At 35.6% G+C, this 65,701-nt stretch overlaps 3 protein-coding genes across 3 annotated transcripts; 1 reads left to right on the top strand and 2 right to left on the bottom strand.

Annotated features, from left to right (window-relative positions):
* Nucleotides 1–5,020: 5,020 nt before the first annotated feature.
* LOC134750627 (uncharacterized) lies at nt 5,021–24,340 on the bottom strand. Its single transcript, XM_063685846.1, has 3 exons — nt 23,620–24,340; nt 19,039–19,166; nt 5,021–5,238 (listed from the first exon to the last, which is right to left on the bottom strand). The coding sequence occupies exons 1-3, from the start codon at nt 24,077–24,079 to the stop codon at nt 5,065–5,067; spliced, it is 762 nt and encodes a 253-aa protein (XP_063541916.1). The 5' UTR covers nt 24,080–24,340; the 3' UTR covers nt 5,021–5,064.
* A 16,808-nt stretch (nt 24,341–41,148) lies between these two features.
* On the top strand, nt 41,149–42,999 carry LOC134750729 (uncharacterized). The gene has a single exon (XM_063685968.1). It carries the CDS (start codon nt 41,420–41,422, stop codon nt 42,179–42,181), a length of 762 nt encoding a protein of 253 aa, XP_063542038.1. The 5' UTR covers nt 41,149–41,419; the 3' UTR covers nt 42,182–42,999.
* Nucleotides 43,000–50,906: 7,907 nt separating this feature from the next.
* Nucleotides 50,907–56,499, bottom strand: LOC134750655 (uncharacterized). The gene is made up of 4 exons (XM_063685879.1): nt 55,899–56,499; nt 55,214–55,401; nt 51,947–52,237; nt 50,907–51,112 (listed from the first exon to the last, which is right to left on the bottom strand). Exons 1-4 carry the CDS (start codon nt 56,204–56,206, stop codon nt 50,910–50,912), a joined length of 990 nt encoding a protein of 329 aa, XP_063541949.1. The 5' UTR covers nt 56,207–56,499; the 3' UTR covers nt 50,907–50,909.
* Between the last annotated feature and the right edge of the window lie 9,202 nt (nt 56,500–65,701).

Below are 65,701 nucleotides of genomic sequence, written 5' to 3'. Positions count from 1 at the left end.
GATAGGGAAGGACAAATGATACTTTATATATATCTGAAAATATGTCTATTGATTTGTCTAGTACCTCTTCACGCTGAAACCGCAGGACCGTAAGGCAACTTTACTATGTCCACCGTCAAACTACCAATTTTCTTGTTTTTAGGTACATACTTCAAGATGGCTCCTACTCACACATGATGTCAAGTTCAAATATCGTTTTCACATCACCTATTCGAAAAAAGACTTATTCTTCCCCGCTAGGAGGGATCAAAGTGGCACTTTTCTTCCCTGCTAGGAGGGAACAAAGTGGCACTTTTCTGTTCTAGGACACGATTTTTTTTCTTTTTCGCATACTATTTTTTTTAGGTAAATCATATTTTGGAATATAATAATTTCCTCATAAGTGATGTGAAAAACAGTATGTGTCACATGGTAGCAAAATTATTTCCACCTTGGGCGATATCGCTTGAATCCCTCACTACGCTCAAGATTCTATTTTAGAATTTCTCGCTACGCTCAGGATTCAATTATAGAATCTTTTGCTTCGTTCAGGATTCAATGTACGCCCTCGCCGTAAATATGTCATTTTGCTCCCTTGTGACACAATATACTATTAGTACCTACGGGGTGTTTTATACGTTGAGTAGGAATGTGACTTTGACTGTTTTACTGACTTCTGTATCGTTTTAATGCAGTGGGTCAAGACAAGACATTTGATCCTGAACACCTGTTGTTTACCTCTACTTCTGTTGCTGTTTTCTTTCTATATTGTTTTTTGTTGAGGTGTGCAATAATAGTAGATTGTGTTACAAGGGAGCAAAATGACATATTTACGGCGAGGGAGTACATTGAATCCTAAACGAAGCGAAGGATTCTATAATAGAATCCCGAGAGTAACGAGGGATTCACAAGTAGAATCCTGAGCGTAGTGAGGGATTCAAGTGTGTTACGCCCAAGGTGGGAATAATTTTGCTACCATGTGGCACATACTGCTTTTCACATCACCTATGAGGTAATTATGATGTTACAAATATTATTTAAGCTAAAAAAAGAATGTGCAAGAAAATGTGAAAATATCCTAGAACAGAAAAGTGTTACTTTGATCCCTCCTAGCAGGGAAGAAAAGTGCCACTTTGATCCCTCCTAGCAGGGAAAAAAAACCCCTTTTTCGAATTGGTGATGTGAAAAGAGTATTTGTATTGTATTGTATCCTCAAAACAAATCGGATCGACTGATATCATAAATAAAAACTTGTCAGCTAACCTCTTTCTTAATACGAGGTTATGTAGAATTTTAATAACACATTTTCCGGGAGACAGACAATATAATAAAACATGTCAAGCAATCTTCGACCTTTTAAACGTCATAGTCCTAGAGAGGCCTCTTGTTCATTTTTTTTGCACATAATAAATATTTACTGTCAGTCCTGAACAGACTATTTACAACTTTATGGACTGTCAGAATACTCCGCGCGAGTATTTAAATTTGAAAGCGGGGGGCATCTAAACATTTTGTACCGAAATGTGTACTTACTTACTTACTCCTCTGGCGCAGCGACCCAAAGTGTGTCTTGGCCTCCAACACGACAGTTCGCCACTGATCCCGGTCCTGTGCAGTTTCCCGCCAGTCTTAAATATGTACTACAAGATACAAGACATTTATTGGTAAAAGTTAATGTTTTACAGGTCAGTAAAATAGGTAGGTACATACCCAGGTAGCAAAATGACGTCAGCGACGTCATAATGACGGCATTATTACGTCATTATGACGTCACTGACGTCATTTGACGTCATTTTGCTATCTGGGTAGTAGGTACAACATTTCTAGAGTAAGTATTTATGTCACTTAAACTTAATTATTATTAAATAAAACATATTTTAAGCAAAGCAGGTTCGTAAACAGTAGACAATATGGTCGCATATGGCTTAACAAGTCGTCATTTTAATTTATAAGGTATAAATTTGCTTATACATATTAATTAGGAGATAAATTACTTAGGGTTAGTGCACGTTTCAACAAATTCGTCGACGCTGTAGCATGCTGTCAGTTAACATTGTTTTAAGATTTCGGTCAAACTTTTTATCCGTTTTAGCTAATTTTATTTCCTCAGGTAGCAAGTTACAATTTTAGGCCTAAGATCCCAAGTGACTTTCGGGCCTTTGCAAGCCTGCACCGCGGGACGATTAGCCGGTTACTTCTACGGGCCAGGGAATGGGTAGCGCATTGATCCACGTTTGCCCTAACGTACTTACATGCGGTTAATATGTAAACACTCGGAAGAGTGAGTACTATCGGCATTTATTACTATAGTAATTTACTTAATACTGGGACTGAAGGGTGACTGTTATTATGTACAAAATTTGGTACCGCAGGACTTAGGACTTAATGTTGTATAATTTTTAAATGCACGCTTGCGTTCAGCCGTGCACTTTTCTTTCCATTTTCCGTCGCTAGCGCATCAGTTGCGGACTGCTTTAGTACAATAGACGAGTTGGAAGTTCTCATTGAGACGTGTAGATGGCGTTTAAATCCGTTTTGTGACTTACAACTTCTGAGGTTGGTTGGTAGAGGGCGCACAGGAAAGATATTAATGGTCATACTGAAGCATTTAAAGAATTGTTTATGTTATTAATTTGTTGAATTTGTAATAAATGTAACGAATTAAAATTAATTAAATTATTAAATACAATACTAAAATGCATGAGACTGTTTCGGTCCTATATTTCCTATAGTTACCTGACATATTTGTCTTACTGCTGTTTTATGAGTAGGTTGTGAAATTTTGTAATTCTGACTTTTCTTATTACCATAACAACATAATACCTAATATAGTACCTATAATATGTAATAAAGTATAAAGTATTATTTGTATATTTCCTGGTATTGTTGTGGTGAAAAATGTTGTGTTTCACTCGGTAGCAAAGGTTGTTTAACCGTTCGTGTCTTAAAATCTTCGCAACGATAGAACCTTTCTCTCGCTCGGGTACCAATAGGGTATTTGACTACTAGTCAAATCAGTTTCTTTTTTCCAACTGTCAAAAGGATTTTGCTACTATGAAATTTATATGAAACACTAGCATGTGACGTTACAATCAAATTACGTACTCTTTATAATTTAATGCGGGTTTTAAAATAGAAATTGTGTCTAAAAATAACTGCTGTCTACGTTTTTCTATTAATCTTTTGGTGCTTTGTTTCATGCATGGTGTAAAATAATTTATTTTAAATACAGTCAAATACCCTATAGTATCACGAGGGCTTAAACAATAACTTTGCCTCTTTGTAAGACAAATAACGAATGTTTTATAGATACTTATTAACCTATTTCCTATCTCGCCCAGCTAAACTGTGGAATGAACTGTCGCCTGCGGTAACTCCGGACCAAAAGGATAAAGATAATTTATTGTTCAAGTAGGCATATTATGCTTATGAACGTCAAATAAAGATACGCCGGCTCTAACCCTATACTTCTGCCTCGAGGAGATTTAAATCCCCCCCTTAATTGGAGCAGGGTATCCCAATATGGGACCGGCAACAAACTCGGCCTATGACCTTCAAACCCTCAAGAAAATAGGGTATCTATTTACTTCCATATTAAAGGCCGCCAACGCACTTCCAACGCCTGTGGTGTTGCGAGTGTCTGTGGGCGACGGTAATAGCTTACCATCAGGTGATTCGTCTGCTCGTTTACCTCCTCTATCGTTAAAAATATGACACTTACTGTCAATGTTTACATTGGCAATATCCCTTGCTTCCCATGCCTAGAGCCGGATTACGGTCATTATGGTGCTCTCGTTTAGAAGGGATATGGGTCGTTATTTTCATGGTACCGTGAATTAACCTTTTGGACGCCAATGACGGATATATCGGCACCGCAGGTCCAACGCCAAAGACGGATTAATCGGTCAAAGACCATAGATCCGCATAGATCTACGTGCATGTGCATAAAATTTAATTTCAGTTTTGACACTTCGGTGACGTGGCGTCCGAGTGACAGCTTTTGTGTTTGACACGGCGTCGAAAAGGTTAAAAAAATGCTAATAGATACCTACAGTTGGTATCTATTAGTATTCTAACTAACATAAATGCTCGAATTAAAGATATGTATTATGTTTAACCTTTAGTCTAAAATAAATCCGTATGTATTTTTTTTTGTTTAGTTTTTCCCTGGCTAGATGAATAATAAAAATATTTATTATTATTATTATAAGCCGAAAAGAAAAAAAAAGAAAATTTTCATCATTTTATTAGAAAAATCAAACAATTTTCCACATAACAGACATCAAATAAATAGTTTTAAACACTTAGGCCTAGCAATATTGTAATAAATTAAGTTTCAAATAAATTAATTTTATAGAATATATAAATAATAATGAAAGTTACTCAAAACATAGCATTTCAATATATACAAGTTGGGGATATTAAAATAAATAATAATTTTATATGACACAAATTAAAAATAAATTAAGTATAAAATGAGTATTCCGGCACAGAGCAGTCGAACCTTAAGTCTAAAATAAATAAGTACATTAAAAATACACCTTTAAATATAAAGTACTTCCAAATTGTCCTTTACAAAGGACAATTCTAATTAGTACCTAACTTGTAAAATTAAGAAAATAATACAACAAAACAAGTCACATGTTTCAAAAGGTGGGAATAAAAAATAAAAAAAATATCACGAACTTAAAAAAGATGAACCACGTGACTAGCTAAATAAATAAAAATACTCAGGTTTGCTTACAGATCGTGATCTTACCCACTTGAAATTTAATACTAAACAAACATTGAGGTGGCGTTAGAAATTAGACTTAGATGTGATAGTGATAAGATTTAATCTTTCTTGTACGCCGAATAGCCAAGTTCTGAGACGTACGACGGTTTATCCACTCGAAATTAAAAATTAAAAACTAAACAAACATGAGGTGGCGTTAGAAATTAGACTTAGGTGTAACAGTAATAAGGTTTAGTCTTTCTTGTACGCCGAATAGGCAATTCTGAGGCGTACGGTTTATCCACTCGAAATTAAAAACTAAACAAACATGTGGCATTAGAAATTAGACTTAGGTCTAACAGTAATAAGGTTTAGTCTTTCTTGTAGGCCGAATAGGCGAGTTCTGAGACATCGTTGTACGAACGACGGTCCCAGCCGCCGCTGGTGCCGCCCGAAGACCAGCCGCTGTCGTGGCCACCGCCGCCGCTGTTCTTCTGTGCTATGATCTTCTTGAGAGCTATGATGCCTGAGAGGAGAAGGGCAATCTGGAAAGAAAAATACAGTTACATTTTTTGTAGTTTTATTCAGATATTGGGATGATAAACACGGAGAAAATGAAAAATATAGGTACCTTTCATCGTATGATGGTCCCTACTATTACAGTAAATTTTTACATGGAGTAGCTATCACGTAAAATGTTTGTAGACTTTTTTTGGAAGTAACCATTAATGTATTCATTGCAGTACAGCGAGGAAATGCTGCCAGCATCTACGGCACCATGCCGCGTGCCGCAGGGGATTAGTTTTTAGGTATTTATTTTAAGATTAGTTTTATTTATTTTTAGTTTTAGTTTTTTAAGTTTTATATGTATTTCTAATTGTTATTCAATGTTACATTAAAGTAATAAAAATATGATACGAATATAGTTGTTCAATTATTATTACTATTATATATTAAGCCCAAGTAAATTGTGAGACTTGAAGGAACTGTCGCAGTGTGGCTACCACCAGTTTGACACTGACATTAACGCTATAGAGAACGTAACTTACTTTCTATGCATCTCGCTCTTACTCGCATATAAAGTAAATTACGTAGACGTTAGCGTTTATGTCGGTTTTGACACAGTCAGTAACTCATGGTACAGTCGAGTTCATAAATATGTATACATTTTTTCACCTTATTGCAATGGATTAAGGTGAAGAAATGTACACATATTTATGAACTCGACTGTACGGGTCTGGTCCATTATTCGACGCGAGAAGTATAACAGCAAACGTAATTGGTTACGTATCGTATCATGTCAAATTTCAAAAATAGTTATTTTGTAGAAAAAAATACGTTGAATGTGAGCACTTGGTATTAAGCAAGACTAACCATATCTGCTATACATATATATATTTTTTTTCGATTTATATTATATTATAACATTTTGCTAACGTGTTCGAGTAATATCTGAAATGGGATTTAAATCTCACAGATAAGGTAAAAAAATTAAACAAAATTAATTTCATTGAAAAATATCCAAATATTTACTAACAATATTCCAAAAATTAAAACAATAATAATAGGTACGCTTAAATATATAAGAAAAAAAATGGTTTTAACTGTCATGGAAACAAATTCTGTAGTCTATGGTTTAAGTTTGGATTTGGAATATGTAGACTTGTTTTTTTAAACGATTGCAGTGGCATCTGCGTTAAGGTTTGCGCGTTTATTTTCATTACAAACCTTCATAGGCTACGGTGACCGTTTACGATTATGATTTTATTACCAAATTAAATTTAAATTAAAAAAAAATCAAAAGCAATAAAACGGAATAACCGATTATGAGATTATGATAAAATCGCAACTAGAATACCTGCTTTCAAATATATAAAAAAACCGCATCTAAATCGGCACATCCGTTTATTGAAGAGCTACGGTTCCACAGACACACACACATAGCGGTTAAATTTATAATAATAACCTATTACGTCGGGGTTAAAAAAACAGGTGAACACCGCATACCGCACAGGACTGGAGTGTCAGGTCACTTACCGGAAGAACCTTAATAAAAATAAATCACTTCTCAATTTAGAAAACACCGTATCAAACCAAACAAACCTCATTTACCAAAACTAGGGTGTTATTTTTACAATCTATATAAGTAAATCTCTTAAGGCTTTGATGAAAACAAACGCCGCACGAGATTTACTTGAATAGACAATAAAAAATATTTTATTTCACTACTGCATCTCCTCGTTTATCTATTTAAACTGAACTATAAAATTCTATAAACTCATATTGCAACACTACAGTTTTGCATATAACTATGGCTTAATATTTATTTACTGATAAGTTAAGTGTGCACACTAGATGCTTTTTAAAGAGACTGGGACGTGTTACAACAAACAAAAGACTGTGCCTCTAATTTCAATGCGGTGTTGCCAACGATGTATTTTTTTGCAGCAGTTTTAATGAAATATTCATGGAGACTGCATAAAGGAGCCAAATCTCTATGTATGAAAAGTGTACATCAAAAAACAGTAATTAGGCGGCGCCACCATACACCGAAATACTACCAAAAACAACCTACGTAATTTGGTCGGGTTATTTGTTGCCTTATATGGTTCATGTTATACTCATGTCCCAGAGCCTAACTAGCGCCACCGGAGAGATTAGAAACTATTATTTAAAGCTTAACGCGGTCACTTTTACAACAATTCTGCCATAAGAGATTGCGATCCTTTCTATACCATCCATAGAAATATTAGCTTGGGACTGCCAAAAGGAGTAGGGAGTTCTATGCCTTGAGTAATAAGATTATTTGCTTCTTAATGTTATAGATTCTAGTATAATGTTTATAGGATATATTTACACTTCGTCTAGTGACATGATATAATTACTTTTAAGCCTTAATAGAAATAAAAGGCTCCCAGAGAAGTGGCTCAAGTAAGGCCAAAACTGTGACCCCACATAAATGAATATCTAGCAAAAAGTGGGGTAAAAATAAAAATAAATCAAACGAAGGGGCTATGGTTATTACGGGACTATTATTATGGTTAATATTTATGCATCAAATCGTGTTAAAATATTTTCCATAATTTCAATATTCAAGGAGGAAAATGGGGACGACCTTTTTATGAAAAAGCGATTTCGTGCGATCGTCGACTTTCGTCTTAAAGGGTTATTTTAAAATTACAACGCTAAGGTTAGGTTTGCTCCAAGCTATTTGATATGGGTATTTATTCCAAAAATATCGCAAAATCAGATTTTTTTCTACATCAACACATTTTGTTATTTGCACGTAAGCGAAACCAATTGAGCTAAAATCGACCATCGAAGGTCAAAAGATAAACATTAGAATACCAGCATAATGATCGATTCTAAACCTAAAGGCTTATTAGATATAAGGATTAATGGAACGCATTGTTTGTTTATGCCTTGGATTTCGTAATGTTACCCGTGGGAGCAATGGATTGTTTGCGACACGAATCATAAAGCTTATATTTATATAAAATGACATGCAACGCAATACGTAGGTACCTATCGAATGTGAAACCTTTTCACATTAATTACGTCATTGGGATTACATTGCTTCAAAAAGTAAAATTATTATGACACTTAAGTACTGTGGAAACCAAACGTTCTGGTCACAAATCAGTTTGTTCGATTGTACATAATAACAAAAGAACAGATTAAGTAATATGCGTTATTACCTGATATATTCCTTATAGGGGACGGTAGGGAAAAATGAGCAAGCTTTTAATTCGTCTTGTTTTCTTCTTGAATTAACCTAAAACTACGCTAACTAGGATTTACTTTCTTTCGAAAACTTAACAACTTTTGAGTTATTTAGATTCAGAATCACGAGTACTATTGATTAAAATAATAACAAAAATGTCCATACCGGTCAATTAAAACAACGTGATAATTACTCGATACGATAACAATACGAGATATAATAGAAAGGAAAAAAGTAAGGGTACCATTCGATTCCTTACATTTTGTCCACAAAAATATTGTACAGCAACTATATACATAAACGCAATATTTCACCGACAATAACGCAATTTTCTTATTTTGTCCATACATTCAAAATGGGCTCTCAGTGAACTTGACGTCACGTTCACTTATCGTTTTGTTAGAAGCGTTTCGCGAGTGAAGTACGACTGTCGGGGTTTGACTATTATTTCTGACTTTTGTATTGCTTTAATGCAATGGGTCCCATATAGACATTTGATGCTAAAACAAACCTGATCGATTGATACTAGTAATGAAAATTTGTCATCTAGCCTATTGAGGCTTTCTTATTTACTGGCCAAGGTGTGAAAGCATTAGTACTGTTTTTATGTTCGACAGAGCCGGTAAGCAGCAACTTCGTTTAGCGCAGCGGGCCGAAAGTTTACGCTTTCCGGGTGGAGAACAGAAAAGGTTGTTTTTCCTTATAAATGGTCACATTTAAGTATGATTTAAATGTAGACAATTAATTTTGGTTTCAACTAATAATTTTTCAAATAATAATTATTATTATACCAAATCATTTGTTGTATATAGTAATTTCCCTGCCTCCTTCTTCTCCCTGAAGGAGAGGCCATTTCAAGTTTGAATTATTTCGTTAAATACATAATAACCAATTAATGTAACTACTGAAACAATGTACCTAAGCATGTGTCAATTTTATAAATGGCTATTCTGATTCTGATTCTGATATAGTAATTTAATAGGTAGACATTCAAGGTCACAATAGAAATTCTCCATTAAATCCACACGAAGATCTCGTAGGATATGCGACCTCACGACCCAATACAAGGCTGAGGTCTAGAAAGCGCGCCTGCATCACGAAGCGCAGGTTGGAAGGTCACTGGGAAAGTGATATCGTATGAGAATAATGTTTGTGAATCTTGCAATTCTTAAATCAAACAATATTTTCGAAATTCTTAGCTTGCAAACGTGCAAATATTATATTTCGAATGATAGGGAATTTTAATTGACCGAAAGCGAAGGTCAAAAATGCTTTCGTATGTTCTCCTCTACAGGTTACATTTGCTCAACTGATTCTCATGTTTTTTTTTAGAAGGTTCAATAACTATATATAGACCATTTTTGTCCATTCAGGCTTTGTAAATTCCCCAAAACTGCAAAGCCATGAGGGTTTGCGAGGTGTATAGCTTGCACACTATTTTAGTATGCTTTGAAACTAATTTTGAATTAATTTTTAGATGCGGAAGTTAACACATAACAATATTATGTTGTGTTTATAGTACATATAAAATTATAATTGTAACAAGACAAGCTAAGCAGCATATAAGCAGTTAAGTTAAGTCCGTTTTGAATGTTGAACTTTTCATACAGCACAATCCGCAAAAAAAATTTACGAAAAAATAATAATATAAAAAGTACCAATCCACCGCCGTAACATTTTAAACACCTTAACTTTTTTAAGCCTATCCCCTTAATAATAATAAAGGCAAGCTCTGCACATGTGTGTGTATTACAGCGAATTAGTGTTTTATTCCCTAATATAAGTACTGTGTCACGATTATCGTAGTATATAGATATTAGAGCCATCACGCTTAATATAATTGTGAGAGTAGGTAATGGTTGTTCATGGTAGTTATATTATGATAATAAAAAATCACACGCACCTTTGAATTCCTTCGCAGGTTTTCTCACAATTTTTCCCTTTCACAACATCAACAGGGAGCCTAGCCAAAATAACATTCGTTGATAGAAAACACCAAGCGAAACTTAGAAATAGTCACATGAATTTTAGTAGCATCTATCATTCCGATATATTTTTTCTTTCCGTTGGGCGTTTGTCGATGTACGATTGTCATGTTGGCTAGGCCCCCTAGTAAATATCAAGTCATACGTATTTTGTACATAAGTCCCGAGCAATTGATTACTAGCCAGGGTTTGAACGAACGACCTTCGGGTTTGATTTCGCACGCCTTAACTCTCAGCTACCAGCGCTTCTAATATTATTCATAAGAACTGTTTGAAATCCCTAACCCGTGGGCGAGCTTGGGGGCTACAGCTCAAACTTTGTACAATGAAAGTAGACCAGTGCCCAGCAGTGGGATTGTAGTGATGATAAAATCAATCCAGGTTAATTTTAAGTTCCATCTCCACACGCGTTTGCTCTAATATTTTAGTAGGCGAATGAACAAAACTACTATATCCAGAATTAAGAAGCGTAGAAGAGAACAAGGGTTACTCAGGCATACTTATGATAAAATATAATTCAAAAGGTATGGAGCCACGTAAATGAAAGTAACTGCCATAAAATGTATGATTTTTCGATAACACGTCTCATGAAATATTTACATGCCTGTAACTGAAAATTTACTCTTTTTACGTTGCGACGTCGTTGTTACCGCCGCTCCGTCTGTGAATTTCCTTGATAAAATGAGTGACGGAATGTACGTCATTCATAATCACATTAGTATTTCGGCGACGAACGTCACTCATTTTATCAAGGAAATTGTAAAATATGGCGACAGTTGACATACGAACGCCGCCCTAATTTTGAAAATTGGTATACAGTCTTTACTTTAACTACAACTTAACTATGACAAATGCCAAGTCGTTAAATTCATTTTAGAAACTCATTTAACTAGAAACACTAGTTAGTATAGTGAAAAGTTACATAGTAGGTAGCAAGTACGTAAACACCCCACTGTTATAATTGAAACCATTACCTATATCATAGAGTAACTTATACTAGAGCGGTACTGTCATAGTAAATTTTGTAACCCCAGTAAATTCACTGCCATCTGTCGACACACTTTAAAACTAAAAATGAAGATTTATAAAAATACGATAGAATGTATTTAAATATAGATAAATGTTTTTTTTTTATTTGCATTAATTATTTTTATGATTTTGACCCATGTTCTTTCACTGATATGCGTTAAAATTGTTAAATAACAAACGAAACCGTCAACGCCATCTATTCGACTGTAGGCCAAAACTAGTAGCGCCCTCTCAACGAGAATCAAATTTTCTTGATTTTCGAGGCACGTTTTTTCCTTAGACTGTATCTATCTATTACGGAGTTATATCTATCTTTGCCTATATATCCTAAAACCTTGGTAGAAAGTTAAATAGCGCCATTACTTAGACAACTACAGATAGTTATATATAATGGCGACGACCTACTAAAGGACTGGGTCCACATTTCTGCCTCGGAATGATTGTGCTAGCGACTATGTTGTGATAGTATCTATTTCTATTTCCGAGTTTGTAACTTTGTAGTAAGGAGAAAATGAGGCGTGGTATTTCTCTATTTTCATCTAATTTTTTTTATTATTTTAACCGGGTTATGTTTTAATCCTTTTGTAGATGTAAGAAGGTAATCTAACAAACGAAGATCATCTATCCTATTTTGTAAAATTTCTAGATAATAATGGCACATGTCTTAATTCTGTCCTTCTTGGACATTGAGTAATTTTTGGTTGGCCGGTAGTTAAAGAATATACTTTGATATTCATTCATGTTTCCAATAACAGAAAGTAAAATTCACTCCAAATAATATAATAAAGAAATAGTAAAAAAAAATTACTATCAAAATGGGTATAAGAAAGCAATAAAAGCGTCATGTCAAAACATAGACCAAAACAAGAACCTATACCATAACATTTTCTTAGCTCCAGTATCCGTACCATGAGTCACTGACAGTGTCAAAACACTCAAAACTGACATATACGTTAACGTCTACGTTACTTTCAACACATCTCGCTCGCACTACTATGCGAGTACGAGCGAGATGCATATAAAGTAAGTTACGTTCTCGAAACTGGTGGTAGCCACGCAGGTCAAATATGCTCAATAATCGCATTACGGCGAAAGTAAAGGTCACACGCCGATGACAGCTCGTGACCAGACATTGATATATGGCTAAAATATAAGAATAACTCACGTCAATCATCCATAATTATTTGTATTATGATTATAACTTTCACTCAAAGTTCCATAATTGAATAAAAGTACGTCGTGGGTGTTAAGGGCCAAATAATACACTTATGTGGCCCTTATGTAGACTGTCAATGTGAAAAATATGAATAGGTTGTCAGTTAAGCATGTTTTTTTTAGTAGTACGTTTGCCGAATACATTCTATGTATAGGTATAAGTAAGCGCACTTCACAGAAAACCGTTAAAATTTAGACAAGACTAAAAAATAGAAGAGAGAAAAGATTATAAACTTTCTACTTTGTTTTTTAATTGAACTGTTACATGAGATTACACAGCCATTTTTCGCTTTAATTGACTGCACTTTCAACTTGACCTCCGGCAGGGTCACGATAATTATTATGTCAGTCATCAAGGTATTACCCACAGCCGCTATGATTGCTTTAACATTTGATTTATTCGATGATGCTATAAATCACTGACTTTCGTTCACAATAATTTTCTATTATAAAAATTGCCCTCTGGCCGCGTGGTCCGACAGTCTTTTCCGACATGTCGGACGACAAGGAATTTTATACCTTACTGGCGACCACCTAGGACTGTAAGCAATTTCATATTTCACTTTGTTCGATCATCGAACTACGAGGAACTCTAAAATTCCACCGTCGGAGAAAAAAAAGATACATGAAAAAACAGTTTAGCACAGATATCAATAATCTAAAAATGGAAAAAACTGAATGACTGGATGATTTGTGCTAACCATTAAAGTTTGTAGGTGATGTGGTAGCAATACCTATTTATAATGTTATATAATCTAACCAAAATACGTTCAGTTATATGTTCATATCGCATCGTTATAAATCTCTTCATTATCCATACCTACCAATAATCTATAAACAACTTCTTTCAATTCTTCATTTCCTTGAACATATTCCCACAATCCGGCATAAATCAAAACCAGACTTATGGCACACTGATGGCAATGACCTTGACTCAATGAGTAAAAACTCTTCTCACCGACGATTAAATTCTCATTATTGTTGACAGTTTTTGCATCGTGTAAACTGTTGCGCTGAATCAGTGCCGAGATCATTGAGAACGCGTTTCTTATCTGTGCAGTTAACACATATTGTGTTTGAATACTTTTGCAGGATTGGGCCAAGGAAGTAGCAGAGAGGTTAAAGTAAAAGGTGGAGTACAAACATCGCCCACAAACTAAAACTTGCCAAAACAAATGCAGTTGTGATTTATCAAAATAAAGATTCAAAACAAAATGGAATGTGAGAAATATAATTAGCACTATGGGCGGGAGAGACTATTATTATTAAGTAAATATATTTTTTGGTATGGATAATGAATATGAAGAAGAAAAATTACTTATGAATAAAATGAAAAAATTGCTAGGAATATTAAAAATATAGCTCTCTATGTACCTATTGGTAAAAGTAATGAGTGTGTGTTAAAAGCGCATATTTTAAAAACAAATAAGTATGTAATTTTATAATTGTATAGTCTTTGAAAACTTGAAGTCATTTTCTCATAAACGGTAAAATTATATAGTATAATTGTACGTACAGCCGCGCTCCGTGATTGTTACATTTAGGGTTCTAGCTAAATTGGACATACCATAGCGCAAGTATGGAACAACCAATTTAGCTAGGATCCTAAATGGCGTAACAATCGCAGAGCGTGATAGTACAATCGGTATTATGTAGGAGTAAAGTCTTGCCTCTATCATGAGGGTAGACTATTGTATACACAATTACCCAATATATCGTATGTTGCGTTTAGGTTTAATGTCTAAAATACTATCATATTTAAAAAGTATTTAACCTTAATACCGTTTATCGCCATCTAGATTTTCGCTACCCGCTACGCTCATGCTTGAATGCACCATAATTCAATATTATCAATGCATCAAAATGTACTCCGGAACTAGGTTATCCAGATAAGCTCAAATGAAAATGGTAGCAAAAGCGGTATTTAGTCGGCTTACTTGAAAATGTGTGCCAGAAAACGGTTGAATTTGATACGAAAACTAATTGGTCCGCTTCAGAATAAGTTTGTGATTTCCATACTAATTGGTAAGGTGTTATATATTCTGCTTCGGTGGTTGTAATAACCATTATATTAAATACATATACAGCTAAAATTTAAAGGTATAAGTATTCGATGTAAATTTTTTAGGCTGCAAAAATGATTTTCAAGTAAAAAAAAAAATTTCGTTTATAAGTTTATAACAATTTTATATTTTCAGTCCGTAAAGTATGTATCCATTCTTTAATTTCCTGATAATAAACGATTTTTTTAAATTTTTTAATTTTTTTTATATGCAACATTTCAATAAGATTTTACTTTCCAAGTGGGCTGAGCCGTGTCGTGACTTAAGCGTTCCAGAATTAAACCAGAAAGCCGGCTGTGCCTGTAATGAGACATTTCTAACAAGTAGCGTCAGAATAACAGATATATTGAATCCTTTATAAAGGACAAATATTTATTTTCGACTTTAATGGTTGAATTAAGACTTAGATTATTTGAATTTGAATTTGAAATCATTTATTTCGTGTAACCGTGACACATACATTCTGTTAGTAAAAAACAGTTTCAAGAGGGTTAGTATACCTAAGCCTAATAACAATTATACCTATACCTAAACCTACACACTTAACCTACAAGTTACCACTGTATGGAGCCCATTGGGGAATGTAGCCCCGCACAGTGTAACATTAGCGGACAATCCGGCTTATCCGCTATCATCCTTAAGATGATGTTGGGACTGTCCCGCACCCGGCGCACCAGGGATGCGGCGCGCCTGCGCAAGGTCGTCTGAAAACATGACTTAAAACTTTATGTCAAACAAAGGGATCCCGTCGCCAACGGTATCTTTTTATCTTCTGAGTTATTTACTTAATTTGTTTAATTCTTCTTCTTCCAATGCCATCTCCTAAGGTCAGATATCATGTGAGCTATACGAAATTTAGACTTAGCTGCGCGGAATAATGAACTTGTGCTCTGTTTGAACCATTTTCGGAGATCTTTGAGCCATAAGTTACGTCTTCGTCCGGATGATCTTTTACCTTAGATCTTTCCTTGTATAATGAGTTGAAGTTCATACTTCTTGTTTCGCATGATATGGCCAAAGTACTGTAGCTTACGTTTTTTGAGTATCTTTAAAACCTCGGCCTCTTTATTTCGTTTCTTTTAATTTGATTTGTTGTTAAAAAAAGATGTTTTTGGCTTTTTTTAATGTATTTTTTTCTACTAACTGTACTGATCATTGACTTAAACCACAGTTTATGAGGTATAATATAAAACTCGCTGCAACGGCACTATCATTGTCTTCTGTGTCAAATGCAACTAAACTTGTACTTACCTGGCAAGTACTGGCCACATTATTGAGGAGCGAAGTATGCCGAACAGTTTACTTATAGGAATGATAAAATGTAAACACTCAATAAGGAATGTGAGCATTAAATCTTATTTCATCATTATGTAAGTTCATAACAGTAGGTAACTGACATACTGCAAAAAAGTTTTTTTTGCAATACCTATATTTACCTTCAGTTTGTCCTGTATCTTATCACTATCACTACATAGTATAAAACAAAGTCGCTTCCTGCTGTCTAGATGGATGTCTGTCCCTATGTATGCTTAGATCTTTTAAACTACGTAACGGATTTTGATACGGTTTTTTTAATAGATAGTGATTCAAGAGGATGGTTTATATGTATTACATCAGCATTGCACCCGTACGAAGCCGGGGCGGGTCGCTAGTTAGTTAAATAATTATCATTGATTAGCTTGTTTGAAACAATTTATGCACAAAAATATTTTTATTATAAAAACGTGATTATTTTTTTATCAAACTATTCTCTGGTTTGATACCTTCATCTTTCAATTAAATAGTCTAAAATACTAAAAGATATTAGGAGTAACGTAGAAAATGAAAATGATGTCAAGCGTAATAAAACCAAGAGTAATCATAAAATAATGACGGCTAATTATAAAAATAAAAGGGGAAAGGAAATTTCTATGGTTAAGATGGAAAATGCAACGATAACGTGGAACCCTAATTATCTCACATAACATACATAAATGACAATTAAATATGCTATTATTCGTTTAAATTAGACCTTTCATTAAGATCGTGCCTTACTGTACTTATGTAAGCAGTTATAGAAAGTTATAATAACATAAAAAGTTTATGAAGTTTAAGTCCCGTAGTTTAAAATGATAAGTATATAAAACTCAAAAGCTGTTAAATTTTTTGTATATTTGGCAAGTGTCAGTCATATTTGAATACTTTAACGGTTGCTTTCATGTTTGATAAATACGTGAAAGGTGATTAAAAGTAATTAAACATTTGAACAAGTGTCAGCGAATTATTTAGTCAGTTTTATTCCGTATTGTACGCATTTGTCTGTCGGTCATTCTGAACGTGTAAGAAAACAAATGAAGAACATGTAACAAGTAGGTACATTCAACACTTGAAAGTGAAAACAAAGATCCTTAGTTTGAAAGAATATATGAGTCGGATTAGCTTTTGTTTTTCGTCGGTTAAAAGGGCCAATTTCACACGTTCACAGTTTACTATCGTGACATTGATCAAGAGATCTCATAGCAGACCTAATGATATGATTCCCACGCCAACTTTGTGAACCATACAACACAATAGGTGAAGGCTAGGAAAATGTATTAACAATGAAATTAGAGGCCAATTATGCTTTTTTCTAATGGTCTCGTTTTCTCCGCGATGAATATGTTATTATCAAGATAGTATTGAAATGTTAGTTGAAGGTTAGTGTACTACGTTTTTTGAGAAAAACGAAAGATATGCCTACATATCGACTATTGCTGATAAAAATTAACTGATCTAATGCATTTAATACCACCACTAAACGCAACTCAGGCAGACCACCTACCACCTGGTGGAGGATGGATAAAAAATACCTAAAAGAAGCTTATTTAAATAAAGACGTAGCGTAAGACCGCGCTAGTTGGAAATTCAGGACAAAGAAGGCCGACCCCAAGTAAATGGGAACAGATCTAGCGGGAAGAAGAAGAGATTCTCCTAATTCATTTCATTCATCATTCATCATTCATCATTCATCATTCATCATTCATCATTCATCATTCATCATCCATTATTCATCATTCATTCATATATTTATTTGTATTTGTATTTTGAATTGTAATTCCCTCATCATAATTAGTTTTCTTGATTTATGACTTTTATGACTACTGCTCAGGAATTCCGAAAAAATCATAACAAAAAAAAGTCCTTTATTGAAAACATTGAGCAACGTCGTGAAGTTCTTTAAAAAGACTCTGTCATGACGAGGTATAATAGTCAAATTTCTAAACAGTATATTTAACACAATAAGGTTAAATCTAATAAAAATATTCTTAATAAAAATAACTTTGGCATAAATGTATTATATAGTTACCGAAAGCAATAATTTTATGACTCTGGATATCCTTGTATAAGTGTGAATAAAATACAACGAAATAGGTAAGTAGATAAGTTTAGATTCTGTGAATCTGTGGGATATTATGTTCACTAAACATTACAGGGTTAAATTGCGATGTTCACAAAATAGAAAGTCAAAATTTAGCGCCAGTGTCATCTTTGACCATGAGAACTCTGCCAATTTTGTGAAAGCCGGTAATAGCGGGGTTATGGAAGCATCGCCATTAACAATTGCTTAAATTACTCGAAAACGCTGACTATTGCATCTTAATTGCTATAAACCGGTCAATTTGCAAGTTACTTGCAATCTTTGTGATGTTTTATATATGTTGAGTTGGGGTTTATGCGTTGTTAAGTTTGAATAAACTACAAAGTTAATGGCTTAGGAGTGGTGGTTATTCAAATATGAATACCCTTAATTGCGATATTCGCATGTACAATTCTGGAGATTCAGTCATTACAACTGTATAAAGTTTTTTTAAGAATACTCAGCAAAAATAATAGTATTTTTGTTACTTTTCTTCTTTATTTCTCGAATCTCTTATAACAGAACCATGGCCGTCACAAGATAATTACTGGCCTAGATTTCAACTGAATTTCAAACGATATAAGTTTTTTTTACTTACAAAATTTTAAGAATGTAATAGAATAGAATAGAATTCATTATATTCATAAATTTCCTTAACTTTGATTTAAACTTTCACGATTTTTACTCATTATTATTTACAACGACGGGACTTAATCGCGTAAATTTAATACTTATTTTACGCGATTAAGTCCCGTCGTTGTAAATAATAATTTCCTTAACTTCTTTGTAGGCACCATTTAAAAGTGGCAGAAAACCGAAGTGGGAGATTATATCCGACCGAAATAGCAAAAAAAAATTTGGCTGTTTAATAATCGGCTAATGTGATAACACTGATTTGAAAAATTCATACTGTATAAGAGATGGATATTTATATGTTGTTAAAACATTCATACCTTTGAGACTATTAGGGCTTTGCCAGCTAAGATGAAGAGTCCAGCAATAGCCAGCGGAACCATGGCGGCCATCTTCATCGCGAAACCCATCGCCATCATACCCATCATCTTCTTCATCTTGCCTCGTCCTGAAAAATACATGATATCATGTTAGACATCGGATGCTCGTAGTTGCTACGTGATAAAGACAAGAGTTTGGCTCTTTCCATCGGGCTATATTAAAAAGTGACGGGTATTTTATCACGTGGACATCCATCATACGCCTGCTGGTCTAGATAGCAAGAAACCTTTGCCGCTGGTTGAGGGAAGCGTACGACGTCTGAAGATCCCTATATCCCTAGAGGAGATTTTGTCCAGTCGACTTCTTGTAGCTGATCAAATAATGGCAGAAACAAAGTAGCAAGACACTGGCAAACATGTAAGAGCATGTTTATTGTTTAATCTAATATGCAAGTTCAGCTACGGTCAAATAATGGATGGGTGACCGCGAGAGTGATTATCGGGGGTTACTTTTTAAGAACGATTTCTGCGATTTAATATTATTATCAATTGCTATCACTGAAGCCTAGTGGACTTATAAATTTCAAGTAGCTTTTCTACTAATCAAAGAATAAATTAAGATTGGTTCCGTAGATAACTCCAGTAGTTGTAAGGTTATATGATGGTTAAAAAGTATAGTTTGTCCAGGTTATTTGTTTGGACTAAGTCGATAGGTGACCAAGTGGTCCACAAGTTTCTTTAGTATACAATCTGATCATTGATATAAGGAGTATTTAAGAAACGCAAACTATCTTCTAAAAGATACGTAGATTTCGATTTCTCTTTGGGATATTCATTACATCGTTAATGACATGATGAAATGAAAGTGCAAATTAACTCGACGGGGTAATGAGAACCCCCTAGGTCGGTCTGCCGGTCAATCAAATTCTAATCTAAATTAATAGACTAAAGGTTTTTCAAAAACTCTGGAAAAGTATGCTTCAAGGGAAATTAACATTTATTTTACAGTAAAATATTTTTACGTGCTTATGTTTTCAAAATCTGTCTTTATAAATAGGTAAAAATTTCGTAATGTCTAAACTCCCCCGAGTTAATACCAAAGGGGAATGTATGCATGATAGCACGCTAAATAAAACGTACCTACTCGTAATTGTTAGAATAAGAATTTCATTCGTTATTGTCTTTCGTGTTCTACTAATATTACATAATTATTACAAATGACAACTGTCAGACAAACAAATTATACATGCATTATGTTGTTAAACAAATGAACAGTTTTCATAACGACATTTACATTTAAGTGTTAACTTACCCGTGTAATTAAAAGTACATTATCGTATACTATCACACTAGGAAAACCCCATTTCGGTACAGTAGACATCAGATATATTGGAGCGGCCAAGGTGCTCACAAATATCTGAACACGCCTCTATGGTCAAGGCGCTAGAGTGCGTGTTCAAATATTTTTTTACACATCGGCCGCTCCGATATATCTAATGGCGACTGTAAATATCGTTAGTATTAGCAATTGAAGAGTTTTCCTTCCTTATTATACAATAATTATAAGCCGGATATATTGAAAATGATGATAAATTTACTTAATTATAGTTAAGTGTTACTTATGTCATGTTTTTTAGGCTTAAATATACAGACGATGTTAGTAATAGTCGTATTCTGATTTCCTTATTTTGCTTTGCCATGACGATGGCAAATAAGTATACAGCCTACTTGGCGGTAGATAAAATTGATAGGATATATGCAATTGCAATGATGTCACATAATATGATATTATCCGTTTCCAATCTTTTATTTAATACAAATAAGAAGATTCACTATAATAACAGCCAGGTAAAGACGTGAAAATCATTAGATACCACCATACAAGTATGTTAGACGTGAAAAGTGAATCTGAAATATAAAGATATGATAAAATGAACATAAAAGCACAAGAGGTGAAGATATCTTGTATTAACTAATGAATGAAAGCAATTAATGAAGTTTTACTATGCACTGTAGTCTGTAGCAGATAGTACTCACGATTTCGTGATCTTCATTGTAAGTGATTTATGTGAATATTACGAACTTTCCCTCAGTTTCGGATCATTGATAATCTCTAATAGACTTGTCTTGAAGTTATTGCGTGATTGTGACTGAATTGAATTTTATGTAACTTTTTCACGGTATGTAATAAAACACTGCGTGGGAGAAGATTATGATGCAGATCGTTTTTAGCGTTGATAGCGTCAAAAATGTTTTATCAACCCGTTGAGATTGGGAATCATAGGTAGTATATATATATATAGTAGATTTTATGCATGTCATTCTATCGGTAGAGCAAAATGTATAGACTTTGACTTTTGTTATTATTGTTTAGAAACATGTTCCTCAGACTAACAAAGCATAATGTAATTAATTTTGGCTGTTGTTTATTAACTGAAACTTTTTTGTTTTCAGCTCGAAAGGCTGTATGTGTTTTAGTACAGTCGCCATCAGATATATCGGAGCGGCCAAGGCGCTCACAAATATCTGAACACGCCTCTATTGTCAAGGCGTTAGAGTGCGTGTTCAGATATTGTGAACACCTCGGCCGCTCCGATATATCTGATGGCGACTGTATGTGAGGAGTCATAAGATTTGTCTCTGTTACCCAGTGGAAGTAAAAAGGATAAAATAAATCAGCTTTGTGTCAAACTCTCAAACGGTAGTCATTAAGAAAATGTTTGAAATGCTAGAAAGCTGCTTGCCTTCGCATTCGCTTGCCTGTATTACAATCCTTCTTTTGTGACTTGTTCCGATTTATTAAAAAAACATTACCAAATGACCAAAAATTACAATACAATACAAATACAAATGAATTTATTTCATTACTTTTTACATCTGTTCGTTATAGTATAAGGGTTAGGTAGGTAATTAGTCCATCTTAAGTATAAAGAGCAAGTATTAGGTAAATATTTATCTATGTAGGAGTTACTAAAATCAGCTGCTGTCAAGTGTTATTTTTTGGAGTTGTTGAAGTTTCTCGCTGTCAAGTGTCTTTTATGACTGTCATTAGACATAAACAGCCACAATAGCCCCAAATGGACGCACTGACCACGCCACTTTTATATCATGTCATTTGAGGTTTCCATTTGACATTTATTTAAGTAGTCCTATTATTTATACGACAGTGCGTTGAAAAAGTGATTTTCTTTTGAATTTAAATAAAAGTACGATACTTGTTTACGTGTAGATATTATTACCCTATATACTATAGTTTTATGACGTTAAAGTTTTGGACCTTGTCAAAGTTACTACAGTTATACTAGTAATGTTATGGAAACCACGATCTATTGATGATATAATAGAACATTTTCCGGTATCTTTATGCGTCATTGTGTAAACAGACGAATATTTAGTGATTCAATGTTATGTGTTTAAACGTGGTAAGAAAATATTCTTAAGAAGATTCTGACTTTATGACCTTAAAGGTAGGTTAGGTTAGATATGACAAGGAGTCTGTTTGATAAAAAAATCTGCAATATGAGTATAATATGGGTTAACAACTCTATGTACAAAAAGAGCACTTTTGTTATGGCTATCCGTATTTTCAACCATCTCCCTCTAGACATGAAAGCGCTAGACGGATTTATGTTCAAACGAAAGCTCAAGAACTGGCTGATAGATAAAGTATTTTATGATATCAATGAATTTTTTGCAAGTTAACAGACACCTATGTATATATAACGATGTAAGTACTTAAGTATAAGTTTAGTTTTAAGATAGGTAGATTGTCTACCATAATTGTACGCCCTAGCAGGCAACTGTTAATACTTATTATTTTTAATTACCACCTTTGTACGTACACAGTTATACAATAAAACATTATTCTATTCTATTCTATTCTATAGTAAAATTGTACTCCGATCTCAATAATACTGGTCTAACATAAAGTGGTGGGTGGTTGTTTATTTATAACAATAAGTTCAGGCCGTTGAACTTTAAAATATGTAAATATATTCAATACGACTGTTACTAGTGAATGATTATAGTAGATCTGATCATTACCTGTCCATTGATAAAATGCAAAACATAGCTTATCATACGTTAATTATTCGCCACGTGTCAATCATGTAACATGATAATTGAAGTTTTATAACGTATTAAACGGTTGGATGAGTTTGATTATCTCATGGTTTATTGATGATGATTAGGTACATACGTATGTTCATTGATTACGCTGCTCACATAATATTGTTCTGATAAGTATTGTTTTGGTGTGTAATGGGGGATGGGGGCATACATGCCGAATAACATAGATAAAAGAAATATGTAAATAAAAAAATGAACAAAGCAGGTCTGTTAAATGCAAAAAGCGATATATATACAAAACAAAAATAACAGGAACATGTTTCGCCTGTTCACGTAAGTTAAGGAAAATAAACCATAATGTCTGGTTGTGAAATGCATTGTTTTTCTATAGTTTTTGATATAATATTATTACGGATATTAAGAATACTCGTGTCCTTTGTTATCGAGAACAGCAGACATTTTAAGCACGAGCTGGACGACCTATTTAAGAATCAAAATAAGTTAAATATTTACCTTCTTCGACGCCCCTATTCAACTCCTGTCCAGTCATTTTGGGAAGGGACAGCTGAATGGTCCTTGAATTGGCGAAGGACGCAATCCTGTCCCACAGCATCTCTGAAAGAGTCTCATCCTTATCCTGAAGATTCCTCGGCAGCGTTGCTTCAATATCCTTTTCACTTATAGGTGCTACTTCAGGCTCCGAAGATTTGATAACCTCAATCCCATCGATGACTGGAATAGCTTCCATCCTTGCCACTCGATCGAAGAACAATATAGCCTTCTTTTTTAAGCAAGGAACAATCCCGTTAGTCCGTTGACATTCTTCATATATCCTCAGCATACTCTTCAATCCCATGTCTTCTCTGGGAGCTGAACGCGCCACCGCGAGGACCGCCGCAACAACAACCACTTTTGCAAACATTGTGTTAGATCCACGCGGTGCGGTTGGTAAAAAAAGACTGTTTAAGAACATAAAGCGCCTCGCGTATTTATAGGCTGTATGGCAAAAAGAACTGTGCCTCTAAGATCGAGGGCTAGGGTGAGTGCACAACGGTTGGACTACGAATGGGACGCTAGGAGTTTGTATGCCGCTTTAGAGCAATGCCGCCGCTCACCGCCGGTGTGTTCCCACCGTTAGTCTTTACCGATGTGCGAGTGTAGCGAAATGGAAAATTGTTTGTAAGTGTTAGTCTGTAGAAGGGAGTACTTAGGGATGGAGGTGGCATGTTTGATAATGACCCTTTATTTGAAAGCTTTGAGATTCACATTTGACACGGTTATCAAGAGGCATTCAAAAAGCTTCTTTGAGTGTTGAATTAACTGATGTTCACACGCTACATAAGCCCGTATATTTATTTTATAGTAAACAAGAAATTGTTTCGAATATTATAATATATTATATTTAATTAGTATTTTGCTGTATCTCGATACCTTTTATTTTAGGTTTTGTAAATTCAGATTTCAAAAATAATATTTAGGTAAATAAAACAAAACTGAAAAAATAATTATATTCATGATGTCTTTTTTATGTCGATTTTGGATATTTTTTTTTTTAAATTCTATACTTATAAATTAATATGTATTTTGAAGATCAATAATCGGTAGCATAGTGTTGTTTTCGAATATCCTTAGATATTATTTTTACAGTTATTATCATAATATGAAAATATTTAGATAATGACAATACTAAAACCGGCCAAGTGCGAGTCGGACTCGCGCACGAAGTTTCCGTACCATTATCTAAAAAACGGCAAAAAATCATGTTTCTTGTACGGGAGCCCCACTTAAATATTTATTTTATTCTGTTTTTAGTATTTGTTGTTATAGCGAACAGAAATATATCATCCGTGAAAATTTCAACTGTCTAGTTATCACGGTTCATGAGATACAGCCCACTGACAGACAGACGGACAGACGGACAGTGGAGTAATAGGGTCCCGTTTTAACCCTTTGGGACATAATACGATTATCTATGTTTATATTTATTATTATTATTTATTTTAAACTTTATTGCACAAGAACATGTACAAAAGGCGGACTTAATGCCTTGAGGCATTCTCTACCAGTCAACCACTGGGCCAAACAGAATATAGTTAAGGTGTGGGTGCAGCGCGAAGCGAAAAAAAATCTAGGATTATATCAATTAACAAATTTATTTTTCAAGGTTCAATGGCCTTGAACTTATATGTTAAAAACATCACATCGTCATCTGCCTCGCGTTGTCCCGGCTTTTTGCCACGGCTCATGGGGGCCTGGGGTCCGCCTAACAGCTAATCCCAAGAACTGGCGTAGGTACTAATGTAAACACTACAAGACTGAATTATCATCATCATCATCATCCTGCCCTTTTCCCAACTTCATTTGGGGTCGGGCCTTCTTGTGCATCTGCGCCAGGACAATCTGTCCCGTGTTGTCAGTGGTGGGATGTTTTGCGTCTTCAGGTCTCTTTTGACAGTGGACCACCAGGAAGCCGGAGGTCTACCCGATGCTCTTTGCTTGGTGGTGATATTAAGCACGGTTTTTACGGAATAGTTGTCGTCCCGTCTCATCACATGACCGTACCATCGGAGTCTGCCCTCTCTGAGTTTTTCGGTTACAAGACTGAATTATAAAAATAAATAAGTAAATAGATAATTATTAAAAACAAGTTTATGCCATCCACTAAAAAGGTACGTACCTAATTATTATTTTCCACCCGTAAAGCGAAGTTTACGAGTAGACTAGCAAGAACTTGCATCCAATTTACGTTACATTGCCGACTACTAAGGTAAACTGCATTCAAAAGTTTGATCAGATACCGCAATGTAACGTAAATTGCATGCAAGTTCTTACTAGTCTAAACCTCGCTTAAGTAAAACATTATCGTGTAGGTAAGTGAGAGTTAATACTTACATTAGCCTTTCAAAATGTGACCTTTGGTTTTTGGACAAAAGTGAGTGAGTGATAGTTTTGCCTCCAGCTACGATCAAGCAGAGCAAATGCATAATATAACCGTACACGCTTGGACCTGCGGCTCTAACTTCAATGTAATTAGACCTTAGTGAAAAGGTAAACCAATTAAATAAATTAGGAATTTAATTAAGGTTTACTGGAAATTTCTTATAAATTTCTCTAAATTATAATTTTCCACTATCACTATTGGAAATTATAATTTTCCTAACCTCTTCTGAGACTGGTTTTCCGCGGCCCATGTTGCTCAATTAATTACTTATAATATAATAATAATAAAATACATCGAGTATGTCCTTACATTTATCCTTTGACATGTTAAATGACAATTGAATTCTGTTTTATTTGAATCATTTTAATTTTTTTACGTAATAAAATTAAAGAGCCTTAACGCTTAGGGCTTAGACATGTACGAACTATTTTGCATCAATTAAGAACCAGCCGAACTGTTTTGCGTGACTATTTATGAATTAATATAATAGTATATATATTTTTTCTCGCATTGTCCCTGCATTTTGACACGGCTCACGGCAGCATCGGGTCCGCTTGGCAACTAATCCCAGGAATTGACGTGGGCACTAGTTTGTACGAAAGCGACTGCCATCTGACCTTTCAAACCAGACGAAACTAGGCCTTTTTGGGATTAATCCGGTTCCCTCACGATGTTTTCCTTCACCGAAAAGCGAGTGGTAAATATCAAATGATATTTCGTACATAAGTTTCGAAAAACTCATTGGTACGAGCCAAGGTTTGAACCCGCGACCTCCGGATTGCAAGTCGCACGCCCTTAGCGCTATGGCACCAGCGCTTTTTTTTTATAATGTATTTTAGGATTATTTTTTATAATGTATTTATTGTTTGATAGTGCAAAAGCAACATTGTTTGTATGGAATATTGCATAAATCGTTTGCTGCTAATGCATTTCTATAAATAAAACGTGTTGTCATTAAATTTATATTCTTAACAATATATGACTGGACAAACTCTTTGGCATTGAGGCTCGTAAACCCCCATTTATTTTTATTTTATTTTCTTTATTGGAGAAACAACAGAAGTAAGTACTTACAATAATAGCAAATGATAATAAGATACAGTTCAAAACATATGCACCTACCTCCTAAAACGCTCTCACTAAGAACTATACATAATATAGGTAAGGTACTTAATGCTACAGTAAACTTAACTAAGGTTAACGCACACTACAGAAACAAGCTACACAAGGAAGTTAAGTTGTCTCAGCTAGGATTTCAAGGACTTGCTTTTGGAAACGTACTTTGTTTGTGTTGAAAATGTCTACGGCCGTGAATAGTTTATTATATGTATTGCAAAGGCGGCGCAGAGGTGCGCGGATCCCAGCGTTAGTTGAGCAATTCGGGACGGCGAACAAGGCGTTAGAGCGGGCGGTACTGCGTGAGGGGACCCTAAAGCGGATTTTGTCAAGCAGCTCCGAGCAGTCGTACCTGTCACGGCAGATGTTGTGAAGAACCATCATATCAGAACACATGCGTCTTGAGTCAAGAGAGGATAGCTTATAATATTTCAATAAATTGCAGTAGGACATACGTTTGCCGGTTAGGCGTCTATGTGTAGCCCGCAAAAACTTTTTTTGGACCATTTCAATTGCATTCGAGTACTTGGAATAAAATGGGTTCCACACAATTGATGCATATTCCAAATGCGGTCTAACAAGAGCTTTGTATAATAGAATGTACGTGGATGATTTTTTAAAGACTTTTGCTGTTCTCAAAACAAATCCTAACATTTGATATGATTTAGAGATAATTCGTTCAATGTGACTGTTAAAATCAAGTTTATTGTCAAACAATATACCTAAGTCCCGTACAGTAGATACTTTTGTAATGGTCGTATTGCCAATCTTAAATTCAGAATCAATTACCCTTTTTTTATTTTTAGTAAAACACATGTGCAAACATTTATCACCCGCTAATTGAAGTTTATTTTTATGGCAGTACGAGGTAAAGTTGTTGATATCATCCTGAATTAAATGAATGTCATCACGAGATTTTACTGATTTAAATATTTTTAAGTCGTCCGCAAACATTAGAATATTACAGTTCTTAAAACAGTCCTTAATGTCATTAATAAAAATAATGTACAACAAGGGACCCAGAATAGAACCCTGTATTACCCCAGAAGACACAGTAGTGAGGTCAGACCTAAATCCATTCAGGGTAATGACTTGGGTTCTGTTTGAAAGGTACGACATAAACCAACGTAGGAGGTTACCCCGAATGCCATTGTAAGCCAGCTTTTCCAGAAGTAGTACATGGTCCACCTTGTCAAAAGCCTTTCTGAAATCAGTGAATATCACGTCAACCTGTACTCTTTTATCCATAGATTCTAATAGATAGTTTGTGTAAAGTGTAAGATTAGTGATTGTAGATTTACCTTTCATGAAACCATGCTGCTCTGGTATTATAGCATTAACAAGCGAGGGATACAAGAGGTCATGTATTAAACTTTCAAATACTTTAGGGATGCACGATTGCACTGATATGGGTCGATAATTAGTAATATCAGCGCGTGACCCATTTTTGTGAATTGGTGTAACATGAGAATTTTTCCACTGCTCGGGAAATACACCTAAACTTAGGCATTTATTAAATATAATATATAGTGGATTAGTAAGCGCCTTAGCAGAGTTCTTAACAAATATAGGGCTAACTTTGTCAGGCCCGATTCCCTTATTTGTATCGACTTTTGATAGTTTCTTAAAAATATCTGATTTCTTAATATATAAATTTGATAAGTTAGGTGCTCCCTCACGCTGTGGTAGGTTTGTCAGAACGTCATGGTCTATGTCACCCTTCGGCTCAAATACGGAGAAAAAGAACTTGGAGAATAGATCTACAATTTGTTTAGGTGTAGATGCAGATTCACTCTCATAGAACATAGTTTCAGGGTAGCTAGACAAGCTTTTTCTTTGGGATGCCACATAGGACCAAAATGCCTTGATATTACGTTTCAAAGACTTTTCCGTGTTAGCAGTAAAGGTATTAAAACATTCTAATATTAATGTTTTGCAGCGAGTGCGAAGAAGTGAGTATTCTCGATAATCAGCAAGCGATTGATAGATCTTCCATTTGCGCCATACTTTGATTTTCCTATTTAAAGTGCTAATAAGTGCCGCGGAGAACCATTTTGGATATTTAGAATTTTTTGAGTGCTTAAGTGGAACTAATTTATCAATAACATCAAACAACAAATTGTAGAATCGCCCTACCGCCTGGTCCGGTTGTAGGTTACATAATTCAGCTTCCCAGTTTACCTTATTAAATTCATGTGATATAACAGAGTAATCTGCCTTTTCGTAGTTATATTTTCGGACACAGTTGACGGAAAGGGGTCGAGGACAATTAAGGTTCATGGTAAATACTATAGGCGGGTGATGCCTATCGGTATGAGAGAGTTCAATATCGGGCTCAGAAATAACGCCCTCCTGGCTACAAAATAGTAAATCTAAAATCCTGTCATTCGTATTGCGGAACCTGTTAAACTGTTTAAGGCCTAACATGCCACTAGATCCTAGAACGAGCCCCCCTATCTGGCACAAGACCCCATTCGATGGCATAAGTTCCCGCGAGCCCGGCCGCTCCACCCAATCAATAGTAGGTATGTTAAAATCACCCACAATACAAATACCAAAACCACTGTAGCTATCGTTTATTTTTGTAATTTTGTCACAGTAATCCTTATAGATGCAGTAGGATGTTTTAGGGGGAATATAGACGCAGTTAATTATTAATTTAAATTGTTGACTAATTAAAGTAATAAAAATATCTTCAATATTTTTGGACTCCCAATTTGGGACACGGGATGCTCGTAGGGATGATTTTACCGCTATAAGAACGCCACCGCCATCCTTCTTCGCCGTTCCGATCAAGTCCCTATCGCGCCGGAACACATTGTAATTAGTATTACAAAATATTTCCGCGCTGTGTATACCTGGCCGCAACCATGTTTCTGTTAAAATTATAATATCATAATCACACTGTAGTATATTTAGACGCAGATCAGATATTTTAGTTTTTAAACCACCACAGTTCTGATAATATAATGTTAAATTATTAGGACCCGTCACAAATAATTCAGGAATAAACAACTCGATGTAGTTGACCCACAATAAAAATTTAATATGCAGCCTTTATACACAAAAAATCTAATATGCACGGTCGGGTTTAAAATGAATGTAAAGATAACGTTACTAATTGCTATTGTGGTGTCCATAAGAGGTCTTATTGTTATTATTATTTGCGTCTTAGCCGTTCGCGTTACATTATGGATATAATTACACAACAAACCAGCATGAAAATACATCAGAAACATGTTATTATTAAATAGTTGTGATTGCACACGTTTGGTGACTGTTGTAAAATTGCACGCATTATAGATTAGTATACAAATCATAGCCGTTATGTTGTTGTACTTATTATCGTTCTTAAAAAATGATGTAATATTGTAGCGAGACAACCAAAAATGCCAAATAACTGTTGTAAGTGAGACAGTCTTACATAAAAACAAAATGCATAACCCAATAGAATGTTTACAGAATCCTCATAGGTTTTCCAGGTCGGCGTCACAGCGGATACGTTTAACTTTCGTGTTGTCGGCTTTCCTGACAAGAATGGCACCATTTTTAATCCAGATCCATTTATATTGTTTGTCTTTCGCCACTTTGCGCGTGTTCGAGTACAGGATTTTATTCTTTAAGGTAAGATGTTCGTTTATAAAAACAGGTTGTGCTGAGCCATGGTCGTCCGGCTGGGATGCGGGGGCGGTGCCGCTCGCGGCCTGAATCAGCTGGCCGGCGGTGACGCCGCGCCGGGCCCGGGCCGCCGCTATCACGTCGTCTCGAAGCCGGCGCGAGCAAAGTTCGATGATGATGTTCTTCGGACGGTCCGTTTGTCCATGGTGGGGTACGCGATGCACAGTTTTTATACTTTCGGGAGTAACCGCAACATTCAACACTTTGCCCAGGGTCAAAGCGATATGTGTTAGATTTTCTGACGATTTCTCTGGTAAATTTTGTAATTCTAAATTACACTGACGTGATTTTTGTTCCTGGTCGTCCCAGTTTTTTTGAAGGAGATTGATTTGGTTGCGGAGATATTGGTTTTCTTCCTTAACATGAGCTACGTCCGTCCGAATCGTCGCGATACTGTTTTCCAGATCTTGATATTTTTTCGACCATTCTTCAATTGACACTGACAATGCGTCCAATCTGGTGTTAAAGCTGGTTCTGAGCTCAGTTATATTGTGTGACAATTTCTGAAACTGCTCGTTCATGTTTTGTAACAATGACCTAGTGTCGATACTGACTATAGATGGGTGGTTGTCGGTGTCGACAGGTTGCTCATTTAATATAACTGTTGGTATAGGCGAAAGCACTGCTGGTGTCGATGTTTTTTTGCCTTGTTTACAGTTGGGGCACTTCCATTTCTTCATATTCATGGGCAGCAGTTTTTTGAATTCAGGCTCCGTTAGCCCACCGCACGAATAATGCAATTTGTCTTGACAACCTGTGCATTTTATTGTCGCGCTGGGGGCTAGCTCTGAGTCGCACTTATTACAGCTATTCATGATGATTTTGACTGGTTACTTTTGATTGTAAACTTCACAATTAATGGAGCAGGTATTTAATGTAGTCTGAACAGAAAGGGCGTAAGAACCGCACAGAGTCCACTCACTTACGTCAGTTCACAAAGCAAGCGTCGTATTGTACACTCACTGCACGGTAGTTTCTGATTCGATTACAAGTCTTGCACTAAATACACATTAATAAGCTCACATTTTGGCAGAATTATCACTTTACTGATGGATTATAAAATTGTTTATCGTTTTGTACAAAAAATATTCAACCAAAGTCACTTGTTCACAGCGAAAAGATAAATAGTTAACGGAGCGGTGCGTAAACGCTGTTTACCATAGCAATGGCCGCGCGGTATTCCCGCGCGGTATTTAGGGGATGTTTATAGTTTAAATTAGATAATTAAGTGTATAAATAGTTTATTATTCTAAATAACCTAGCTTTTTTTAATTACGGTTTTTTTTAAGTCACTAACTAACACTTTTGGAACACTGTGTCTGAATAAAGAAATTATTTATTTATTGTCGATACAAAGAAGCAAATATTAAAGAAGTGCCTTTTGAATTTAGTTCATTATTGTTTATAGTTCAAAAGAAAGCGTCAATGCAAAAATAAAAGGACTTGGTGCCACAGGGAATTATCTAACAGCTGTTTCAGATACATAACGGAAAATATGAAAACGCTCTTAAACTTAAGTCATTGCCAATAGAGGTGACAGCAGGATGTCATCTAATGGGAATTAAAATACCGGCCAAGTGCGAGTCGGACTCGCGCACGAAGGGTTCCGTACCATTACGCAAAAAACGGCAAAAAAAACACGTTTGTTGTATGGGAGCCCCCCTTAAATATAAATTTTATTCTGTTTTTAGTATTTGTTGTTATAGCGGCAACAGAAATACACCATCTGTGAAAATTTCAATTGTCTAGCTATCACCGTTCATGAGATACAGCCTGGTGACAGACGGACAGACGGACAGACGGACAGCGGAGTCTTAGTAATGGGGTCCCGTTTTTACCCTTTGGGTACGGAACCCTAATTAGCATGTATTGTTTGGCACTAGGACGATTAACTACTTTATATTACGTTACCTCATCTACGCTCATTGTAGCTGAATGTCAGAAGCCAAAGCAGGCCCTGTATAAAATTTATAGGACTATAGCATCTCCATAGCTATGCCGACCTTTCTACGATTATTTCTGCGAGAACTCTAGCGCATTCTCACCACTGGGCACAGTAGTTGTAAGTCTTTAGTCTTGTAAATAAAGTCGGGGGTCGAGGTGCACCACGTCCGTATGAATTACCCTCCTCTACCCTACACATGACCCCGGCACAGATTATATAATAGTTCTTACGAACATACTTATATTTCAAAGAAAACGCAAATACCTACCGTTTTGATACCTACACAAAAATACAATGGAGTGGGAGACCTTCAACGCGCCGCTCCCCGCACCGCGCGCGCCGACACAGCGCTAGGGTTGCCGACGCTTCTTTCAAACAGGTGTCTTAGGTATAGATATCTAACTATAAATGTGTGGTAAAAAACATTACCTATATCTTTAAAACAATTTAATAGTACATAGGTAGCTTGTAACTATCGTAAAAATAATAACAGTAGGTATAAATACCTATATTGAGAATGTCTACTTACTTTTCCTCATCCGTTGAAAGAGGAAAAAACGATATTTTTTATTTGTTTTGTTGTTTCTGCATCCATCCACGCTACAAGCTGTTATTTGTTCGTTACGAAGACATTACTTTAGCATAGCGCGCGGTGACGTGCGTGCGTGAGCGCGAGTGGCAACCAACTGGTTAGCTTTAGTACCGCCGGCGGAAAGCGAGTCGTAGATATAAATCCGAGCTCGCGCGGAGACTGAGTTCCATAGGCCTGACCCCGGGATGGTGTTAAAAGCGCAACAAACTGGCAACCGTACTATCTTCCGGAAGATTTTACGGTTGTAACTATTTTGTTATCTAATAAAAAGATTGTACAGTGTATTGTAATCGCCATACGATTATTAAATAAAGTCCAATTAAGGGGAACCCTCAAAGTGCCTGATTTAATACATGGATTAGGTGACGTGTGCATATTTACATTTTACCTCTTAGTGGCTAGATTTTATGGCGCCATAACAATTATTTTATTCGGGTTTTTAAAACTTAGTTTTATCCAGTAGGTAATTACAATAACAATACGAACCCAGAACTTTTCAAGACGTTTCAAAATGTATGTAATTTTAATACAAGGTACCCTGATAGGCTAGCAGCTAGCAATACCTTGCAAAGGAACAGCTTTGTATAGCAGACACTTTTTGTATGAGCATAAAAATTTATAATAGACTGGATAATGACATCAAGCAGTTGCCTTTAAAAATGTTTAAAGTAAAACTAAAAGCATGGCTCGTACAAAAAACCTTCTATTTCGTTGAGGAATACATGACATATTTTGAGTGAGGTAGGTGCATGATAATTATAATATAGGCCTTGACTATGATTGTTTAAACTTAGCTTTAGTTGTAAGTTTAGTTTTTTGCATGCCAGATGCTGGTGAAATATGTGTTACTTATGTATAATATTGTCTGACCACCATTTGTACCATATTTCATGAAAAATAAACTTATTTTCTTTCTTTCTTCTTTCAACGATTGACGTAAATTCGCTTTGAGCGAATTACAATTTGTTCATAAAATTTTCAGAAACTTACAGTATTCGTGCTTCAGGTGTGAGCAGCGAGCGTAAAATTCAGTTCAATTAATTTAGGAGGTGGTTATGTAACATTGGATTATTTCAGTGCTTCGGATTTATTTACTAGTACAAGTTCTAACTACAAGTTTCTGTACTTACTTATTGTTTTATTTTGGACTCGCACTTGGCCGGTTTTTTTATGCATTTTTTTTTCTCGAAGATGGCTAGACCAAATTCATTTTGCAATTCAAATAAGTGTTAAAGTCGTTAACGTTTATTGATATTGACTGTACATTCCTTGAATTTTTCTATTGTTGGAATAAAGACATTACTATTAGCGTAATGTGCGTTAACATGGCATGATGATTGATAGTAAATGTGGCGTTTGAAATTCTTCAGATCGCTTGTGAGAAACTATTATTATAACCTAACTTTCATACAACAAGTTACATAGTCGGCACGAACTAACGTCATAGAATTTGTTAAGACAAAGTGTGGCAATGTCTTCACAACCGTAAAATGTCTATGAAAATATGACGTTTAGGCCAATCAAATTAGATTTGTCGAATAATTAATGTCAAGCAAGCTGGAAATCGTTTTATTACCTTCATTTGGTCCTAAATGCGTGTACTGTCCGCGCGCGAATTCCGTGCACGGCTGAGGAATGATAGGAATGTTGGGCATCATGACAGAGTAGTAGTGTCATTTTGTACGTACGGGCGCGGCGCACACCCTCCCACTTCCTCGACCTCCGAATGCACGGAATTGGCGCGCGGACAGTACCTACCTAATCAGAGTTCGCGGAACCCCAGTCCCCAGGTATGCATAAATTTTGGGAGCCTTGGGAGATAATTTCTTCCTTAGTTTGTTACCACTTGATGTAAAAGAACCCACCATCGATTACAATGGCACTACCAGCAAGGTTTGGTGGGTCATACACTGAAGAAATGGCGTTTTAATTAAATGAGTGTCCGGTTTCTAACTTTTGTTTTCGTCTGTAACACCGAACCGAATCTCACTCATTCGATGCAGAATTTAATCCTCTTTAATTTCGAAATGAATAACATATTTCGTCGGGCGTATCGTTTTCGAGCTTAAAGCAAAAAACTGAAAAAAGAGCAAACATGCATACCTAGGATTGCGCAAACTCGAATTACACGCATTCAGGAACGAATGAAGGTGTCAAAACGATTTCAAGCTTACTGCAAATTAATTCTTCGAAAAAATCTGGATCTAAAAAGCGTAGCTTTTATTCTAAATTTAATTCGCTTATCTCACGGTTATCTCACAATCTTACCCATATTAAATCTACAAATTAAATAGTAAAAGCTTCAAACTATATGTTTTTTGCAACTTTCACTTGTTAATGGGGGCCATTACAAGTAATAATTATCTGATGTGAAGACTCAGGGTAATTACATCTTAGCTTAATTGCACGAAATGCTTAAAATATGCTTTGGATTCATAGACAAATTTTAATATCTCAGTAAAATATAGTTGTCTGGTAGAGAATACCTTTTGTCCAATTTTTTTTTTAATAGCCTGTAGTGTCCCACTGCTGGGCAAAGGCCTCTCCCTTTGATTTCCATGACTCCCTTTGTTGAGCTGTTTCCGGCCAGTTATTAGTGAATTAATTTTAAATAAATAAATATTGTTGTAAAACATACACAGTGAAGGACTTCTGGATCTACTTTTTATACAAATGATTGATAGAAATTATAGAAAATGACTGTAGGTAACTATAGGCACACAGTGTATGAAACAATACAGTCATTCGATGAAGCTGTACAGGGCAATCGTGCAGGGTGCGAGGTGCGAGGGGTGTACCGCTCGCACCCGAGCTGCATACATTCGCCATTGTTAGCAGCTCGGTACACGTCAAAGTCGTCGGTCCACTGTATACTTTTTACACTGTAGGTATATAACTAAGCTAAACTGTGGAATGAACTGTCGGCTGCTGGATTTCTGAAGCGATACGACCTTCAAGAAAAGAGCGTACCCCATCTTAAAGGCCGGCAACGCACTTACAACCCCTCTGGTGTTGCGGGTGTTCATGGGCGACGGTAATCGCTTACCATCAGGCGATCCGTCTGCTCGTTTGCCTCCTGTACCTACCTAAATAAAAACTAGATAATTATCATAACCCAACATGACTCTAGTTCTAGTTACGAGTAAAAAAAAACACAGTGGCGTCATACACAGTAGATTAACGTCTTCCCTGTGGGTTATAGTACATTATGATATAAGTGCGAAAATAAATTCGCACTTGTACCTATCCTACAACAACATATTTTCGAAATAGGCACGTCGTCGATGGCATGAAAATGTGATGTCTACCCCAAACTTTGTCAAACACTTTTCGTCGGGTAGTTACACAAATCTTTGTTTTGAAATTCTGCTGGGACATCAGTTAGCCGCGACCACGACCAGTGAAACCTGTGTCGAAACGTCAGTCAATAAAGGTAGCAAAATAAAATCTCGACCCGGTTGTAAATGTGATTTAATAGGCACGTAGTGCTAATTACCGCACTAGTGCGGAAATATAGAACCATATGTACTTTAAAAGGCTATTAAATACTTACCTACAATTTTATCTTATCGTATTGGGGATTTATTCTATTTCTATTAACATGTCTGATAAAGTCATTAATTTTATTTATTTAATATTTATTGCACAATACAAGGTTTTTTTTTATGAAATAGGAGGCAAACGAGCAGACGGATCACCTGATGGTAAGCGATACGATGCGATGGTACAAATGGCGGTAAAATAAATAGTAGTTAAAGTAATACTTACAACCCCTCTGGTGTTGCGGGTGTCCATGGGCGGCGGTAATCGCTTACCATCAGGTGATCCGTCTGCTCGTTTGCCTCTTATTTCATTAAAAAAAAAAAAAAAAAAAATGTAGGGCAACGTGTTGCAATCTTATAAAAACCACCGTGACGTCACACCATTCTCTAATGACGGTTGACACCATCATCATTTCGTCACGGGTTCAAAAACAACATGACTTTCTCTGGGCCCATGTGTGACCTTTGTTGAGATGTAAATTGTACAAATATCTTTTGATAAGGTACAATCCATTCGTTATTTTTGGGTATTTATGATAAAATTAAAGTACGAATGCTTTTAGAATATAAGCTTTTGATCCCAGGATATTGATATTAGGTATGGAAAATAGTCTTACACAATCCCTTGCATATATCATAGCTATGCTCCTTCGTTTGACTTTTTTTCGATTTATTGATCTTTCCCATAACGGAACAATGGTGTTCGGGACCTTTGGGAGGCGTGCGCGGAGCCGAAGCCAACGTAGAGGCCTTTTGACACTTAAATGAAATGTATGGGGTACACCGAGCCGATGCTGCCCTTGCCCGTGTCATGCAATGCACGCAAAGTGAGTATTGAGTCTAAATTGAACTAGGTTGAAATGGTATTGGGTGAAAGCGATGGAATAAGTACTGAGCTATGGGATAAAAAACCGGACGCCTGCCTAAGGTTTCCTCCACATGTCGACGCGGAATCGGAAAAAACCGATAGAAAAAACCTTTATGTCTGCGAAATAAGAGCGAAAAAGTCGTCGTTCGGCTCGGCCGACGCGAATCGGCATCTTTTCACGGGAATACGCCGATTTGTCGAAAACCTCTTCGCATCCGTAAGCATTGTACGGTGCTGTTAGAAGCCGCCCGCGTTCGCATTCTTACATCTCCGAGTGCCGCACATCGGTGCCGACGAGGGCTGAACAGTACCGACGACTGTCGAGGAGCTCCAACGAGAGCCGATGAGTGCTGGCGAGGTCCAAACGGAGCCAAGGACGGACCAACAGCTCCAAGACGTCAAACCGCACCCGATGTATCCACGTTTGAATTAGATTTAAAAAGTGCAATTTGTACATAAACATTATGACGTTCAATCCGTCAGTTTCATCAAGGATATCAACGCCGCAGCAGTAATGTTGCAGCAGTAATGCAGATGCAGTTAACATCAAAATGTCACCTTAACGTTGGTGCAGTCTGTTGTTGGTCAGTTGGTGTAGCCAACTCGGCATAAATGTAAAGATGTTCGCAGTACTGAATAGGTACATTTATTACCAAAATGACTCGAAAAGTTGATGATTATTGTCACATCAACACGGATGTGCACGGGCCATGTAAAATTTTAACGCGCATGCGTATAGTAATTTCACCGAAATTGGTCTTTGTAGGTTGTAGTTTTTATTTAAATGATATTTTATAAAAGACGTGTACCTAAGTAAGAAAATTATTACTGATAAAATTGTCAACATATTTTTGGGCCACCTGTATTTTGCAAAGTGTCAGTACATTGCTTATCTCTGATAGTCGCCTTTAAGGATGACTCACTCTAGACCGGGCCGGGTCCGGGCCGGAGCTTTCGGCGCTTCGTTTTCTATGGAAAGCACCACGTGATCACCGATCAGCCGTCATAATAAATAACATGTTGGACGCCTCAGCCCGGGCCCGGCCCGGTCTAGCGTGAGTCATTCTTTATATAATTATGTACTTATTTACTGTTAGATTTACAAAATGCTAAATTCATCTGTTTTTCTGAGCATGTAACTGAGCCTTTTAATTTATATTATTTCTATATAGAAAATCCTTGACTTATTTAATATGGCGCTTTAATGCCTGCCTATTAAAAAAAAAAACATTTTAACTACCAACTGGTAAAGGCCCGTTTGATTGTTCAAAAACTAATGAGAAAGTGGTGGGGCAAAGTAATCAGATGCAAATTTTGAGTTGTTTGCTTATGTTAGCTGGTAGATTTGACTTTAATGATGATTTAGAATGATACATTTTTTATTACGTTCATTTGGATTTGATTTGGTTCGATTTTTTTGGCATTTCATAGTTAGTATTTTCCTCGCGTTGGTGTGACAAGGGCAAGGCAAAGTTTGTTTAACCCTCGTGCCTTGAAACCCTCACAACGCTCAAGATTCCACTTCTCGATCCACTCGCTACGCTAGTGGTGCAGTTTTAGAATCTTTCGCTTGCCCGGGTATCAATATTAGCGCGAGCGGATAAACAACAACTTCGCCCCCTTGTAAAAGAAATAACTAATTTGGTACAAGCTTTTATCGCTGACTGTACATCCACAGGCAACTAATACCCAGCGAAACAATTCTAACAACCCCAAATACAATTAGATTGCGATGTTTTATCATAGAGTTCCTATGGCCACATCCTGTCTCCATCATCAGATCAGCTCCATGTTATCATGATATTGCTTGTCACCCGATTTACATATGTACCTATGCAAAATTTCAACTCAATCGGAGATCGGGAAGTAGGTCAAATTTAGCTTCCAAGATTTGACCGGCTACTATTTAACAGGCTAAGTTATATAAGAATATATAAAAAGCTTGTAATAATATAAAAAAGTAAATTCGATTACATAATAAAGTAATTACGTATTATTTTGTATCTAGTCTGTCCCATTTTTTAAGATATCGATCTCAAGATGTGGAGCACAGTATTAGTGTTCAATTACCTATAATAAGAGCAGATTATGCATCCCGTTCGAGCGACTGGCAATGGTTGGGTAGTCGGGTAATGTGCGAAGTGTCTGGGTATAAAGTGGAGTTCAATAGAAATGGCAAATAATGTAAACAAATATGACAGCTTTTCTTAGATATTAATAATTAACAAATATTTTAACGAAAAATGGATATTAATAAAAAAATATTTATTATAATTTATTTTTTAAAGCGTTGGTGGCCGAGTGGATATGATGTCCGACTTTCAACCCGGAAATCGCGGGTTCAAATCCTGGCTCGTACCAATGAGTTTTTCGGAACTAATGTACGGAATATCATCTGATATTTACCACTAGCTTTTCGGTGAAGGAAAACATCGTGAGGAAACCTGCATACGTCTGTGAAGAAATTCAAAAGGTGTATGTGAAGTCCCCAATCCGCATTGGGATAGCGTGGGGACTATATAGCCCAAGCCCTCTCGCGCATAAGAGGAGACCTGTGCCCAGCGGTGGGACGTATAATATAGGCTGAATTATTATTAATTATGTGTATCTCAGTTTTAAAACTCTCGGGTCTTTTGAGCCCGGTCATTTATAAAGGCGAGGCCAATTTTTTTGGATTAGTTGTCAAGCGGACCTCAGGCTCCCATGAGCCGAGGCAAAAATGCCGGGATAACGCGAGGCAGATGATGATCTACTTCAGTTTATAACTTTAAAATGTAAATGTGCTAACCAAGAGTCAGAGCCAAGAGTCAAGAGTCAAAATATTCTTTATTTAAATTGCAACAAGCACTTTCAAATTGTCACGTTTTACAAATATTACGTTAATCTAAATATCAGAGCAATTTATTGATGCAGTTATTATTGTTTTTAAAAACATTGAATTATTATAGATATGTCAAACTTAATAATAAGAATTTCACAAAAGGATAGTCAAACACCAAAATTGTATAAAAACGATGTTACACTCATAAGTACTAAATATGTCGTTCCTAATGCGACAGCTAGTTGTACCTATCGCTTTTCATAATCGATTTTAATTTTAAGATATGGTTCAACTCTCCCGGACTTATTTATTACTCGCTTATGTACACACTAGATTACAGTTACGCTTTCTTAAAATCCATATTTGTAAAATCCATAACCACCTAAGTACATAAGCTATTTTGTTTTTGCTAACACATATAACTAAAACGCTTTACTTCTAGGTATAAATGAGTGCAATCACGCATGACTTTCAGAAAAAAACTGGATAATTTGCACAAAGACTGATAACGCAGCATTGAACTTGACATTGACCACACGACGCAGACTTAGTGCGAGAGCCTACCTCGCTGACCGCCAGTACATAGTCACCACACCCAGACATGCACACACACCACATGCACATGCACGCCTCAGTGCACGTCCACACGATGCAACGATTGCACGCTCTAAAAGATTTATAGATAAATGCAGTTCCCGGTGAAAATAGATAAATGCCAGTGCTCATGTGTTTTCTGCGCATTTCAATAGACGCAAGCGTACACGCTGGACATCGGTCCAGAGCTGAGATAGGGCATCGGTTTCAATCAAAATGGAGTGCCGCGGGACTATAGTCCTGTTTTTGAGTGTTATCGCCGTGGCCTCGGCTGATTTCGGAGCGGGGATGAAGCTGCTCGGAAGGATCTATGACACCTGTGAGAAATCCCAGGAGATCGTCAAGTGCTTCAAGATCCAAGCGGCCAAGTTAGTGGACCGTGCGGCGAGGATGGAATCTCTTCCGATCATCGACGGCATCAGCCTCATCAGCAGGCCGGAAGCCCAAAGGGCTTTCCCCTCATCTCTCCCCGAAGGCGACTTGAATTCTCTCGAGTCGGATCAAGTGGATAAGTATCTCCAATTAGCTACTTCTAAGTTGATACAGACACACCGAGTGATTATCTCGCCGACCAGTGTCGGTGCCGACATGGGACGATCAATGAACGAGGCTAGGAGCAAACTTAAGAAGATGATCGGACCTATCATGGCTGGCGTCGCAATTAAGGGAGGATTCTTGGCCATCGCATTCCAAGCCATCGCTTTGATTGCAGGCAAGGCTCTGCTTATTGGTAAGATTGCGCTGCTGCTGTCGGCGATCATCGGCTTGAAGAAACTGGTTTCAGGAGGAGAGGCCCATGAGAAAACTACGTACGAGATCGTGAAACATCCGCAGGTCAGCCACAGTCAGACTTATTCGTCGTCTCATTACGGTAATGACTTTGACACCACCGGCCCCGGAGGCCACTACAGGAGGAGCGTGGAAGACGAAGCTGCCGCCCAAGACAGGGCTTACAGAGCTTATGCCAAGAAACAGTAAGAAAAAAGGCTCGCGACTCTTAAGCAAAATTATGACAACGACTCGGCCCTCCGTTTAACCAAAACAGAAATAAGTTTTGGCCTTTTGCGGTAGCAATAGGAAACAAAGATTTATTAACATTATGTTAATTTTATTTAATTGATCATTTTTATCCTGACGACACTAGGACCGTAAAACTTAAGGTTATTTATTTGCTAATTAATTCAGATGTTACGCACATCTCATGCTTAATCCAAATATTTAATGGCATTGATAATAATAAACATATTAACATTATTATGTAAATAAGTAATAATATGTGAATATTAATTGATGTATATGTATTTATCTATTGCGATGCAATAAAGTACTGTGTAACCAAATGCACCAAATATAATAGGTAATTATTAATGTTTTGAATATTTCGATTGACTATTATTAATTTATTGTATACTATTAATAGATGTAACGTAGGCTAGTCGACGGGTATTGTGCATTTCTGTTCTCACGTTCAAGTGTCCAATTTTGTAAAAATAGATTAAGATTAGATAGTAACTTATAAAGGTGCTATTTAAGATAGGTAGATAGAATAATATATTTTTCCATTTATTTATTTAATCTATATCTATTTATATATTGTCGTGCATTAACGGCAAGGTGGTTACGCGAGTACCTTTTAACATTGAATATTTATATACAAAATAATAATGTATACTTATAATAACGCTATAAATAATGTTAATTAATAATTATTATAGCATAATAATAAGTATTTGATGATGAAAAATATTCTAAGCAAAAGAACAACAAGATTGAAAAAAAGACTATTAAATTATACTTAAAGCGTGTTTTTGTTTTATTCTGGCATTTTAATCTTAATATGGTCAGTCAATAAGAATTATATGAAAATATAAATTGATTTGACGTCGATTAGTGGTTTTATTTATTTATGCCAACTTATTTTATACCTAATCTTTGTACCGAAAAAAAAAGTCTTAATCCAGTAAAAGTATAGATCCTATTGGAATACACTTTTCGGATACATCTTAAAAATACTGCGATTTAGCTACCAATATAATAATTATGCTTACAAAGAATAAATAAATAACAGAAGCATGCACTGAAAACCATGATAAACCGAACTCACTGATTAATTACAAAAAAGTACTAAACTTAAGTAAGAAAAGAAATACATTTTGATCAATATCCTAAAATCGATTACGTTTATACAAACCGTACTATTATTGGCCGGTGTAATACATACGCCAGTCCCAATTTCAGTGTAAGTAGTTACAAAATGTGACGTTTTCAACCAAAAGGTACCACATTGTCGCTTGTCGATAAGCTTGATTTCTAATTGAAGCTATATGAAAATAGCGCCTTACTGACAAGCGACAATTTAAAACCCTTTTGGTTGAAAATGGCACAAATATTTTGTCACTGTAACGCTAACATTTATTTCAGTGTAAAACATAACTAAAGTGGCTAAAGAAAAATATGTCAATTACCATAGGTTTCAAGTATCTAGAAATGTTTCACTGTATTGGCATTTAGAAATCATAGTGAAAAGATACTTCACGGTCGCCTTCCCGTCGTAATTATTGTGAGGTAGTGTGACCATGCCGCATATTCCTATGAGATGCGCGTAACAGTCGCGTTCTAAGAAAACCAAGGTAAGATGACCTCAACCTTTGAAACAACCTTTATGGCCTGACAGGTCATCCTTTTAAATGAGAGTGAATAGACATCTTTTAGGTAAGCATGATCCACCCTAGACTGCATCGGAACTTACCATCAGGTGAGATTGCGGTCAAATGCTTGCCTTTTTTTAATAAATAAAAAAAAACCGACAGAACGATGTGTTGACGAGATCAGACGGACAGGTGGAGACAGACGGAGACAGGAGGCGCAAGATAGAGACAAATGGAGACAACTGGAGGAGGCCTTCACCCTAAGAGGGGTCCTTAAATAATCAAGATAATTCATTAATTAATTGATAATAAATAAATATTTTTTTTAATTGTATTGAAAAATTCAAGTGCTAATTGATTTGTTGTGAAAATAAACAATAATTAATGCATCCAAAACTATGTAGGTATTTCAATTTTCTTAAGGAATTAAAAGGCTTTTTATTTTTATATATTTATTTTATGCGTTATTGAAGAGTACATTATACTGGAGGCTTTGCCAAGATGTCAGTCGTTGATAGAAAACACAAATCGAAAGTTAAATAATGTACCATAGCCACGTGACTTTTCGTAGCATCTGACAAATCGCGATACATTTTTAGGGTTCCGTACCCGAAAGGTAAAAACGGAACCCTATTTCTAAGACTCCACTGTCCGTCTGTCTGCCACCAGGCTGTATCTCATGAACCGCGATGAACAGTTGAAATTTTCACTATTTTTCACAGATGATGTATTTCTGTTGCCGCTATAACGACAAATACTAAAAAGTACAAAAAAAAAGTACGGAACTCGCCCACCGAGGGGCGAGTCCGACTCGCACTTGTCCGTTTTTTTTATTTGGCGTTAGTTGATGTACGATTTTCATCTTGTCTCTCTGGTCAACTATAATGTATACGCTTAAAATGTAATTGCTAATATCGGTTAAAATTTAGACCAATTAATTTAAAGAATACCTACGTCATTTTTGTAAAGCACATAGGTACTTCAAACTAAACCAAGAAGTTACATATTTCTTATTTTGGTATCATCTTTGCAAAAAGCATTTTTTTTAACGTTTGAATCTTAGAGGCCATATTAAACTTACTTCTTCAAACAAAAACGTTACTTTAGACACCATACCCGATCCACATCGTATCTTTAGCAAATTTTTGACGTATCTTAAAGTTCGAATCAAGCCGTATATTAACTTTCCATCTATCCGAAAGAGCGTACTCCCATCTTAAAGGCCGGCAACGCACTTACAACCCCTGTGGTGTTGCGGGTGTCCATGGGCGGCGGTAATCGCTTACCATCAGGTGATCCGTCTGCTCGTTTGCCTCCTATTTCATAAAAAAAAAAACCATCAACTTGCAATAACAGATTGACATGTCGTTTACATGTTCCATTGTCATGTTCTATTTTTAAATGTACTTCGCACACTTAATTGCCTTAAGCGATTGATTCCGTCAACGCACTAACATGTCATTATGGAAATTACGGATATTTCGTACACGCTAAGTGCCGCATTCTTTACAGGCATATACAAATTGCTATACATATACATACTAATTAATATCCGAAGAATCCCGGTAGACCCCTTCAAACTTGGATGTCTGTCATCAACAATGACCTAAAGAAAGCCCAAATCAACGACACGACGACCCAGAACCGAAGAGTGTGGCGAAGATTGACGAGGAGAGCCGACCCCAAATGAAATGGGACGTGGCTAGGCAAAGAGAGAGATACATACTAATTAATATCAATACTATGTTTTCATTATAAACTAGTCGCTAATCATGCAAAAAGTCCCGGTGGTCAAGTCAAGTGCTACATTGTATCTTATCGTCGAATATATACACTTAAACAGGGGCGCTCGCTTCGGGCAAACTCGGCTCCATTCGGCTCAGCATTGCTCTGAGCAATTATTAGGGTTGACACAACTTGACGTCCCTTTGCGTGCACGACCACACAATATAAGATAATAACCTGAATTTTATTTAATAATAATACTTAAATAATTCAAATAAGTACATGACCGACCGTATCCTAATCAAGCCTGGCTATCGCTTGGATTGCGATTTCAAAATTTTAAATTAAATTAAATAATTATTTATTTCAGTAAATTCAATTTCATTTTGCTTTGCCACTCGGTTTAACGAAAGCGAAAGTAATAAGCGTATTTTTTTAATCTCGATCCTAAATGATCTGTCGAAAAAATTTAAATTTCCTTTATTCCATTTCTTTAAAAAACGCCATAAAATTTAATTTTTTCTTCTCATTTGTATTGTCAATTACGTCAAAAAATAAGGGAGTGGACAATTTTAAATAGTATCAGTCGATCAGGTTTGTTTTGAGGAACACATGTATGTATGTAACCCATTGTCTTAAAGCAATACAAAAGTCACAAATGATGGTCAAAGTCTGGCAGCGCCACTTTACTGAGCAAACGCTCTAATATAAATGGCAACACATCGTGACGTCATCGTGTCACTTTGATTTGACGCCGCTTTGCTTAGTAGCCGTTCCGATGTATGTAAAACAAGGAAATTGCGATAAGGTCGGTGAAATGTTGCGTTTATGTATATTGTTGAAATACAATATTTTTTTAAATAAAATGTAAGGATGTATTTAAATTGTAATAGTAATAGTTGTTTAATGTATATTTAATATCTAATGTAATGTGTAATTGTATACCGACGGACGTATAAAATGTAAAATTTTATGAATAAATAATTGAATTAATTAGGATCGAAAGGTACCGTTATTTTTTCCTATTCGAAAGTTAGAAAAAAAGTTTTTTTTTTCGAAACAATTTTTTTTTTCATATATTTTTAAGTTTACAATTTATTGTGATAAATTGTTCATTTCCTATCTATTTAACCTTTCGTATGCACATGTCAAAAATTGCCATATAAATAGCAATATTGACAAATTCATTTGAATATATATGGAACAGATCAGCACCTAAGCAGCATACGAAAGGTTAACTAGATTAAGTTATAAAATTCAACATGACTATTGTCCATTATATACATGTAGGCATGTTTACATAAATACAATATGCCTTTCCAAAGATCGTCATCTTTATAACCAAGCTTGGAATTGGAAACTAACTACTAATTTACGACGTATTTCTACATTTATAACACCTTGTAAATTATGTTACTGATAAGATTCTTGGCACGGAGGCAGAATAGTTAAGGATGCATAAAAAACCGGACAAGTGCGAGTCGGACTCGCCCACCGAGGATTCCGTACTTTTTAGTATTTGTTGTAATAGCGGCAACAGAAATACATCATCTGCGAAAATACAGCCCTATGACAGACAGACGGACAGACGGACAGAGGAGTCTAGTAATAGGGTCGCGTTTTTACCCTTTGGGTACGGAACCCTAAAAAAGTAAAACAGTTTTTTTTTATCGTTTTTATTTTACTCTGCCATGGTAACCATTTCCTGGGGTCACTCTTAAAACCCTTCGTTTTATGGTATTTAAAGTAACCAAACATTTACGACAATTATTAATGGGTCAATTAGCTCCTATGCTAAGTAGATTGACCCAAACCTATTTGTAAAACGTAGTATAACATTTAATTTAATAAACTATGCTACAATTGCAGCCTGGCTGTATGACGGGGCAGTACCTACATATATAATAACAAACAAAAGTTTTATTTTATTTTATGTGATAGCAAAAGAGCAGACGAGCCGCCTGATGGGAAGCAGTCATCGTCGCCCATGGACATAAGCAACATCACAGGAGCCACTTAAGCATTGCCGACCTTTGAGAACCCTAAATACCCGCTTCTTGAAGAATCCCATGTCGTAGTACAAAGGAAATACCTCAGGAGGCATTTACTATTTGAATAGTTTTGATAATTCCATCCTTCCATCATCCTTTCTCTATACGAGTTGATGCCAATTTCTATGTATGTGGGATGAAATATTAAATTATTTTCATGAATGATAGCAATTCAGCTTTCCCCTTCTACATGTTATTAAATATAGGTACCTTATTCATCTTCAAGAAAAAAAACGTTTTGAGGTTTACTATTTTTTCTGTTTTTAACTTATTTGTGTCTTTCCTGTAGACATAATAAATTAAAGAAGTAGGGTAAAATTTTCAGTACTTGAAAATTCTCAGTATTGGAGCGGCCAAGGTGCTCCGACCGAGGTGATAACTGAACATGCGCCCAGATATTTGTAAATACATTGGCCGCTCCAATATATATGATGGCAACTGTACGTTAAACTATTTGAATCTATTATGATAATGATTTAAGTAACAACTGGTAAAACATAGAGAGATAAATAAAAAAAGTATTGTTCCATCTAAAGTTTTCCGTTTGCTATTTTGCAATACGCTAGTATTTCATGACACGAATAAATACGCTTTTTTTACAATGTAGCCGCCTCACTTAGGTACCCATAATCTAATAATAGGTAGGCACTTAATCTTTTTTATCGCAGTGAAAAAGCTATAAATAGTCAATCATGCTTCTGTGTACCGTTTGATCACTTAATGTATCTGCTATTAAACGGTTTTATCAAAGATAGATATAACTCCGTAATAGATGGATACAGTCTAAGGAAAAAACGTGCCTCGAAAATCAAGAAAATTTGATTCTCGTTCAGAGGGCGCTACTAGCTTTGGCCAACTGTCGTATAGATGGCGTTGACGGTTTCGTTTGTTATTTAACAATTTTAACGCATATCAGTGAAAGAACATGGGTCAAAATCATAAAAATAATTAATGCAAATAAAAAAAATCATTTATCCATATCTAAATACATTTTATCGTATTTTTAAAAATATATATTTTTAATTTTAAAGTGTGTCGACAGATGGCAGTGAATTTACTGGGGTTACAAAATTTACTATGACAGTACCGCTCTAGTATAAGTTACTCTATGGTTTTATTAAACTGTTTATGAATCATAAGCTATTATGAAACTCTTATGTAGATACGCCTTTTTGATTTTGCGCTGCAAATATCCGCTATCCCGGTCCCGATGCGTGATCAAACTCAAATACATAGAAATCAGAGCAAATCCACCGCTACCTAACAGACCAAACTATTTAATTACAAGAAAACTTTACAACAAAACAACCTATGTAACATACCATACCATAGACTTTACAATGTTCTAGTTTTCGAATCGTAAGGTAATATAGAAATATGAAGCATGTAAGAGTTGTGATGTTTTCAATCTTGACGGCAAAGCAATTACGCTAAAGAAAGCTTTAGAATCTTCTAATTGACACGCAAAATCGTATCGACACAAATCACGAAGATATAGCACGCGATACAGAGCACGTGAGTATTGGATGAAAAAATCATGAAAGGCGAGCGAAATATGCCGGAGATGTGGTGGTGGGTGTTTATAAATTTTATGTTGAGATTGCGCGCCGTAGACATTTCGCAGTAGCGATATGATTATACTGCGTATATTGGTTGTTTGCACGACTTGCGGCTAAAAGATTAAATTTGCCAAAGGAAAGCTTAAGTCCCAAAGAATTAATTGTTTAGTATTTTAGTTTATTTGCCAAGTTGAGCCAGATCAACAGTTCATCAAAGATAGATAGAGAGAGATACGCAACATTTAAGGTCTTCTGGATTTAAATTTCATATTATTACGGCCACGGCCGTTACCGACTTACGGATCGTTGATAGCTGCTACAACTGAAAGTGGTAAAGCTATCACCGTCCTATTTTAATTTAAAGTTTTATGGTTTTAAAAGTTTTTTTTTTATATTTTTGAAGTTTGATTTGAGATCGATTAGTAATTTAGTTCGTTTTGTTTGCTACTAAACGAATTAAGTGTTGACAGAGTGGAAATAGGTCTATACATGTTTTATTTCGCTCGTATTTCAAATAAAATATAATTAATATATGGGTTCATTAATTATTATATTAATTCATTACAAAATAAACTAAAAGACCCTTTAAATTAAATAAAAATACAAGATCATGTGAAAATTTTATTTGAAACGGATACAAAAAACATTTTCTGGGAATAAATTTAAATCGTACAATAAATAGTATACATACAATTCAACGTTTTTAAATTAATTATTTTACCATTTATTTATCAAAAAAAAAACCAAAAATAACTTAATTACAAAACAACTCACAAATTACTGAGCACAGTGCTCGAAAATAGAGACCTAGGTTCTCCGAAATATGTCGCGAAAGTTCCTAAAAACACGTAACAAACCTTAAAATCAGGTTAATGTTAGTATGACTTACGACAGTTAAAACCCTATAGAAAATTTATAGTAGGTACCCCAGAACCCCAGATTGAAAAATACCAAACGCCACTTAAAGAAATTCGCTTTCACCCCATTTCATCGGAAACACATCCTCATAACGACTCAAGCGCATTTCCAACTATTTAGAGCGTGTAATCGCCGCACAATACAGGATGCTCTAACCGGAACATGTGAACTCGTTATGAGAAATTGAGTCATCGATAGATAGCATTGGAAGTTTTATTAATCATGCACAAATGTAAATCAGGGGATGATAAAAAGTAAAACAATGACAATGAGGAACATGATAATTATAACAATGTAATTGTTACAATGAGTAATGTAGGGAAAATAAAGATGCTAGAAATACACGTGATAATTGATAAATGACTAGAAGAGGAATTAAGTAGTAGAGCATTGCATAAATTAGTTAGTAGGAGTTCAGAAATTGTTAAGGAAGGAAATTGGAAATGGAAATAGCTAATAACTATTCATGAAGAAAAAAAATTTAGCAAAAATTCAAAATAAAACAAACGGAAATAATATAGTACAAACCTATTACATACTTATTACAAATGCAGTAAAAAGAGTAAATTTTAATAAAATTACAATAAATAATAACAATAAACTAGAATGCTGAGAAAGCACACTGTGAGTATACAATGTATATAGAACAAAAATACTGAATAATAAATATCAGTACATAATAAAATTTGTACAATTTAAAACGTCCGATACAAAATTTGTGTAGGTAAATACATCGCAGCATTCGATTTTGATATTTTTGGTTAAAACCCCAATCAAATCTTGAAAACTAGTTTATTTCATGTCGCTATCCCATGTTGATAGGTGTCCAAGCGAAATTTCTTGCGTTTCTAACCTTGGTTGCTTCTCTATCAGGGTCTTCATCTTTCTTCGTGATAAATAGTCTTTCTAGTCTATCTTTTAGTTCATCGGGTGTAATAGGAGAAGCGGTTGACTGTTCTGCAGACTTGAAATAGTATTCCGAATGGTGAGGATGTCTATGGTAGTATCCTGAAAAGGTTAATGGATCTTAAAGAGGAATTGACGAAATGTATCCTAGTCGTATAGTTACATATTTATAAGGAATGGCTGGTCTAGCTTGACTTAGATATTAATCAACAAACAAAACTTATAAAATACTAAATTTTGGGGGCCAGAAAAAGTAAGCCAAAGAAGTTAAAAAAAAAACAGGATTTAATTGTCTATTTACATTGGATTGTTGTTTCTTCCCAGAAATTTTCCCATTTTATTCTCGTAGCTAAATATTTATTAAAAATAAAATTTTATATCAATACCTATTGAGGTCGGGATTAGAACCCATAAATGAAAATACGATAGGCATTATTAGCAATAAAAACTCACATTGCTTGCTTCGTATGCAGTAATTCTAGTTTTAAGTCAAAGGAGCCGTCGATGGCTTTAGAATAGAGCATCGGCATGAGGTCAATGAACCTGCGATCGAAAGTTCTTTATGATTCCGGCATCCAGAATTCCAGAGATATGAACTGGTTTATACTTTTTTTACAAAGGGTATTTTTAATTTTGTATGAACGTTTCAGAGATGTCCTTCCCAATATTATTTTAGAATTTTTTTTTATTTCCTTCTATTCGCAGTAGGTATATTTTTGATAGCAAACAGTATTGACTTGTTTTATGGAGCACGTTGTTTTAATCGCACACAAATTAATCTACATTAAACGTAAAGTTCTGGAGCAACTGCGAATATTTTTTAACTTATAATAAATTGGTAGTGCTAATGACCGCAAGCTAGAAAAAGATAAGAAAAATTGCGAAGCACTAAATTACTATTTATAGACTGATATTCATATAAACTGAACAACTCACCTCCTCCTGAACCCCCTGATCCATGGTGCCCATGTAGATATCCGGGACTGTCATAAGAAGTATATGACGATAAAGGCGAACTTGAATAGTCTCCATATCCAGACCCATGCCCATGGCCCCAACCTGATCCTCCGCTAAACACTGTAACCGCTAACAGTGCTATTTTGGCCAAGAAAAACGCTTTTTTGCTGGCGATCAAAAGTAGACCAAGTAATAATGGTAGTAGGGTTGATAATTGAAACTTGAAGCCGAGGAGAAATGGTACAAGCAAATTCCTAGCCAGCAGTCGTCCTGGAAAAGAAAATAGAAAATTATGTACATATATTAGAAAAGGTGAAGCTCATCATTCATTTTATGGTGGTTTTAAATTAATTAACAAAATTAGTTTTAAAAATAAAAAATTACGTTTTATTCGAGACTGTTTCTCATACAATCATTCGCTTTGTTTCGGGCTAACATCAGTTTAATTAACGTTTTTTACTTAAAAGTCCAAGCGGAAAAGTTCACCTAATATTTAACTAGGTCTACTATATAAGGATAAGCTGCCAAAAAACCGAAACTTAATACGATTGCGTTGGTTTTTAATAGTTTCAAAATAGCTATCAGCTTAATTGAAACGCGAAGAATGGAAATTTCACTCGTAAGCTTTAACAGACTGACAACTAGCAGGTGATAATTAAACAATGTACTCTTAATGCTTGTAAGTATACAAAATGTTCTGAACATGAGGTTAGAAACAAATATATGTATATCATGTTACAAATAGGTATAAAGTTTTCAAAAACTTATAAACTTATATTCTTTTCATAACTTAATTATTTTTGACCTCGCAGATATAAATTTTATGAAAAAAAAAATATGTCAATTTTATAGTTCATTGTGGTCAAAGATAGATATAACTCCGTAATAGATAGATACAGTCTAAGGAAAAAACGTGCCTCGAAAATCAAGAAAATTTGATTCTCGTTCAGAGGGCGCTACTAGTTTTGGCCTACAGTCGTATAGATGGAGTTGACGGTTTCGTTTGTTATTTAACAATTTTAACGCATATCAGTGAAAGAACATAGGTCAAAATCATAAAAATAATTAATGCAAATAAAAAAAAACATTTATCTATATTTAAATACATTCTATCATATGTTTATAAATCTTAATTTTTAGTTTTAAAGTGTGTCGACAGATGGCAGTGAATTTACTGGGGTTACAAAATTTACTATGACAGTACCGCTTATGGAGAATAACCGGACAAACACCCGTGCACAGGGAGATACAGACGCGAAAATGGCATTGGATTGGACATATCCTCAGGAAACCTGACACCCATCTATCCAAAGTGGCCCTGACCTGGAAGATGCCCGGCAAGCGGAAACATGGTCGCCCTAAATCCACTTGGCGTCGTTCTGTGGAGCAAGAACTGGGTGTAATGGGGATGGGGTGGGAGGAGGTTACCCAAGCTGCCCAAGACCGTAGTCAATGGAAAGACAAGATTCGGGCCCTACACCCCAGCAGGGGGTAACAGGAAAAGAAGAAGAAGAAGATGACAGTACCGCTCTAGTATAAGTTACTCTATGATTGTTGTGTACATAAAATAGTACATCACATCACACACATTTTATTATGAAATGTGAAATTCTAATAATTTATTTATTGCCTATTTATTGTTTTGCTAATCTAAACTTGTAGATTTTTGTGATAAAATGGTCAAAATTCGAAAATAAATTCAAATGGATTAATAGTTTTCTAAACAAAACTTATTTTAATAAAACCTTTTTATGGTTGCATTAAAGTGGATAATGATATTAACGAGCTCATAAAAAACAATCAAAACTTTATCGGTTTTGAAGCACTGATTGTTTTTAAAAGCCTTCTGATATGTTTTTTTTCTAGTGTCATCATCATCGATCCAAGATTCATAAACACAACCTTAGTATGGCCTTGTAAAAGTACCAGTCATTTCCGGTAGATGGCGTCTTACATTCAAGTTCAATGTTAACGCTCCGCTACCTTGAAACGAAAGTTGCTTCTTAAATATTTCCAAGGTTTTTAGGTAGGTGGCGCTACGAGTCCTATCATGAATAATAATTTTCTACAGCGTATTATCGATTTTAAGGAATAAATAAGTTTTTGGCATATCATTTTTGGTACAAGCTTTTATCGCTGATTGTACTTTTCTTTCCACAGGCAACTAATACTCATCGAGACAAATCTCAAAACCCCAAACACAATTAGGTTGCATTTTGTTATCACAGTTCCTATGGCCATCATCAGATCAGCTCGATGGTACCATAATATTGCATGGTCACCCGACTTACATATATGTATGCAAATTTTCAGCTTCATCGGAAACCGGGAAGTGGGTCAAATTTAACTTGCAAGATTTGACCCGTACTAACATCCTTAGATCAGATACATAAATTGCAAGTTAAATAAAAGCTTGTAAAATAGTTTGATTATCCAGAATAGCAGACTGTGATTAATTCATGATGATATTTAATTTGTTTACGCGCTGCATTGAGTTTTATTTATTTGCCTTCATATTTTTTGTACACACTTAGGTACTTTTAGATACTTGCCTTAAATAGCAAAGAAGTCTGCATTTAAATGACAGGCATTGCATTTTGAAACATTAGTGAATATGCATATTTTCCGTGCATTTGTCCCTGAAACTCTCAACTCCCTGAATTTTATAGTGAACTGAAGAAATTATGATAGACACCTCTGGGGCTTCAAAGGAGGCCCAAATGCTAAATTAATATGGTAGCATAATTATGTATAGAACCTACCTTTACTCTTTGACTAAGTGGTCGTAGATATAAGTGTTAAGAGTCATACACATACAACCTGACCGCAAAAAAGCCGCTCGCATACAATCAAAGTTACGCTTTCATTTTAAAACGCCGTACTTAAATTACATGAAATTTGGCAATTAACACTTGAATACTCATTGTCAAATTTCATGTTATTTCAAAAGTACGGTCAACTCTCAAGGAGTTTAATTTCAGTACCATTTCGTACCTTGTCACAGTGACAATAGTCTGAGACGACTTTCACATTCATTGTCACTGTGACAAGGTACGAATTGGACTTATATTGACCGGGATATGGACAGTGATTACCTTTTGTATTGTTTTTGATCTTTCGATATTTCGACGCAGTTACATACATTACGCTGAAGATAGCGGTGATAGGGGTGATATAAGTTTAGTGAAACTAACCGTGAATCATTCAAAACTCTTAAGGTACGATTTGGTACTACATGAAACTCACCTGTAGACATTTCGCCATGCTGCTGATGATGATATGCCCGATCCTTCACCCTTGGGTCCATCACAAATTCTAGTATTCCATTAGCTAACGTGGGACCGATTCGCATCACGAGACCGGGGTAAAGACCACTGAGGTCCCAATGCAGCGACCTCTTTGAAATTAAGTTGCTTGCATCTTCCATCATAGAACTATAATGAAATGTAAGAAAAATGATAAGTTTAAAAATGACTTACAACTTTACTATGGAATTTAGTCTTATCCATGTAAATCCGATTTATAATTCTCTCATAAAATAATTGGTCCTTATTAATTCCGGAGTACTAAGAAAAAAACCCCAACACTACCGCTTGTAGTAGAGAAAATAGGGTCCCAAGAAAAGTACTTATATTTAGTTTGTAATCCAGCACATCATGCCACAATTTGCCCGATTTCATATATCAAACGCGACTAAACCAAACCTAATGGCTTCAATAACAATTAAATTTATTTTGTAGAAGGATACAAATAAATTAAGATTTAATCTGTTAATATTTTATAAAACATTGTATTAGTTAAAAGCTATCTTACAAGGCTCAATTGGATAATTGAGAATGTAGTAAAATAAGTAATCTTATCTTGGATAAAAATAATAAGCGACTCTAGATTAAAAATGGCTTAGATAATCAAATTAAATTAACTGAACTACCGGAAATCCATTGGATCTTTGTCAAGAAAGCTTCCAAAATGCCTTGGTGTTTTGTCATCTCTGACGAACGATATCCCATTAGCCAAACTAAACGATTCCGCTTCATCATATTTGTCTAAGTTTTTAAGCACCTCTTTGCCAAAGCAAACCCCAACTTCCGTACTTCGTTGAACACTGACACAGTCATTTGTTTCCGCATTTTCAACAATATTTTCTTGCAACTTTTCACCTTCTTGCAACTGAATAGGTATAACTTCGACTAAAGTAAGAACTAAGAAAACAAAGGTAACAGGCAGTGACGCAGACATTTTTCAAAACATTTCAAAATTTGCACAGATTTTTGCAAACACCACCGACAAGAATGGGTCGAATGTTACGTATAACGAAATTGTAACGAACTCCAGTATTCTTATAGACTTTCCTTGTTATGTCTCGGTGAACTTTGCCATTGTTGGGCCTCGTCACGGGGTCTTCCCACGTCCGAACAACAATAGGGTGAAAATTTGAGTGCGATTTGGAACATAATCTGTGAGAGCGATCTGTCATATGTTTTGCATGTTACATCACATTATGTAATTGACGTAATTTTTTTAGGAACGTGGAAATAGTTATAAGCAAATTTGAGGGCAATGAAAGAGCCATTGTTTCTTTATTTGCATGACAATTGGTATTATCAGGTCAGATAATATGTATTAGAAATATCAATGTTATGAAACACTCCTTTAGGTGCGTTGTACATGAATTTACATTCTTGTATTCAATAAGAAAAAAAAACATAAAGAGACATTTAACTAAGAATATAATCCAAGTCTATCACAGTAGTTACATAGACTTGTTAAATAACTTATTTCATAAAAAGGCAACATTTATTTTCTTTATAACAAGCCAAATCACCCATAAAATACCGACAGTCAGCATTAAAAGGTAACCTCCAGAGCCTCTGACCTCTTCATTGTCTTTTACAACCTGCTATACTAGTATTTAAATGTTACACCTTAACTTAAGTCCACCCATATGATGATATAGTTCCTAAATTTAGCAGCATAGCATTCATAATCCTATGTATCAGTTTCGGTGTTGGAGTCTGTCTGAAATTTAAAGCCTGCAAGGAGTGAAAGTATATTTTTTTCTTATACGTCCGGCTTGCTTTAGTAAAAGTTTTGTTTGACTGACGTAATAGTTCCTCGATTTAACAATGACATTTAAGCTGTACAGTTTTCACATTACGTTTTCAAAACGTAAGCTGTATGGTAAACGCTAATGACTCGTTTAAGAAATAGACGGAGCACTTAACTATTGGAGATTGTGGACTATAAGTACTATATAGGTAATATAGAATATTTGTAGTTTTTTTTTGTCACAAGCCAGGCAAATAACCAGTCATCCTGATAGGTAGTAAGCAGACAACGTAGCCTATGAACCCATTGATCTCTAGATGTGGCATATGCGTGTTGCTGTTAATAATGAACCCTAAGGTAACAAGGACATGTACCTCAACTACAACCACCTAAGTACCTAACCTAGTTAACTACAAGTAAGGCATACATTTTAAAATACACATGAGAAAGAAATCATGAATTTTCTATGGAAATTGACCCGATGTCATTGCATTTTTTTATTTGGCATTGTTATTTACCGCAGTGAATAATAGGAAAGAAAAAATCATGTTAAAATGTAATCTGAAGAAAATAAATAATAATGATCTTCATGACTAACATCCATGTTTCATTCGGTTAAGAGCCCATAAACTTGCTCACTAGCGTTACTGGTAAATGATGGTGATTATTGAAATTTAACTAAAAATATTTAAAAAAGGGGCCGCTATGTACTGTATTTTGTATTTTAGTACCTTTAATACATTATAATAGTTTTTACGTTGCTGGATTCGTCAATCTATGCGTCCAAAGTTAAAACGGCCGTTTTTGTTTTGAGTTCATAGATAGACGAATTCAGCAACATAAAAACTAGTTTGACCTAAATACAAAATACAGTACCCCTTTTTTTAAATATATATCGTTAAATTTAAATAATCACAATTATTTTGCAGTGGCGCTAGTAAGCAAGTTGATGAGCTATTAATCTATATTTTATCTGCCGCTACCTGTATTAAAATTATCCCTCATATATTTTTTCTTATAAACATAATACTAGTACTTTTAATATCGACAGGTAATAGCTTTCGCCATTGTTGCTCCATAGTCGGCGACTCTCTGCATCTCACGTGCTTTATGTAATACCTCCCCCCACAATACTCTACAGGTCTTTACAACAGGTCAAAAATAAAAAAATACAATACAACGCACCTTCCAGATAAACACCAAAAGGCTCAAATTCGAGAAAAGCAAACGTGATCGCTGTTAATGCTAACTTTGTCGGTCAAGACCACATCGTAAGTTCGTTAACTGCAAAGTTATCATTTAACGTCTCAAAATGGGTTTGCATCTTATCTGCTTGGATATAAGCTTTGATTCTCACAGTTTTTATCTTTTACAACGATAAATTATCGCTTGTCGGACATTATTCTTCCACAAATTTAATTTTGCCGCTCACTTCAGATTAAAACGGCATTACTGATAGGTGATACGAACTATATTCGTGAGCGTTCAGAATCTTACGACGGCAAACGTAGTTTTGCAACAGTGTACAGTACTTTAAAGGAAAAGCAACGGATGTAAACCGGACACAGGGCGGCATCAGCATCGTACAGGCGCAGCGTGTGAAGAGAAATCTCTTTATTTAATATTTCGCTTTATAGGATGTGGTGTAGTGGGTGGTTGACACAAATACTTCCTGATGATGTAAATCGTAACGTAATAAGTTTTTAGGCACACTTTCGATAAAAATGTCGGTCACGACCAGGATGAGATGGACTAGATGTGAGAACTAATTAAACATTTACTTTGAAGAAAGTTTTGCGAGTACTTACTTAATTTGTGTCGTAATTGATATTGAAATATCAGAAGCAATATGCTAATTTGGACTTGCATGGCTACTTGTAAGTTTAAAGTAATCATTTTAAAGAGAAACTAAAAAAGAAAAAGTGTACGGCCTTTTTTATAATTTACTTTCATTGTATATTTGGGGAACATATAAATACTGTTTTTAAAGATTCAAGAATTTTAGTGCTTGAAAAATAACATTTTGAATTTCCTGATCTTCAATATCTATTATATTTTATTAATTTGTTTTAAACAAATGGTTTAATCATAAAACAAAAAGAAAACTATAATCTATTTGCCTCATTTTACTGATGCAGTTGTGATACATTCATACATTAGCTAAAATGCAGTTCCTTAAAGAATCCAAGCGTGAAACAAATGCTCTAAATGTTCTCAACGCGTCTTATCTAAACGAGAAAGTGCAATTAACTCAAAACGGTTTAGGATGTGTTTATGGCTGACGGTTATCAGTGATACTAATTCTACCTCAATTGTTTTCTCAAATTCCAAATGGTCACAACACTTAGCAACATTAAAACAAAAGTGTGTGCGTGTAATCTTTACGCGCGATTTGAAGTAAAACTTCTTTGACGATGACGTTTATCGCTATGTTTATCTTGTTGGCACTTTGACATGTATCCTAATTGTGCGTGTGTCACTAGTCACTACTGAGCGTTACTTCCGTCAGAAAAAAATCTGAGTTAGCCTCTAGTCGCGCCTAAAGAAGTTTTACTTCAATAATAACCAGTAATACATTAAAAATTTGTGACATCATATGTGTGATATTTGTCGCCACATCGATCCCTTCTTCTTTAAGCGTTGCATAAATGTAACATGTTTTTTTGTACTCCAATAAATTTACTATTTTTTCCCATATTCAACATCTTTACATTACACAGTCCACTTCTTCTACCTAACCATGACTTCCCCAACATCGCCGGATGTTTCATTAACAATTTGAACTACCTAATGGAGTTTGGGTTAGATAACTAGCACGTGTATTGGACTGGTTTTAGCCAGGTGTTTCGGTTGCATCAGTCTTAATTGTATAACTATTAATATGGCAGAGATGTAGACGTCGATAGCCAGGGTCTAAATTCTTGATACCGATTATGCAAAATTAAGGTCATGCTGCATTTAGAATGACCACAACCAGTGTTATTCTAGTACTCAACTGTAATAAAGTGTGTCTTACTTACTTTTTTAAATCATCAATAGTTTAATCATCCACTTTTTTCAATACACTTGTCGTGGAAGTAGTAAGATATTTTAATAGTGAAAGTGGTTTTCATAAAAGGGTAGTGAGCCCATTATAAAACATACATATTCGTATAATTATAGCTTAGTATAGGTATATAAGTATTTAGGTATTGTAATAAAATTCTTATTGTTTTTTATGATTAATTATAATTATGATTATAGCAGAACTTAAAATTATGCAAATAGCTTAAGTGATACCAAAACATTTTACGTATCCGGACCATGTGTGTTTCATGTAAAATTTCCGTCCATCAAAACATAATTCAAGGAAAAAAATAAGTTTCTAAGCATTAATTGTAGCATTGTAGATATTGTAGCGAAACCGTGAAAGTTATGAAGTTAAAAATACTTTTCTAAGTGAAAATAAGAATAATCAGCTATGGAAAATCGACGAGCTGGTTACTTATGTGCATCAAGTGTGTAGTGCAGACTTGTAAGCGTATATGGTGTAGGTGTAAGTACATAATTATGTTTAATAGACTGATTGATTTTATCCCTAACATAACATAACATAACAATAATACCACTGGTTAACCTCATCGCTAAAAGATGACGTAGATGTGGAAAGGGAGCGTAGGGCGCTGGCAGTAAGAAGTAATATGTTGATTCGTAGGTTCGCAAGGTGTACTAGCAACGTTAAAATCACCCTTTTTAAGGTGTACTATCAGTCATTTTACACTTGCAGCCTATGGATCAACTTTACTCAAAAAACTTACAGCGCCCTACGCGTCCAATATAATAATGCTTTTAGGATGCTGTTGGGACTGCCGCGCTATTTGCAGCGCTAGTGGTATGTTCGCGGAGGCGCGCACCGACGGCTTCTACGCCATCATGCGCAAGCGGGTGGCGTCGCTGGTGCGGCGCGTGCGCGGCAGCACTAACAGCATCCTAGCCACAGTCGCAGACAGGATAGATGGCGCTTTCTGGAAATACTGGAGTTGCCTACATGTTTATAATAGTTAAAGTATACATAGATTACATACATAGATATTGTCAATAACATAGGTTAAGAGTTAATATAATAAGTTACTAATATATTATGGAAATTGAATTTCTGAAATAAATAATTATTTTATTTTATTTTATTTAAAAACATTTGGATCAAGGGTCAGATGCAGAAGGCGGTGATCTTGGACACGGCGCGGATAGTCCGGCAGTTCCTCTCTCTGCGGCCCTGACCACTGACAGCTTGGGCCTTGCCCCGCTGCTGGCGGCACCCTAGGTTAGGTTAGGTTAGGTTCGTATATAAAAGTAAAATATAAATATGTATAATTTGTAGTCTGCCTCTTTCGCACTCATGAAATGGAAATATACGTGTTGGCTTCCCATTTGCACACTTCAATTATCTTTATGCGTAGGCGTCATTGTAAATCTGTGAGTAGAGCATTCATCTGTTGCTATGTCGAAAGAAAAAATGAACTACGTACTCGTAATTAAGCGGAAGCATTAACAGAAGAAACAATGCAAGCAGACAAACACGAATAATCAATATACTCCTTTGAAATTAAGTTATTTACAGAAGAAAAAATGAAAGCAGACAGAAACGAATACTCAATGAATTCCTTCGACCACACTATGGATACAGCACCGTCGCGACTGGCTCGTGCGTTTTTTTCGTCTCATCTAACTTGGTAATACATAATGTGCATCACAGCTGCTAGCGTGATCGTCCCACATTCAGACAACGGCATTTGATACGCGCATTGTGTTAACCTAGCGGGGCTATCTAGTTAGTTTGCATCATCTTTGGACTCCTGGCCGTGACAATGTATGGCCGCTCCATATTTAACGTATTATTTGGTGTGCTTTAAGATATCTAGGCAGACTCCATCATATATTAATTAGGATGATTCCCTGCTCTAAGAAAGATAAGATAAGCGAAATGTCATCTGACATTTCAGTCGAACCTGGACTACAAGATTGGTGGACTTCCTTACAGCCATAATAACACTGCTAATATGTGCACAACTAATATTAATGGTTAATGTATTGTTTTGGAAAATAAATCCTGGTTTTAATAAGATTCAAATCTAGCATAAAAATAAATTATGGCAGAAAAAATCACCATTCTCATTACCAGCTTATATTGTTATGCTTTTATATAGTAGTGTGCGAAGAAATACAAAAATGTGTTAAAAGGACTGTAAAATAAATAATATCAAAAAAAAATAATTAAAATAAAATATCTTTATTCAGTATTATAAAAGACATATAATGCTTACATTTTTATACAACTACATAGTGTAGTGACCTTGGTCACTAGGCGCAGCACAGTTAATATATGAGAACTATAAGAAGATCGCTGTCTTAAAAGACATTTTTATAGTTTATATTGTAATGCATAATAAAGCAGTACTACAGTAAAGCATAATAATATAAGCTATAAAAATGTATTTTAAGACTCCGATCTTCTCATACTCGTAGTACTCATATAACAGTCCTTTAAACACATTTTTATATTTCTTTGCAGACTTAAATGTAGATTTCTTTATAATGTTCTCTTTCACTAAATAGTGAATGTTAAACATCAAACATCTGATGTGTAGGAATACAATCTTAGAAACCAGGTATTTAAAGCGAACCAATGAAAGTCCCTGTGAAAATTATACTCAAACACTTCACGTCTGGTACTGCTACTCTAACGTAATCAGTTTCAGTGCAACATGCTTCTGTGTCCACCCAGACATTGTACTAACTTATGTGTGTGTATGCATGAGTAAATTATTGTCACTTTTTTGCCGTTTTAAGAACGTATTGTAATAATACATTCATCAATCAGCTTGTTGCACTAATGTTACTTCTTTAAATTCAATCTGCTAATTGTCTGTTGGAATTAAAATTGTTTAGCTGATCGTTAAATATTTACACCAGGGATTACTTGAAATATTTGGTCTATTCGAAAAAAGATAACTTTCAAAGAAACACTTTTGTTGTAATTGGCACTAAAATCAATGTTAAATCATTATTGTGTTTGTGGCTATTTCATTATTACAAGATAACTGGAAACACCAATAAAATCCAGCACCATTTATAAGCAATCCACTTCGCTTAAATACTGGTCAGTATCTATTGTTAGTGCTTGCTGTTCTGGTCAAGGTGGCTTTATATTCAAGCGAATCATCGGTCAGCCTGAACTGTGGTCAAGGGATTCACCCGCAATAATCATATTCCTTATCCCTTCCATCACTCTTGCATATTGGAGCGATAGTGGCCGATAACAAAATTTTGATTTTCGATTTTCACGGTAGACAATCCACACTCACCAACTCCTTATTTACCGCGCTGGGTGGACTTAGGCTGATTTATATAATTAATTTGGTTACGGATAAATTTATTTATGTTATTGTAAATACCAACCCTGACTCACTGTAGTTTTCTAATGATTCCAAGATCTATGTATTTAAACCGATTACCATTACTTTTGTATTCATATTTAAAAAAATATTTAATATTCCTTAATTTTAAATGAAAAAGAAAAAGAGACAATGTTTATGTATCAATAGAAATCATGTGAATCCGTGATCTTTGCCTACCCCTCCGGGAAATAAACGTGATTATATGTATGTATGTATGTACGTATGTAAAAATCATGTTCCGAGAAAATAAACAAAAATATACTTTCCGGGTGTTTTTTTTTTATACCACGTCGGTGGCAATCAAGCATACGGCCCGCCCGTGTTTATTCCTACAGTGACCCCATTAATTCAAATAAGCTCAGTTCAAAACACACGGAAGGATTAGTTTGACTCTGAATGAACATTATTCATGTTAATTAGTGGTAAGCGGTGTGGGCCACACATATTGTAGACATTGTAGTAATTAGTATAATATGTATTACTTGTAGTGGCTGTTTGTTTACCTAAATAAATTGAAAAAAAAAAAAAAGAAAAAAAAAAAAATTTTTTTTCATTTTCGGAAAATCGTGAGACATTGCAAAGTATTTAGATCAGTACGGTTGCACTCACTATTATTTTTAGTCGCTTTTGGCGACATGTTTCGGATTCGTCGGGAATCCTTCCTCAGTGAGTGAGTGCACGGAGTAGAGCCGCCGCGCACTCGTGCCTGAGGAAGGATTCCCGCCGAATCCGAAACATGTCGTCAAAAGTGACCAAAATTAATAGTGAGTGAAACCGTGCCTGCACTGCACTAATATTTGAGAAGTAGCCGAACCCAGGAGCCCGAGCAATTTAACGACTTGTCACGGTTTTGATATGAACTTGATGACCGTCTTTGTGATTAGTGACCCATCATCGTAAGCGATCTTCAAGGTCGTATCAAATTAAGATCACAACCGTAACAAGTTGTTCAATCTCCAGCCCGCGCAGCATGGTTTCCCCTATCACTAAGTCCGTCACTTTCGCACTCACATACTTGTTAGAACGTGACAGGCATGGTGATAAGCGTCCGTGCTACGACTCCAGGTTCTTTTAGCGAGCCATGTCAGAAAACTATGTTGACGATAATGGCTTTATATATTTAGGAGGATGAACCGGTCTTTAGGTAAACTTCGATACCTATTGCAGTGATAGCCGGATCTCACTATTCGGATGACACTATACCTCATAAAAAAAACAATCTTCCCATTTCAATCTGCCTCGTGGAAGAATGTTCGCGATCCCAGGACGCCTGCCAAAACGGCATATTGTGGGAAACGCCGGTGCGGGTTTAGTGGGTAGGCTCCTCCCCCACTTTCTCAATGGAAGGAGCCGGGAGGTGATATTTCCCCAAAATGGACCTACCTCAGGCCAGGGAGGACACTTTCACAAAAAAAAGTTTCAATCTGCCTGAATTAGTTTTGTTTTACGTTTTAATTATTTGCTAGCTGAGTATTAATTTTAAACGGATGACCGTAGATTTAGCTTCAGAAGCCAGCAAATACAGTGCTTTTGAATAAGTGCAAGCGTGAAACTATCAAAATTAACATTATTGAATATAAGAAATTTATAGGTTCCTTATGTTCGGTATTACGTATACATTTCCCTGTTAACAAAACGTTCAATGCTAAATATAGTACGCTGTCCATTAGTTGCTGTCCAATAATAACGCAAATAAAGGTTATGTTTAGGTTGTGACTGCAGCAGCGTGACATTATTGCCGACTGCATTACTTACTGCCGCAAATGTCAAAAATCCGAACAGCCACATTGATTTTGACATTTGCGGCAGTAATGCAGTCGGCAGTGTTGTCTCGCTGTAATACCTACTGCTACAGTTATGCTGGTGCAGTCTTGAATGCAAATGTCACCTTAAAGGTAACATTTGGATTATGACTCCATTACTGTTGGCGCGTTACTGCTGACGCGGGCGATGCCGCTGCCAACTTCCTTGATAAATTACGTTGTCGCGATTAGAACATAATGACATAAGGACCCGGGTATGTCCATAAAATACGTCCGGACCCGGGTATGTCCTTAAACTATGTCCAAAAGAGAGGTATGGGCACTGCAAATGACATCTCGCTTTGTGTGGTAGGGCACAGGACAGCGGGTGTCATTCCAGATCTAGAGTAGAGCCCAACTGGGGAAGTACCTCCACCTTACAGAAAACCGCAGCCAAATAACACTAGACCCTACTCATAGTGTTGTGTTCCTGCCGGTGATTAAGG

This window comes from Cydia strobilella, chromosome 20 (genome assembly GCF_947568885.1).
Source record: "Cydia strobilella chromosome 20, ilCydStro3.1, whole genome shotgun sequence".
NCBI lineage: Eukaryota > Metazoa > Arthropoda > Insecta > Lepidoptera > Tortricidae > Cydia > Cydia strobilella.
This window is presented reverse-complemented; position numbering and strand designations above follow the sequence as displayed.

What these genes read in the sequence shown, in the direction of transcription:
- LOC134750627 (XM_063685846.1), bottom strand. Translation starts at nt 24,079, where the DNA reads ATGTTCTTAAACAGTCTTTTTTTACCAACCGCACCGCGTGGATCTAAC. An exon ending in GAATAGGGGCGTCGAAGAAG is followed by an intron (nt 19,167 to 23,619) that starts GTAAATATTTAA and finishes TGTATTTTTCAG; the next exon opens with GACGAGGCAAGATGAAGAAG. An exon ending in AAGCCCTAATAGTCTCAAAG is followed by an intron (nt 5,239 to 19,038) that starts GTATGAATGTTT and finishes TTTTCTTTCCAG; the next exon opens with ATTGCCCTTCTCCTCTCAGG.
- LOC134750729 (XM_063685968.1), top strand. Translation starts at nt 41,420, where the DNA reads ATGGAGTGCCGCGGGACTATAGTCCTGTTTTTGAGTGTTATCGCCGTG.
- LOC134750655 (XM_063685879.1), bottom strand. Translation starts at nt 56,206, where the DNA reads ATGTCTGCGTCACTGCCTGTTACCTTTGTTTTCTTAGTTCTTACTTTA. An exon ending in AAAGATCCAATGGATTTCCG is followed by an intron (nt 55,402 to 55,898) that starts GTAGTTCAGTTA and finishes ATTTCATTATAG; the next exon opens with TTCTATGATGGAAGATGCAA. An exon ending in GCATGGCGAAATGTCTACAG is followed by an intron (nt 52,238 to 55,213) that starts GTGAGTTTCATG and finishes TTTCTTTTCCAG; the next exon opens with GACGACTGCTGGCTAGGAAT.